This window comes from Ursus arctos, unplaced genomic scaffold (genome assembly GCF_023065955.2).
Source record: "Ursus arctos isolate Adak ecotype North America unplaced genomic scaffold, UrsArc2.0 scaffold_28, whole genome shotgun sequence".
Taxonomy (NCBI): domain Eukaryota; kingdom Metazoa; phylum Chordata; class Mammalia; order Carnivora; family Ursidae; genus Ursus; species Ursus arctos.
In genome coordinates, this window is record NW_026622963.1 from 25,665,716 (window position 1) to 25,737,804 (window position 72,089).

Genomic DNA, 72,089 nt, shown 5'->3' on the forward strand with positions numbered 1-72,089 from the left:
GCATAAGTACTATTCACCTCAGTACATAAATGGATACCACTCGTTATCTTACGACTGCAAATGGAGAGCCCGAGGCACAGGGAGGTGAATCACCAGCTCAGGTCCGGTGGACATGAAAATGAAGGTTGAGTGCCAGGCCGGGCAGCCGAACACCAGCGCTTCCTCTCTGAATCTCCCTGTGGTTAGCACTCCCTCAACTCTGTTACAAGAATGCGGAGTCCCCAGCAACAGGCATTATAGTAGACGTTTCTCTTTCATTACATCACTATGTTTTAAAATTGTACCGATTTTCCCACCAGCCCAACTCCAGAAAGTGTTTTCTTTTAGTAAGTGTTTCTGCTCACTCCCTTCAGGTCTCAACTCGAGTGTGAAGAAAGGAGGCAGAGTCTACCTGCTCTCCAGCTAAGAAAGCTGAAGTTCAGAGGGGGAAGCAAGATGAAAGACCAGTGAGCACACACTATGGAGTCAGAGGAAGGCAGGCCTGGCAAGTGTGCAAGTGACACGGAGCGTTTGAGCAGGGAATCAGTCACGGATTTTGATTTTCCTTGGCTCTCACGTTTTAGTGTTCTGACCACCCTCGTGGCATTAATTAGCAGTATCTTTTCTTTCTTCATAGCTGTGTGCTGCTGATGTTAATTGTTAGATAATGAAATAACTCGACATTGTTTGCAACAAATTAAGACGATGTCTATAAATAGGTCCCCATTCAGATATTAAGCTTTGTGACTACAGTATCACTACAGCTAATAATAACTCAATACTGGGGTTGTCTTTATAGACTATTATTATCATAATTGTTATTATTTCAGATTGAAGCCGATACTACAAAAAAGAGATTTTTTTTTAAAAGCAAATTTGTTTAATCCACAATTTTGGTTAAGTGAGATTCTTATTATGACTGAAAGTTTAAGACTGCATGTCTTTCTACAGTGTCCGTACAAATGGCTCAATATGAAAATAGAGGATTAATTGAAACCTCAATGCGATTATAATCTATTTTGTTAAAACAAAACAAAACAAAAAAACCATAAAGTGTCAAAACGAGGAACTTTATGATTTTATGTTCTGGATTTTGTACATTCCGAGGACTTAATACCAGGCAAGCAATCATCTGTGAACTTTACCTATATTGACCCTTTTACTCCACGTAAGAAATCTGTAAGATTATTATCCTCCTTATACAGATGAGAAAATTAGAGTGTAAGACTATAGTAACTTGCCCAAAGCATACAACCAGAATGTTGTGAATGGCAGAGCTGGGTTTCGAATTTAGGCCACCTAGTTCCACAGCCCATTGCTTAACCACTGCCCTTTATCCATCCACAGGCACAGTCACATAAATACATACAGAAGTTTATACATACAGGAGTTTAGAAGGACTTTTTCTAAAGAAATGGAGAAAGTACAAAGAGCCTTCCAAGTTTTTATTTGAGAATAGCATCCATGTGTCATATGCAATTTGGAGTGTCCACACATTTAAAAAGAGAAAAAACTGGTGTCCATGTCTAAATAGGAAAACAAAAGAAGTGATTTCTAGTAAAAGTGAGCTTTTCAATTTGACAAATGTATTTGGTTCAATAAACAAGGATATCGGGCAACAAGTATTTTATAATCCATTTTATGTTTCTATTTTCTTACTCTGCAGTATAATATCACTTTTGTTCAATGGAAGCAAAAAGCTCTAGCTGATGTTTGGAGAATTTTTTAAGTTAGTGCCAGTCGGTGAATTTTGATCTTTAAATAAACCTGTGTATCTGATTACTGTCTGATATTGGTCTGCATAAAGCTAAATTTACAGTCTCTAATCCCAAACATAAAGAAAAAAAAAGGAGAAATAAGTTACCTAAAAATATGTTCACAATTTCCTATTAGCAACAGCTTTAATCAAAACCCAGACCTAATTTTTTTCTCCCGTGTCACTAATGACATTTTACAAATATATGGAGTGTATTCTTTCTTAGGAGCTATTTATAAAGAGTGTACAACGAATGGTTCACCCTGACTCTGGACCATCTTAGTTACTTAGCAGGACTGACTGAGGATCCAATCTGATCAGGTCTTCCTATGATCAATCTGTCCTTTAAATGAGAGAGAATCGCAAAACCGGAAGCTATGGAAAAAGTCAATTCAAGTGAAAGGGAAACACACCCAGGCTTTTGAAGACCCTAGAGTAGGTGAAAAAAACGGGGATCTGTGGATTTGACCCTTTGGGCTCATTCTAAGCCAGAGGAAGAAAAGAACAACAACAAGCAGACCACTTTGCCTTCGGAAAGAATGCTTTTTGAAACAAGTAGCATTCCACAGAAGGACATAAAACGGCTAAACCTTTTTAAATGCAATTAAAACAATTGCTGACATTATTTAAACAGTTAACCACTGGCAAAGAAAACATCCAATGTCCAAAAGTCATGTTTGTGGCATTAAATATATATTCAATATATAGTTTCTCTATATATTGAAATGGGGGAAATGGATTCAGAAGAAATGATTTGTAAGGATGTGGTTAAAACTATTTATATACCGGCTTCTATTTGTTTTACAGCTAGCGGTGCACGGACAGCATGAAAGGTTATCTTTGACAAGGTTTTAGCTATTATTTTCTTCCAGTGAAATGGTATTTCTTGAGAAAAAAAGGTCTTTGGAACAAAATAACAATAAATCCTGATTTAGATACATAAACCTGCCATTGATATCACATAATATCAGTGTTCTTTCTCACTCGATACAGGCGTTTTAAAGATAAATGGTAAAACTGAACTGGAAATCCATCTGGCCAGCTGCCTGCTCTAATGAATAACCCCACTTTGGCTCGTGCAATGTAAGCAGAAAGTTCTCTCCCGGCCTCTTTCGTCTGTCATGAATCTACGAGACAGCCGACATAATATCTGGGCGACAACGGTGCGCTAACAGTGCGGTGACTTCCATTTTCTTTGCTTTCTATTGATTTTCACTTAATAACTGGCGAAATACTAAACGTCCACCCTGAGTACCTAATAAATCCTGCCTGAGCTTTTTATTGAGGAGAATTTAATAAAAACAACCATTGCGGCTGAGGGATTTTTCTTCTGGATAGAACATCGGGGTAGGGGACAGTGGGGTTGGGGCAAGAGGAAGCCATTTGATTTTTTCTTTCTTTCTTTCCTCTTTTTTTTTTTTTTCCCAATGGGACTTTCTCCCCTTTGGAAAAGCAGGGCCATGTCAAGGATGCCCATGTGTATGAAGGGGGTTCCTTCCAGAAGCCACTGTCAGTTCTGCATGCAGGCTGCCTGGCCAATGTCAGGAAAGAATGCAAAGGTTTGGCAGAAACTAACTTTCTGGTCCTCTGGTGTGTCTTCTGACACCTGATTTCCAGCTTTGGCCAAGGACTTCCGCCATGTTACCAATGGCTGCCAAAAATCTGTAGGAATATGCATTTTACTATTCAAACAGTCCCCTACTTATGATGGCTCAACTTGTGATTTTTTTTGACTTTTGGGTGGTGCGAAAGTGATATGGACTCAGTGGAAACTCTACCTTGAATTTTGAATCTGGATCTTTTCCGGGGTTAGTGATACTCTCTCTGTGATGTGTGTGTGTGTTGGGGGGGGGGTGGCAGCCCCAGCAGCTTCCAGTCAACCACGTGATTACAAAGGTGAACAACCGATATACTTAACCATTCTGTTTTTCACATTCAGTACAGTTTCCAATCAATTCCATGAAACACTTCATTATAAAGTAGGCTTCACGTTAGATGAGTTTATCCCATTGTAGGCTAACATATGTGTTCTGAGCACATTTAAGGTAGGCTAGGCTAAGCTATGATGCAGGTTAAGTTTGTTAAATGTATTTTTGACTTAAGATATTTTCCATTCACTATGGGGTCATCAGAATATAACCCCATTGTACGTTAAGAGAGATCTAGACTATCTGATCCTTGTTTTGGATCTGCTAATAGAAATGAAAGCAGAAACCCCTCACCATTTTCCTCTGCATAAACTTCTAGAACAATTTCCATTGTTGATGCTTAAGAACACCCTTTATTCTGCTACGTGGTCTTTCAGGAACATTTCACAGCTTATGGTTCCCACCTGCCCCTGCATTTTAATAGATCCCAAGGTTATTTTCAATGCACTGGGTTTAGTGACCAGGTATTTTAGAATTTCCTCCTGTATATACACCCTTTCCACTTCATTCTGAAAAACGGTTCTGAAAAAGAACCCACATATCTACAAAAATAAAAAATAGAAATCTTTTGTTAAAAAGAAGTGCTTTGTTTTGTTTTACAAAATCCGTGGATGTCAAGGTCGAGTATCCATGTTGTAAAAACCACAGTCACTCCTGCAAAGCTATGCATGACTCAGTTGCTCATTAACGACTCCATGGCTGCTTTTCCTAAATGGGGACAGAGGCAGTATGATGTGGTGCATGTTTAATGTCACAGGACCTTCATGGAAATCTTGGCTTTCCCTCCTTTGAGATTTGAATACTGTGTCTATGCAACAGGGATACTGTTGGCCAAACAAGCATGGTTGACATCACCTTAGGAAAAATCAAGAAATGGGAGAATGCTTAATAAACGTTGCTGATTTATTTCACTGAGGTACCTCAATAATGAGGAGTGGTTAATTAACGGGATTTGGGTTCGAAATCGGACAGATCCCCGAAGTCACCATTTTCCTCCACAGCTTACAGCTGTCTGATTGAACTCTCGTGCCTCAGGTTCCTTCTTTGTGAAGCAGAGCTCCTAGCAATGGCGGGAAAACTGGGAAAGGAACGAATGCATATCAAGTGCTAAAAGATTTCCTGATGAGAACTATGCATTTTGGGTGATCCTGATATGTCAGTGTAGGTTCACCGACTAACAAATGGACCATTCTGGTGAGGGATGCGGATCATGGGGGAGGCTGTGCGTGTGTGGGAAGAAGGGAAGGCGAAATCTCTGTACCTTACTCCCAGTTTGCTGTGAGCCTAAAATTGCTCTAGAAAAATAAAGTCTATTAAAAAAAAAAAAAGGAAGAACATAAAAAAAAAAAAACCAAAACAAACAAAACAAAGCAAAAACACAAGCGTTCCTGTGCCTACAAACACTTCATAATGTTTGCTTTTATTATTTACAAGTATTGTTCACAAGTAACTGAAATCAATTGTGCATCTTTACAAAGGAGAGCTTGATCATTACTCTGATGATGAGCCTTTCACTGACTTTAAGTATCTATGCTTTTTTGTCAGTCCCAGTTTTTTGGGATGTATCGTATTCTTTCTTTGTCCAGTTCTTATGAAACATAAAGGGGACTTAGTAAAACCTTTAACCATTTCCTTTTTCCGATTATTTTGTTTCATTACCTTTTCAGAGAAGGGTTTTGTTTTTGTGTTGTTTTAGGTTCTTGTGAAACCGGTCCATTCTCTCTTCAGCAGCGCATTTCGGTTTCACATAACCAGAGAGGCCAACATTGCAAAAAGTTCAGCAAGGTGCGGTGTGCGTCCCCGAGCTGAGATTCGGGGCAGGACATTTCAGACTTGAAATTCTCAGGGTTTTGCTGGGCCGCTGGGCGTAAGCCCCTCTAATCAGCTCACATAAAGGTGTATTGCTATTCCGATAATGTCTTCCACTACTCAGCAAAGGTTGTTGTACTGAGCTGTGATTGTGACAAATGATTTACTATTAGGAACATTCTGTAATTATTGTTCGGTGGGACCGCAGACCGATACATCATTAACATGATAGACGGCCTTTTATATCAGCAAAAATAACTAAATTAATAAAAATGGCTTCATTCCAAACCCTGTCAGAAAGCCAATACTCAGAACAATCAAGTAGCAGTGATACCTGAGAAAGCCATAGTTTATATCCCCCAACAAATCATGTTTTATGCATAAGTAATAAAATATTCGTATATATAATCTCTATAATATGGATCTGTGTAACATAACAGATTTTTATAGATATCAGCTCTAAACAAAAATATAGGATATTTAAATATTTTCTCCCAAATGATTTAGATTTAAATTTATGCTTCAGTGCAACTGGATTGCACATTTGGAATATAAGAATCTGCCTATGACAACTTTCCTTTCCATTCTCAAGCATTGCGGAACATTTTAAAGACGATCCCGCCGACCAGAATGTCTTTCCTTGAACTTCCTTTCTTCTCTTGTTTCCTTCCCTTCTTCCTTTTCATCAATAAACTCCTCATTTATGTTTTCAGTTCTTAGCCTCGCATTTCTTACTTTTTTGCAGAGAATTAAACAACTAAACATTTTATCATGAAAGCAGTTTTCTTACTCTGAAAACCCTGCAAAGCTTCCAACAATACTTCGGTCAAAACCATCTTGTTGGTTCCCGATGTAGACCCTCTGAAAGGATTGACAGCCAAGTAACGATGTTTGCAAAGAAAATTAACATGACAGCATTAGTTGAAATTAACTGATTGTTGAAAATTTTAGCTTCCGTTAACCTTAGAATTTCTGTTGTGCTGTGAGGCTAACAGAGATGGAGCTCTCTAGAAACATTGCCTGACTAATTTCCTACAGTCTTTCCATTAGCCCTGCAAGGTAGCCATTGTTGCTGCCACCTTATGGAAAAGGACACCGAAGTTTAGTATGGTTGGGAACTTACCTGAGTTCTGTCTTCTCATGATCTTCACGCACATACTTTGGGTCTATGTTGAAAACCATGACACACAGAGTTTATCACTGAGGAACAGGGCTAGCTCTCAATTTTACCATCTCGAACAAACATTACTCCATAGAAGTAAAATCTAACTGCCTCATCTTTCATTATCTTTGTTCATATTGCTGTGATTCTTATATTCGAAAAAGAAACTATCAACCATAATACTTAGTATGATTAAGTAAGTAAAAAAAAAATGAACATCTTTAAAAATCAAGATTATCTGCTAAAAAATCTAGTATCTTTAGAAATATGTACTTTTCCAGGGGCGACTGGGTGGCTCAGTCAGTTAAGCGTCTGCCTTCAGCTCAGGTCATGACCCCTCGGTCTTGGGATTGAGCCCTGCATCTGTCCCAGGAAGTCCGCTTCTCCCTCTCCTTTTGCCCATCCCCTGACTCTTGCGCTCTCTCTTTCACCCCTCATGCATTAGTCAAGTGGCATGAAGTATATGTAAGCATGTAGAATTCAGTAATTCGGGATATAGAGTCAATGAGCTATGGAAGTTAATGACGGGGACTAAGAAAGCAAAAGGAGAGAAAAGGAAAATATTTCTAAAAAGGAAATGAATATAGTCACATTTGGTGTTTGAACTATATATCTAGAATGTCATTGCAGAGTGACTAAGTCACCTGGACCTCTATCAGCTAGCCAGCAGTTTGCTTGGAAACTTTCAACAGCAACAAGTGCGTTACTCTTCATTTTAATGGGATCTTAACATGGTGAGATAAAATTAATCAACTAATTAATTAAAACAAAGACATGCTGAGGTGAATGAATAGGAACGTAACTGTAATGTTTAAAAATAAATAAATAAACCCAGAAGCTGTGATTAGCTGGATTATTTTCTGGGACCTAAGTTTGCTGAAATGGAAAGTACACGTGGCTTTCAAACACAGGTGTTGGCTCATTATTCTAAAGCCACGAGTCATCCAATCATAGCCATTGATGGTTTAGCGGGAAGAAAGCCATGTTTCTGGGTACCCTCTTGGAACAGACTTACAGAACCCAATGTGTGCTGTAAGAACACATATAAAAACCTTTGCGATATATCGGAGTAGAAATCACAATTATCTTAGTGGGTTTTAACACTTTACTGCTGATAGTAAATTCCGATAAGAAGCGACCATTATAATAATGGGGATCAAAAAGGACACCTAAGAAATCAGGAAAGGGATAAAATAGAACTTAGCGGTTTCTTTTTCTATCCTTTCCTTCCTTTCCTGCTTTCTATGCTTCAGTGTATTCAGTCGATAATCTCTTGTCTAAAACTCGTGGGGTAAATGTGTTTCACCATTTAGAACTGTAAGGGTTTTGGAAAGGGACATGGCACATATACCCATATATTACCCCTATCACAGTGATGTCTGCAGTGGCATCACCAACACGCCCGCAACAACACGCAAGAGCACTCACACCCAATGGGATAAATAAAGACTACGCGTATCCTACAACGGTGTGCGCGATATTTTGCTACATGTGGCTTTAAGCCAGGTTATATCGGCTGATAGATCCCTCCGCCAAAAAATATAAATAAATAAATGTTGATTTCCTAGATTAAGACTCAGTTTAAGGAACTGCAAAAGAGGGATTGCGGATATACCCACACCAACCCCGGGGCTTGTGTTAATTTAAATATAATCTAAATTAACTTTGCACGTTTTTTAAAGATGTGTTTTTGCACATTTATATTTTAGAGCTGTTTTGGATTCACAGCAAGATTGCATGGAAGGTGCAGAGATTTTCCGTAGGTCCCCTAGACCCCCACAGATGCCTAGCCTCCCTCATTACCAAAATCTCTATCGGGATGGCACAGTTTGTCACAAGCGATGAACCTAAGTTGGCATGTCATTATCATCCCCGCCCAACATCCATAGTTTGCATTCGGGTTCACATGGTATTTGTGGTTATTGCACATTTGTCCTTTCGCACCTTTCTGCCGGGCTTTTCCGCTCTTGGTGGTAGCTTAGAAAATATATACATCACCATTTAGTACATGCTCAATAAAACTCCCCTTATTCATTGAGCAACTGATGTTGCAATATGATAAACCTTTTAGAAGGGTGCTCTCATTACCTCATCCTTGTACACAAACTTTGAATGACCTAATGCTTCAACCCGTCACTCCCATAACTATTTTCAGAAGCCTTCGTGCCTTGCGGAAAAGGTGCAAACATAGTCTGTAATTGCCTACATACAAGGCCTTTTATTAAATAAAGACATGGCTTTAAAGCAAGATTTCTATCTAAAAAGATTTGGAAAAATCCTGTTAGGGCAACGCAGTTCTTCGAATTCTTAACGGTGTAAGTGAAAGCAGACTCCGAGGCTTTTTGTAATGGGAAACGCGGCGCAGAGCTTCAGCTCAAAGACACTTCGATGATATTAGAAGTCAACTTAATTCTGAAAGCAAAGAAAATAAAAAAAGTAATCCAGTCAAGTATCGTGCAAGGTGAGGGGAGGCATGCGGGCGAAGCACCCAGAGCGACCTTCTCCGGGTGCACAGGGAGAGAATCCGTAATTGTTTTTATGGCTAAAGCTTGATTGAGACCTATTTTAAACCTCGTCTTTTCTGCTTTGGACTTCTCTTCAAGGAAGACAAATGCCCTTGAAAAGGAGTCTTAAAAGTATGATTCACGGACTTGGGAAGAATGACAGGATGCAGACAGCCTAGAGTGGTGTCTTCCCCCAGAGGGGTTCACATTTCCTTCCTCTTAATCTGAGTGAACCATTAAAAAGTTAGTCAGTTCCCCGGAGGCCCTTCCCAAGGAATCTCCTAAAAGGAAAATACCCTGCACTGGAAAGGTAATTTACCTAGACAGGATTTAAAAAGCGAGGTTCCAGTTCAGAGGTAACCAATGACTTCACAGGGGCTGCTGTATTGTGCCTTTTCAGTATTCTCCCAGAAGTTAGGTAACAAGACCAGAGGCAGGCAGAACAAATACACAGCCACTCTGGCGTACTTCATTTATTTATTCTTATATAGCAGTGAAATCCCAAATATGATCGTTTCATAGCTGTCCAAATGTCAACCTGGAAATATGCAATCAATTGATTATTCCTGAAAATAGGCTCGTGTGCAAGCCAGCCACATGGTGCCTTCTATTCTGAGAATGTTTTTAATTATTTTATCTAGTGGGAAAACTCTTTGCTTGCGGATAGGGATGTGGGAGGGGAGCAGAATTCTGTGCTCGGGACCTTAGGGAGTGCTGTGGTAACTCAGTGTCTAAGGTCTTCGCGAAGCTGGACTTCAGAGCTGATTCCCTTTTATGGCAAAATCACTTCTGAATTTGCCTTTTTAAAGTCCACTGGAAAGGGAGCATGGCTACAGGGAGCCGTGAATATTTGTAAAGCAGCTTGGTTTCCCATCCTTGGCAATTCTGTCTCCCCTCCCCACCCCACCTCCCGACTAGGCTCTTACCTCCTTTTTGAGTAACAGATAGAACAGGAAAGAATGAATGAGGACTTTGGAGCCTATCAATTCCTAGCAACAAACTAATTTCTTTTCCGAAGTCTTGTAGGTGACAGATACAAAGCTGACCACTGCATGACATTTATTAGGCATTTTTGCATTTTGTAGATCCAGGCTCACATAAGAAGGAATTTTACTGGTGGCCGTGAGAACCGCGTCCCAGTGGTGGTGTTCAAATAGCATCAAGACATGCATTCGACGTTTACACACTCTTTCAGCTGATTACTTAAAAGTTCTCTCAGCAGAAAATGGAGAGGAACTGTTAACAGTAAAGTGGAGAAATTAAAACACTAAAGCTGGCCCATGGGAGGCAGACTCTCTGATGGACAAAAAAAACAGACAAATCGGGGTGGAGGCCGGGCAAGAGAGGAAAGCACATTCTCATCTTATACTTCAATGTTCAGAAACTGGAAGGATTCGAGTCTGAAACGCTGTTGGATTAAAGCAATCATGCAACAAAAGGATCTGGTTCCCCCCAAGGCACTTAGCTATAGGCCAGGGCAACAAAAAGGATCTGGTTCCCCCCAAGTTTCTTAGCTATAGGCCAGGGCTCTGTTCCTATACTTGACTAACTAAAGTCAAGCAAGGAAGATGTTTCGGGGATATTTGGATTTGCATCTCTTTAATCAATGTAAACCCTTTGCATGCAAAATGAGAGGGAGATGGTGGGCAAATGTAAGTTTCTATTTATCAAATAGTCACATCTGAATTATCTGATTATAGGGCAAAATCAGGAGCGACATTGTAAAGCTACTCCTGTAGTGCCTAATTTGCCATTAAAAATAGGAAAACTACCCACATTTGATAAGTCATTTGTCCCATTATTTCTTGTCCTATGAACTATGAAAAAGAGCTAAGAAAAATCCTTTTCTTTTTTTTTTCTTTTCATAAAACTCAATTCGCAGGCCTGCATGTTTTATTCACATTTTTTCTTGTGTGCTTCCTTCTGTATTTTTTGGCTGCACTGGTGGAATTTTCTGTGATAAGAGGACCACCAATCCAGTGTGCATGGTGTGGGGTTGGCCCTGTTGAGTGGGCCCCACTGGGGCTCTGAGGAAGAGGGCCAGGAATTCACAGGGCTTGATGACTGCCAGGGCCTTGTTCTGCTTTTAAGTTAACTATGCTCTTCCTGGTAAATCAACGCCTGAACCTTGGAGGCTTAACACCAACTCAATGAGTGAGCAGACACTCCGTAAAAAAGAAGTCCCGGCCATGTGTACGTGACATTTCTCACAGCTCGCTTATGAGCAAAACAAGGAGTCTAGGGGAAGGGGGGTTCCATGTGTGAGCTACTTTAAAGGCTTTGAAAAATTTCAAACTAACTTCCATAGTGAAACACCATAAACACAACTAAAAGTGTTTTCATTCTTAAAGGACAACCATTTTGTGTTTAAAGCTGTTCATTTTGTGCTCATAACACATCTGCCCACCATGCATATTTTCTTTAGGAAAAAACCATGAAGAGCAAAGATGTCAGGATTCTTTCAATTCTGATTTTTTAAATGTCTTCTTTGTGATTCAGCTTAATTTCATAACTATTTATGGATCACCTAAGCCATTAAGTTGTTGGGCTATGGATTGGTAATACGGGGATAAAAAAAGATAGTATTGGCATTTAGTCAAATGGCTCTAAAGGTTAGTAACCAATATTCTATTCCTTTCTTACTGTAGTTATGAGTATTTCCTTCTTGATAGATTTTGTTTCATTATTGTGACTGATTTTTTCATCTCTCCTTCTTTCCATGCCGTTGGATATGTGACTTTGTCGTGTGACTAAAGGCAAAGAGCCTATTTGTCCTTTGACTTAGGGTTACTCATGTGGCTTGCTGTGGCCAATAGAATAAGGTAGAAGTGATAGTAAGTCTTAAGAAGCTTTGCCAACTTTGGCTTTCCCACTGTGGTTCTGCCGTAAGGTTGATGAGCTCATGCCTGGGCAACACTGTGGTCTCAAGGGAAAGAGGATAGGAGAAGGAAGGGAAGAAGGAAGGGGGGCTGGTAAACAGAAGGGGGAATGAACCATGAGAGACTATGGACACTGGGAAATAAACTGATGGCTTCAGGGGTGCGGGGGATTGGGATAGGCTGGTGTTGGGTGTTAAGGAGGGTACGTATTGCATGGTGCACTGGGTGTTATACACAAATAATGAATCATGGAACATTACATCAGAAACCAAGGATATACTGTATGGTGACCAACATAACATAATAAAAAATTATTATAAAAAAAAAAGAAAGATGATAAATATGAAGAACAGAGTCACCCCAGCTGAACCATCCTAGCTGAGCCAGTCCGGCCAACCTTAGCGCTCAGCTTTGATCAACTAAACCCTGGCTAACCTCTAAGTACAACAGTGGTGGCCAAAGCCACTGCTTTTATTTTATTTTATTTTATTTTATTTTATTTTATTTTATTTTATTTTATTATTTATTTTTTAAAAGATTTATTTATTTATTTTAGAGAAAGAGAGGGCATGAGTGGGAGGAGCAGAGGGGGAGGGAGAATTTCAAGCAGACTCCCCGCTGAGCACAGAGCCCAAAGTAGGGCTTGATCTCATGACCATGAGATCATGACCTGTGCTGAAACCAAGAGTTGGACACCCAACAGACTGAGCCACCGAGGCACGCCCAAAGCCCTTTAGAGTGGTTTGCATCTTAGAGTGGTTTGCCGTACAGACGTAGTTATCTGCTACAATGCAATTCAGTTGCTCACTCGGTTATTCATCCTCGAACATCAGCTGGATATCTAATAGACCTCATGTTCCGTGGCAACAGCCTGAGATACAAAATACAAACTTCCTGTGGAAAGAGATAAATGGAGCAGTAAATGAAATAGACATGCAAAGTGCTGACATAAAAACGTGCATGGGTTGCTGTGGCGAATCCTTAATAGAGTGCTACCAAAGGCATTCTGGAAGAGGAGGGATAGAGCCCAGAAAAATTGTAAAGAGTATGTAGGGGTTAAGAAGACACTAAGGTTGGATTTTGAAGGGGAGATGTATAGAAAGGCATTCTAGGCATAGAAAGCCGGACAGCATTTACAAATATCCCTCTGCTGAGAAAGAGCCTGGTGCCTTGAGAGCACAGCAAGAAACCCACCACAGGCAGGAACGACGCCTCGTATTTTCTTAAATTCCACGTGGTTTTTAGCACAGGGAAGTCAGGTACGCTTCAAGCAGGGCGTGACAATATTATTGGTCACTGTCTTGAGTGGAACCTAGAGATAATGTTTAAGAAGAGTCCCCTTAACGTTGCTCAGCTCTATCTAAATTCAGACCAAACTTCTTGAGAATGTCAGACCAAGGCAGGAAGCCTTTTGATTATTTGTGCTGTTTTTCTCTTCACTTCCTGCTTTAATCTTATAGCACAGGGACCAAACTATTCTAAGGGGAACTACATCCTTGGTATTTTTGGCGTGTCTCTTACCAGGAAACTGGTGGAAGTGTCAGAGCTACCCTTTTCAAGAGACTTCCACTTAAACCAAGGGGGGTTGCATCCACTTCCTAACCATTCAAAGCATTAGCCATTTGTGGTTTACTCATGTTCACCAGCACGAAGACTTGTTGAGAAAAAGTCAGGAAGTCCTTAAAGGCCCCACAACCACGTTTTCTTAACTGTCAAGTTATGACCCTGCCATTTATATGAAAGGATTGTAGAAGTAGAGAGATACAGAAAATCAGTATGTCCCGATTGGAAAGATGCTCTGAGGTCATCAGGCCCTGGGCTCCCCATTTACCAAGTTGGAAGGGCCTGCTCTGGGGCCCTGGGAAAATACAATGGCTCACGATCTTATTATTAAAGACAAAAATAATTCCCAGGCTAGGGCGCTTGGCACCACACCCCCCTTCCATGCTTGACTTCTATACTCCTCATATTATCTAGAACACTAAGCCAGAACTACAGACAAAGTTTCTAAAGAGAGAGAGACAAAAACGTTTCCAGTGTCTTGAAACAAGAAAGAACAAGTCAAAAGAGAAAATGGCACCAAGGATTTGAAACAGAACTGAAGGAACGTGTTTTGCGGGTATGGTGACTACTTTAGAGTGGGAAAACTATTGGTAAACGTGAAACGCAAGACATCCATCTAGGAAGTGGGGAAATGGACAAGAAAGGAAGAGGAGGCAAGAAGGCACTACATCTTTAAATTAAATTGAATGTTCTGTGACTTTAAATGAAAGCTCTTCTGTTGTTGGGCAAATAAATTTAAACCACTTAACATGGCAGAGAAGGTCAGGCAAGCTTATTATAGTGATCATAGCGTTACAGCTATTGCGATTGACCGCTGCTCTCTGGAATCACCAATAATCAGAGACCGCAAGCTGTGTTTGCAGAGAAAGGTCATCATTCATTTTTTTCAAAGCATTAATATCTTTTGTTTGTTTGGCTCAACATGAAACAGGAATCGATAGAGGTAATTCACAGAGCAATTAGCCCCTCATCTGTCAAACGGCATCTGGGCGTATTTAACAAAAAGACCTTTGGAAAGGTTTAAAAAGGAAGAAAGTGCCTGTACGATCAACAATTTATATTTTCTACATGACATGTTGTGTATGTATCTGTGAAAAGGAGGGCCTTGGGACTAAGAAAATATACATAAAGCATGCTATAAATCTACACTTCAATGTTATGGTGTCGCAGTGTAGAGATACACCAAAAAAAGCTCAGATTACATTCTTGCCTGGTTCCCAGGAAGATAGTACGGAGCATTTGGGGTCTTTGTATCATCGACGGTCACAGCCCTAGTACATAGATTTCTCAGAAAAGAAGACCTCAAGGAAAAACTTGTTTTGGGCAGTGTAACAAATTGAAGAGGGTCGACCATCAGGAACAAATGCTCCCTTTTGGTATCAGAGCCTACTTTTGTGCTGGGCTAGATGTTTCCATCTCCCGAGACTGGCCACAGCCATGCTGTGTGACCCATTGCATGGACACAGGTCCCAGCCCCCTCCCAGCTCAACACTAGCCACACCACTCTAAATTTGGCCCTGTCTTCACATCTAGTTTGTTTGTATTAAAATAAGAAGTGAAAAAGGAAAATGCAAAATTAATTTAAATGGCTCTAGAATTTTAAAAAAATGAATTGTGTTCTGGGTCTATTTTTCTTTACTGAATTTCAAATGTGTGTACTGTGGGATTTGTACGGTTAGTATCAAAGAGGTAGACTTTTAAAAAATCATCTTCGGGACTTGTCTACACATTTACACAAATGCTAGTACTCTCAGCAGGACCAGATGTATTTCGGGAATGTGGTATTTTCTTTTCAATTCTCTGGCTCTTCCTTCTCGTTTTTTCTTAAGTTTCTTCCTTTTCTTTCTTTCTTTTTTTCTTTCTTTCTTTCTTTCTTTCTTTCTTTCTTTCTTTCTTTCTTTCTTGCTTGCTTGCTTTCTTGCTTTCTTGCTTTTTCCCTCCCCCCCCACCACTTTTTTAAAATTTTGGTCTTTACCCAGTCCATAAATGATGGTCAAAAAAGAAGTCATGAGGTAAAAAAAGAAAGTTACAAAAGTTTTGCTTATTCTGTGACTTGAGAAAACACATTTTTCACTTTTGAATTTAGTTTTATTCTTAATACCCAAACATTTTAACAGTTTGCCTATCCATCTTTAAGCCTTTTTTCAGGATAATTGTGAATGTCTTATCTGGAAATTATGTTATACAGTTAAGTGAAAAAGCAAGAAACTCCACTGAAATTTGGGTATAATTATGACAGTGAAAAAATATCATAGCAAAGATGGAAAGGAAGCAATCCTTAAATAATGTTGTTTTGGGGTGGAGGGATTATAGAGGTCATTTTTGTTTCATTCAAAATTTTCGTATTTTCCAAAGTTTCTATCATAAATACAATACTATTTTAACTGCAAAAAGTAAAGCTTTACTTACATTTAATACAGTAACACAAACAAGGCAAACTTGTCTTTGCAAAGTCGTCATGTTCTATACTGACCTCAGATAACCAGAATTTTCCTTTTTGTAAACACCGTCATAGACTCTTATAGGATTTGTTTCATGGCTTGAACTAATATGAGTTCTTAGAACCTCAAAAAATTGTACAGGGCACGTACAGTTCCAGTCACTTACAAGACTGAAGTTGAGGACAGTAGGGTAGTAGGAAGTAGTTCATGGCACATCTACATTCCTCAAATAATGAAATCCTGTCCATAAGAGAATTTCTTTGTCAAATGCCTGAGTTCATCTTATTTTTCTGGCTGTGGAATTTAATTCTGGAGGCATTGTGACACAGTGTTTCCTTCCTCCCACCTCCCAACTTTTTTGTTATTTTTTCTGTTCATGTGAGCAATGTTAGAAGTTTCCATACATTCAATGCGTGGCTTCCTTTAATTAGGAAGCTCCCCTGTAACTCATAGATACTGGCTAATAATCGTTTTCCACATTTCCAGTTACTAGAACAAACATCACAGTCAGCAGTTGCCTAGGGTCTATTCTGCATTCATGAAAATACTATATTATACTTGAACAATAATCCAAAGCATCCCACCATCCAAATGGCTATTCACAAGCAGGGGTCATTATTTCCTTGTTAGATTGTGCTAAGGGTGGGTCTGGCTTCCAGGGGCTTTGCACATTCTTCTGATTTGTAAATCAAACCTGAGTTAGAAAGATGGACTGCCACCTCCTCCTGGCTCTGCTTAGTGTCACAGGGGTACAGTTCATCAGACAAACACCTCATAAGCATCAGTTCTGGCTGCCTTCCAGGGAAAACCATGTCATGCCATTGAATAACACTTAGGACCCAATCTTTCATCCTCCTCCTCCATAACTAAATAAATTGGGTAAAGGTCTTGCCCTGTCTCAAGATAACAAGAAGTTTAAAGAACTTACTAGTGTTTCATGTTGCAGACACTAAGCTTTAGAGAAGTGAACAAAAACAAGATGGCGGCTTTCCTGAAGTTCAAAGGCAGCTCTGATAGCAAATGAATACTGATGGGCACAAATAACACTGTTAAAAGAAAAAAGGAAGGGGATCCGGACAGAGGGCTGAAAGAGAATGAGCCTGGACTTTTCTAAGGCTCTCCTCCTCAAACCTAATCATCTAGGGCCAGCATCAGCAAATCTTTTCTGTAAAAGACCACATGGAAATAGTTTATGCTTTATGGGCTATATCATGTCTGTAGCAGTTACTCAGCTGTTATAGTGTGGAACCGCCATTAAGATATGTAAACAGATGAGTGTTGCCTATGTTTCAATAAAACTTTATTATAGACACTGAAATATCAATTTCCTATAATTTTTACATGTCAGAAAATATCATTCTTCTTTAGACTTTTTTTCCAATCACTTACAAATGCAAAACCAAACCAAACCAAACCAAAACATTCTTGACTCACGAGGGATGGAAAAGCAACTATGGGATTGGAATTGGCCCTTGGGTCATAGTTTGCGTACCCCCTGTTCTAGAATTCAAACTCCTACTACAAGTTAGTGAATCAGAGTTTACAAAATGATAGGTCAACTGCCAACCCTCTGTTCTAGAGTTCAAAGTTTTAGTTCCAGCTTGTGAACTGGAACATACAGACTGGTAGGGAAACAGTTGTGCATAAAATCTTGTCCTTCTATGTGGAAGGTAGATTTTTTCAGGTAAAAATCCCCCAGAGTCTCAAAGGCAATATCGATTGAAATTATAGTTTATTCAGGCAATGGACATATACTGAATTATTAAATAATTTTGAAAACTCTTTGGTGACAGACGAAAATATTCCCTTTCTGGTACAAGTGGAAATAAACCAGAGTGCAAAATTCTACATTTGTCTATAGATGTATATGTATTTTATATAACAGAAAGCTATAAATTAAAATGTCAACATTATGGGGATGGTGGGGTCAATTACTTCTTCACGCTTTTTTTCTGCTTTCTAAATATTTCACAATGTGTGTACTGCTTTTATAATTAGAAAAAACAACAGCAATATTATAAGAATATCATTTACTCCCAACTTTAGAAAGTATTTCTAGGGACAGATCTCTGCCTCTGTAGCAATCCCTGATGAAGAATCATGAAATATGCTGCATGATTCATTGACTGCTGTAAGGCTCTGTGATAGCATTGACGATAACCTCCAATGAGCTCATAAAAGTAATTACCTGAAAGTTAGACAAATTCAGCATTTTTGTGACATGCAAATAAAGAAAAGGAAGGAAGAAACATGAGATAACACAAGAAAGATTTCATAAAAGGGACAGAGATAACTATATGTGAAAAGAAATAATGGATGTTACTAACTTCTGTAAAATTTTGGCAGGTCAATAGAACTGAATGAGAGAGAGCCAACAAACCTCCCTCCCTTGCTATTCAAAAGAGGAACAAAGCACTAATTACTCTCTGGCATCAAAATCTTATTTATATTTATGACCAAAACTTTCTTAAAAGCTTGTCTTCCTTTTCATTTGTAAGTTTCCTGAAAAAATGGCCGAGGCCAATTAAACTTTCATTCATGGGGACAATGAAATAAAGAGGGATTCTTCCTTGAATCGTTTAGAGCAGTTTTAGTTCAACTTTTTGAATAAAGCAGATCTCAACCCACAGCTCAACACATGAGTCCTACCTATGTATTTATTTCTATTACATTCTAGACACCATCAGGAAGAGGTTAATGTAGTTTGCTTTCTCCTTATAAAAAAAAAAAAAAATTAAAAGACTGTGAAAGCATCTCTGAAAAAAAAAATCTTATTTTAAAGGTATATTATTAAGTGACTGATTTTAAATGACCAAGTTTCAAAACAGCTTTATTTATGTTGCTCCATGAAGACGAGAATAAGAGCTAGTAGCTTCTCACACCTAAAATAAAGGCATTGTAGCCAGTTGATACATTTTGGCCTAAAAGCCTGAGCTTTAATTATTAGATTTGACATATCAAAAATTTTTGACTGGAAAATGCCAATAGAAATATATCCGAGAGAGATATTATTGAATGTCTCTGCTCCTCTCTCTTTTTCTGCTTCTATCCCATAGAAACCTAGTTCCCAAGTAATCTACTTGACTGACGGAATCGTAAGGGAGAAGAAATTATAGCTGTAGGACCCAACTACTTTACTTCACCTTATCAAATGCATTCCCCAATTTATGTTCTTAGCACTTTTCCACAGTCTGACAAGAATCAGGGGTTTTTGGAGCCCCTCCTGTCTCTCGGCATGGTGACCACAGTCTATCTTGACAACTCAGATCCAGCCACCAGGCACCACCCACAGGCCACTGATAGCTTTTCAACTTGTTGGAGGTGAACCAGGAGGAAGTGTGCAGACTTCAGTCTTTAGCATTCCACATTATGACTCATAAATTTACCTTGACATTCAAAACTCAACTCAGAAAGATTCAGCTCTTCATCATAAGCTGCTGATTGAAAGCTTGTAATAAATAGAGTCATGGACGCTAGGGTGGGGGGAGCTGCTCTTCTTTTCGTTGGGGACCTCACTAAGTCCAGGAAGCTGCATGGGAGTCCTGAGTTGTACAGAAAACATGCTTAAGAGATTGACATCATGGTTGCCCAGAGAGGGTCACAGAAGGCTTTGGGAAGGACTGAAATGGAGATTGGGACTTGAAGGATAGGTAAGTCTGGGTAGGCGCAGAGAGAAAGAGAGGCAAGAGGAAGTAATGACCTGTGTTAATGACCAATGTATTTTTGTCCCAGAGACTGTGTTGGTTGCTCTCCACATGCTATCCCCTTCGCTTCTCATGAGGAAACTGAGGCTCAGAGGAAGTAGAGTTCTCCTCAGATTGCACAGCTAAGAAATAAGGGAAAATTGATTTAAGCTCAGATCTGCCTCATTCTGAAGCTTATGTTTTTTCAGTGCACTGAACTGTATCAAGGGTGTGTTTTGGAAAGCAGACCCATAGGAGCAAGAGTGAGGAGGAGGAATACACATCAGCTTCAGGATGGTAGATCTTTCTTCCTGGAAACAGTGGTTCAGATGAATCAATCAATCAATCAAAAAAAAAATGTTTTTTTCTAGGAAGAGAAGTGAAATGACAAGCAGGTGAAATTTATTTCCTGATTGCAAAAGTATTCCATTTTAACAATAGAAAATTAGGCAATTATGGAAAGAATCATCAGCTATAAAATCAACAAGGGCTAGCTACTGTTTCTGTTCTAGCATATGTCTTCCAGTCTTTTTTTCCCTTCATATACATACATATATTTATATATTAGAGTTTTTTAAAATTAAAATTTGGTTTTCATATTTTTGTAATCTGATATCTGAATTAATAACATACCACAACCATACTGCATCTCACATTCTCTTTGAAAACATATTTTTAATAAATTGGAATCTCTGATATGCATGGATTCCCATATTTTATTAAATTCTTATCATTAAACATTGAAGTTGTTCTAGTTTTTTAATTCGAAATGTCAAAATTTTCATATCAATCATTTTGTTCATTTCTGATTTTTCCTGAAGAAGTCATTTTTATTTATTTATTTTTTTTTTAAACTTCTTTTTTTTTTTTTAAAGATTTTATTTATTTATTCGACAGAGATAGAGACAGCCAGCGAGAGAGGGAACACAAGCAGGGGGAGTGGGAGAGGAAGAAGCAGGCTTATAGCAGAGGAGCCTGATGTGGGGCTCGATCCCATAACGCTGGGATCATGCCCTGAGCCGAAGGCAGACGCTTAACCGCTGTGCCACCCAGGCGCCCCAAGAAATCATTTTTAAACAAAAAATTCAGCTTGTGTTATTTCAAAGGTTAGAGAAAACTGAAATCTATACTTAAATCTTGTACCATTTTAGAAACTGAAGCTCTGGGCAGACTCTCAATGGAATAAACCAAAACCCTAGCAGAAGCTTGACCCCATCAACACTACCATCATCATCCTCATCATCAGCATCTGGGAGAGAGAGAGATTGAAGAGATTGAGGAAGGGGGCACAGAGAGAAAAGGGATAAAGAAAAAAAAAATTGATTTTCCTTTCCCTGGAACGGATGCTTTTTCTCCAGGTAGGTGACTTTTTTTTTTTTTTTTTTTTTTTTTTTTTTTTTTTAAGGGCAAACTCCCTGGTGGTCTTGGGAGTGATGGGAAGCACCCATTTCAGTCTTTGTCTAAGTGATGATTGGCTTTTTAATGCCCAGTAACATTCAGAGGTAGTGTCTCTGTCTCATTCTGCCGATGCATTTCCTCATTCAGGAACATCAGTCAGTGGATAAAACCACCTGAGGTCGAATTCCCACTGCTCAGTTTAATAGCTCTGAGACTTTAAACTATTCCTTTTATTTCTCTGAACCTCAACTTCCAGAGAAGTTGAAGAAGATAATAATGCCAACTGGGAATGTTTGGATCACGATGATTAAATTAGATCCTGAATCATCAGCCAGTCGCATGTACTAGCCCCTTTCTCCCTTTCCTCCACACTTTTCCTTTTCACGGAGGGCAAGAAAACCTCTTCTCTTCTCTTCTCTTCTCTTCTCTTCTCTTCTCTTCTCTTCTCTTCTCTTCTCTTCTCTCTTCTCTTTCTTTCTTTCTTTCTTTCTTTCTTTCTTTCTTTCTTTTTTAAAAGAGTTTTCTTCATTTTAAAAAAGTCAGGCTCAATCATTCCACAAACTTCTGAGTCTCTGGGCACTGAGGATTCAAAGACATCATCCATTCCCTTACAGGAATCACAGTCCAGTAAACAAGACAGGGAGGGTGACATAGAAATGAGCTAAGATTCAAAGGGAGAGAACTTGGCACAGAGTTGTGGGTGTTCTCAAACAAGGAAGGGTCAAATCTATTTGGAGAGGGGGGTGTCAGACAAATTATCGTTGAGGTGAGTCTTACAAGATGGCGCATGCTTGCCTGGCTGGGAAAGGTAAGGGGGCATCCCTGGCATGGGTTAATGCTTGGTCCAGTGGTGGTGGGGAAGGGATTGGTGGTTGGCATAAGAGTCCTTAACAGAAGCTAAACGTTTTCCAAATAGCATTTCCTCTGTAGAGCCCTGTCTGGTCTCTTTTACAGGAAACCCTCCCTACCGCCTTAACACTTTGATTGTACCACATCTGTGGACTTCTTTGACATTTACTACTTCCTGCTTTGCATTGGAGCTATTTGTGTACTTATTTTACTTTCATACACACTTTAGAAACAGGAGACTGTTTTATCCTGATATTCCCTACAGGGCTTTCAACACACACACACACACACACACACACACACACACGTACACGTATGTGTATATGCATATACATATATAAAAATATACACATACACCATATATAAATATAAAAATACATGATATATATGTAATATTATATAGAGATGAGTCATTCTGTTGCTTATATTAAATTATTAGTGTCAGAAGGTAAATATATATAATACATATACACATAAATATGTATATTGAAAACATGCAGGCCAAGCTACCATCTTTCACATTCACTCTCTTTATCATGGTGGGGTTCTTGGCCCTTTTATTTATGGATCACCTATTGGTGAAAAGACTTTGTCTTTTTCTTATATAGCTGGTTGCATATGAAGCCTTGATAGACATGCAACACCCACCACTTCACCCATGAAGACCACTGAACAGGTTTTGCTCCTGCTATCAAAGAAATGAATTCTTCTGATACCATTGATTCTTCTAAAATAGACAGCACCATCTCCTCTCTTCTTACCCACCCAACTGGGAGCGTCTCAGGCAGAGGCTGGGACCTGATAAGAGACCTCCAGAAGACTGATTTGCGAAGTTCCCCATAAAGATGGAGAGTTGCTGGGATCCCAGGGGTGATTGTAGGGCCAATTCAGGGACATTCTGTCCTTCAATCTTCTGGGTTTAGACCCCCTTCAATCAACTAATGGACTATTCTAGTTGGCTTCAAGTCAAACCTGCCAAGAAGACTGTTAATATTCACCTCATTATCTTGATTATTATGGGTAGTAATAGAAGTAATACTATATTACAATAGAATCATTCATAATGGCTTGCACTTATTGAGTATTAACCATGGCCAGGCACTTTCTAAACACTTTGTCAATACTAACTAGATTCATATCCAAAGCGATTCAATGACTTGGTTACTATTAGCATCCTCATTTAGTAGATGATGAAACTGAGTCACAGAGAGCAGAAATATTTGTAACTTGCCCAAGGATCACACCTGGTAAGTGGTGACCTTGGATTTGAGCCAAGAGCAATTTGCTGTGGAGCCTGGGCTTTTATCCTCTGTTCCAGTTCATCAACCCACCTGATCGAGGACATATTTTCTCTATCTTACAAATAAGGCACAGAGACTTTAAGCAACTTGCCCAAGTCGACACCCTGGAAAATGTTAGAGCCAGGATTTGGAGTCCGGTCCATCCAGCTCCAAAGCCTGGATCTGGGACCCTACACTTTCCATCCTTGGTCAAGGTTTATAATGCATCTCCTTATAACTGCCTGGTATTTTCCTCTTACCTAGGATGGAAGAGAAGTGAAAATAGGGTGGCTCCTGACACTAGTATAATAGTCACTGAGGTCAATCGAAATCATATTTGATACCTCTGTGACTAAATTAATTTCCGGATATTTAGTGTGCTATGAACGTTTCCTATAGGCTCTGTTGAAGATGACTTACCACTTTTTGCTCTGCAGTGAAAACTGTAGTCACTTTACTACATTTTGATATGGGTCAGACTTCAGGCTATGGTTTAAGACAAAAGGTGTCAAGAATCCAAGTCAAAGAGGGACACCTGGGTGGCTCAGTTGGTTAAGCATGGGACTTTTGATTTCGGCTCAGGTCATGATCTCAGGGTCATGAGATGGAGCCCTCTGACAGGCTCTGCACTGAGCATGGAGTCTGCTTGAGATTCTCTCTCTCCCTCTCTCTCTGCCCCTCCCCCACATGTGTATTTTCTTTTTCTCTCTCTAAGAGAAAAAAGAAAAGAAAAGAAAAGAAAGAATCCAGGTCAAAGAGTGAGAAGGATATATCCCAAAAGGACAAAGATAACGAGGCACAGTACCTCAAGATCATGTTCACCCTTTGAAATACATCCCCAAAGATTAGGGAAGCCAAATACGCCTTCATGCCCAGAATCAAGGCTGGTCTGGGTACCTAAATCCACAGGTCAAATCAAATAGACCCCTCTCGTGGGTTTGGTGGAAAGTGGGGAGGAAGGCTGCTCCAGATTGAGTTCAGTAGGAAATATATGATAAATGAAAGGAGTTGGCTGGTTGATACCAGTGTAATTTATTGTTTGTGGAATTTTAAATGGGTACCCCCTGTTCTTTCGTCATGATAGTTGTGTTTATACCCCATCAAATCTGTGGGGTCAAAAGATGGACTAATACATTTGATCACCACAGCAAAGTCATGCTAATTAACCTGAAACATCCATCGTATGTGTCTCTTTCCTTCCGTAATACACAATAAAATTGCCAAGTTGTCATTTGATTCCCTGAGGTACCAAAAGAGACTTCACAGAAAGCAGAAAGCAAGGTGTGATTTCTTATCCATTCTGAGGGTGAAATCGGTGATATGTGTTTATTTATAGATGGTGCCTACAATTGTTCCTCTTAAATGAAATCTGACAATTGGAAGTGGCTGCAAGAGATGGCAGTGAGTGCTACTAAATAAATAAGATAGTATGGAAGCAAGGGACTTTCTTCCCACTCCTGTAACTAAATTTGACAAAACAGTCACAGTTTGCTTTGTCATCATCAACAGCTAGTTATATGACCAATAATCCCTTAACAATCTACTTAGGTCTTATGGTGGCTTAAATTATTAAGCAGGTCAGAAGGTGATTGTTTTGGTCAAATTGGCAGCTAGTATAATTAAGTTCTTAGCATTATAAATGGTTTATCAAGGAAACTTGACAAATTGGGTAAGAAACAAAACAGGCTCCTTTTGTGGTTTTAGTTTGTTTTCTAATCCCGATCTTCAAGCACGCTATGTCAAAATTTTCCTTTCCCATTCTTTAAAAATATCTTGGCAAGGTCCTATAACTTTTTAGCCCCTCTCAGATATTAAAACTTGGGTTAGCTTAGTTTAATTATCTCCTATGAGATTCAAATTTCTTCTTCTTTCTCCCAACTGTCCCCAAAGCAGACTGGATCCTGGCTGTTTGAATTGTCCTTCTCCATCTTCTTGGTCAAGCTCCCGGGCCTTCCTGATCTGACTCTGATCAGGAAGAATTAAAGGCACATCAGCTCTCCATGTCCTTAATTGACCTTCTGGTGTTGGAAGGAGGATGTCAGGGAAGAAGGTAAAAGAGGAAGGATTTATCTTAAATTGCTAGGAAATCAGGTGGGAGCAGGGTTCTTGGCTTCACTGATTCTCTTTGCATCTAACTGGTCACCACCACTCATGGTGTTCTCTTTCTCCCTCAGGTGGTGTAGTAGCTTAACCCCCAAGATATCTTTCTCAAGGTCATGCCTATTCCTTTGATATGCCCAGAAGTTCTTGGCCTACCTCTCCACTGGCCAAGCAGTCTCTTGGGCAGCTCTAAGTCCCCTGACCCCTCTTGAGTCTCAGTGTTTCCTCAGTTGGAGATGGAACCAGTGGGTCATCTTTGCACAGTATGAGGGTCAGGGAGGCCACTTAAATTGGGGAAGTGGTTCTGTCTTCTTCCCAAGCATGTTATATCACAGTCCCAGAAGGCCCTATTCTCACAGGCTACTTTGTAGACTTCCTTAGTAGACTTCCTGCTTCTGAGGACCTCTTTTGACCAATCCTGGGCAAAGTCACTATGAGCATTTTGCCACAAAACACAAGTAGGCCTTTGTTAAAATCACACAAAATCTCTTTCAACCATGTCCTCCTCTTTTATGGCAGCACTGGGACCTGCTACAATTAGTTGGTTCCAGCAAGACCATACCTAAAGAATAAAAAGGAAGCTCCCCTTTCTCAAGGCACCTCCAGGATCTACAAGTAATTCTTTTGAATCCCTGATTCTGCAACCAGTTATCTTTGAAATAAGGAGGAAGTAGCCTCTGCCCACGGACGTGCACTCCTCAAATAGCTGAAAGATATTCTCCTCCAGGATGCTTTCTGGAGGTAGACTGGGAATGATGTGTGAGGTTGGGTTGAATGAGCTATGGTGGGTAGTAGCAGACTCCATTCACATCACTTGGGGAAAGCGTCTGGCCCCAACTGTAGTTGGCTCACTGGTGATTTGACAGGGTGGGGAGCCTATGGTTCTTATTTGCAGTTGTTCTGACTGTTGATTTCAGGAAAATATAAAAACTTAAGTCCCACCACACACACACACACACACACACACACACACACACACATCCAAGATGGGTTTTGTTTGCAAGGGTCAAAGAGATTCCATGTAAATTCTACTTCTCCTTTCCACAGCATCCTCTACTACCCCAAAAAGCCAATGCATGTAGAATCTCTGAAATCGGAATGCCAGCACTAGAAGGGAGCTGCCAAGTACTCTCCACCAATTAGCAGTAATACTGGAACACTTACCCTCCTTCTCTTGATTGGGAGTTCTTTCCAGAAGCAGTCATGCTTTTGACCACAGTATTCACTCGTGATCATTGATTCATCCTTGTTTCTGTGATTCTGGGGAGCAAAGGCCTGGGAAAAAGCACATGTGGTAACTTGGGTGGATTTTGTTTGCAAGAGTCAAATGGGTACCGTGCTACCGCTACCTCTGCCCACCACATCCCCTACGTCCGGAAGAGCCAGTGCATTTCCTCCTTCTTCCCCTCAAGTGTCCTTTAGAGTTGTCCACGCTGCTTCTTAATAAGCATAACCCTGCTCCCTGTGCCTTACTGGAAATAAGCTCAGTGCTGACGGGATCTGATCTCTTGGGGGGTGGAGGGGAACGAGAGGTCAAAGCTACATTTGACCCTTTGTTCCACAGACTTACTTCATAGCTGAGCAGTCAAATTTTGATTTAAACTTCTTTTTTTCTAGGCCCTAGATCAGTTTCTTACCTTGGAGCATGTCCCCTCTGCTGATCTCATACATTTTTATTTTATTTGATACTTGATGTTATGCTTGGATTATAGAACTTCCATTCAGTAAAGGTTCTGTAACAAATTGTTCTTTTGTACAATTGCCAACTATCTCAGACTAAAAACATATTGGGGGAAAAAGCCAGATAAAAAATTAAATGGAGTCAAAATTAGGGACTGGCTAATAAAATCAGATTTTCTTGACACTTTTAGTCAATGCAAAAATAATTGTGGGAATATAAAAGGTTTTTTATGGTCAATTATTCTTGTCTTAGTAAGTATCTATAATCATAGCCCCCTTGGAATAGGTAATAATCCTCCCCAGAAAAAAAGTGAGACTTCCCTACAGATCCATAAGAAAGGTAAAACGTTATCACATGCATGCATAAAATATATTAATATTGAAATGTGCTAGCTTTAAGGTCAGCTGGGTAGACATCTTCTTTTCTACCCTGAAAAAAAAAAAATATATATATATATACACACACACACACTATCTGACGTTATTGGGTTGCTGACATCCGATTGATCTGCATTATTCTTAGCTGGCAAGAGCCTATATACCCAAATGCCTCAGATAATAGGTATTACAGTATTAGGTAAAATGCCTCCGTGCAGTCTATAGCAATATCAAAAAGGTAGAAAGTGTAAAATAAGGGAGATTAAGATGACACCAGAAAGCTTTGAATGAGGTGTCATTTTGCATTTAGAGAGACAACCAGGGAAGTTAAGACAGAAGAAAAAAATGCCCCTTTCTCACCAGCTGCCCTTAAAGGTTTACAAATGATCTGTTAACAGAAATGAGTTTCTCTTGGGCTTCAGACACCATTTATTACGCTGGGAGAGAGACAAAAAAAAGGAGATGGAAAAGACTGGAAAATTATGCTTATTTGAAGGCAAAATGCTTCCCATCAGCAACATGATGAAAATGTAGCAAAGGTGTCAGCCAGATGTTGACATGTTAATATTTTTCATGAGGTCTTTCAATGAGGAATGAGTACAAAGAACTTTTTGGGTGTTCTTTAGAATATGAATTGAAATGCATTGTTAGGCTAGATGCCTGGCCCAGGAAATCACAATTGTATTTGATGAGGAAGAGGAAGAGGAAGTGTGTCCTAAATAGGGGGCTTGAACCTCGATTCCCTGGCTGCCTCCCAGATGTCTTGTGCTACGAATGGGCTCATCTGATCTCTCCTAGTCAATTTCATTCTGGAAAGTAGCCAGTGGGCCTAGTTCATGACCCAGTGATGTCATTATAATTCATTCTCCCTACCACAAAGACTTCGGAACTTTCCAATTTACAATGGGTCTTTTTAATAAAGAAGAATGTCATGCGCAGAATTTTTAAGTGTTTCTAATGATTCATCTTTTTTTTCTTTTTTTTTCTGTTTTAGCCTCAAAATGGCCTATCTTATTCTTATGAAGTCGGACTCCCAAAATCATTCAAGGATTTTATATCTTTGTTATGTTTTACAGGCTGAATGAGGGTAACTGAAGCTCGTTAGGAGAGCATCTTGTCTCAAGAGCAATAACAAAAACAGCTGTGTATCTTATGTCTTAATCAGAACCAGCACCTCGAATGTAATATGATTCAACGGATGGTTCATCTGGAAGGCTCACGTAGTAACCCTGAGTGGCATCAGTGCCATTTTTAGTGATGTTCTGTGTCTTTCGAGTCTGGCTTTACAAGGTAGGGGAGGGGCGAGGGGCTGAGCGAGACACATGTAAGTCATTTAAGAGCAGGGGCTTAGGTATCATCTGTGTGTTCTCTCAACACCTCTGGTAGGCTGTGTGAGGGGTCTCTGATGAGGCTCCCGCATAAATCGAGCTTCACGCTGGGGAGTTGGGACCCTGTCCCCGAACCTCACCTCTTTGAACTTGGTTAACCCTCCCCGCTAAAATAAACTTTGCTGAGATGACTTCACTTATCCTTGGCCTGGATCTTTAAAATCCTGGCTAGTACAGGCTGAGGGGGTGATCAACGCATTTGCGGCCCGCGCTGTAATTTAACTTGCTCTGTCTGACAGGCGATGTGGAATAGCTAAAGAGAGGCTTTACTTGTAATCTGCTTATCACCTTATCCCGGAGTGTTTGTGAAGAGCAAGGCCTTCCCCGTACTCACTCCCAGTTGAGGGTTAATGCTAAGAAAGAGAAATTGCCCTTTGGTGTGTCTGACGGAGCCACCTGATACAGCCTCCTCTAGACACCTTGGGAAGCCCCCACCTTTCTAGACGGAATGGACACTGGGCTTTCCTGAGCTAGCATCACTTGTCTTCCTTCTATACTCTCATTAACGGAAGTCACTTGCTGTAATTATGGTGTGCCGGGGGCGGGGGTGAGGGATCCATCTATTTTTTTCCACTGCTTTTCTAGTGGATAGATTCTAAGTTAGAGCTTCACTGCCGGACTATTGTTGGGAAGAGACTGCGAGGAAGAAGAGGGAGGTGGCCAGACCAAGCTGTGCAGTGTGGAGAAGAGAATCGGGTCACCTGAGTGTTGATTGACAGTATGGGACAGGCCAAGGGACAGGAGTGAGGGGTGGAGGGAGCATAGGAGGAAAAGAGAAAAGAGAGAGAGAGAAGGGGATGCAGGAAGGCAGGGAGAGAGGTTTTTAATAAGAAATCACAGTGTGGAGGAATCCAGAAGGCAAGCAGCTGAGGATATGATAAAATCAAGGAGGGCTGGGGGCAGAGGCTGCACGGACAGGGGCATTAACCTTTTCAGGAGGCGGTATTTCTGGTTTTTGTTTTGTTCTTTTTTTTTTTTGGTAAGATTTTATTTATCTATTTGAGAGAGAGACAGAGCATGAACAGGTGGGAGCAGCAGAGGGAGAGGGAGAAGCAGACTCCCTGCTGAGCAAGGACCGCCCCCCCCCAACGTGGGGCTCTATCCCAAGACCCTGGGATCATGACCTGAGTTGAAGGCAGATGCTTAACCAACTAAGCCCCGCAGGTGCCCAAACTTTTTCTGTTTTTACCAAAAGCTGAGCCATAGCAGAGAGCTTGTCCGTCTCCACTATCAGGTAATTACGATTCTTCCTGCTGACTTGCAGGTACATAAAATTATTAGAAGTGAGCACTCTGTGATTCTGATCAAGGGAACATTGTCTTTCCAGGGAGCAGATCCTGGATTCAGTATGCCCTCAAAATGATCGTACGCTAGGAGAACTGCTAGTTATATAAACCAGCAATCGCAGCCAAGAGGAAGAGTGTTATCATGGCCATGGGTATGAAGGGCTGGGGGGACCCAGAGAATAAGTAGGAGGGGACACAGGACAAGCTTCACAGAAGGGACACAATAATGATGAAAGTAATACAGTAATAATAATAATAATAATAATAACAATTTCAATGATGAAATGAATAGCAGCTACGGCTGTTTTTTAAAGTCCCTGTTGTGGGCATGTCTCTTCTATAAATATGTCTAGATATGCATGGATCTGTAAACATGTATGTATGTATGTATGTAAATATATATGGATCTGTAAATATGTCTAATGCCCACAGAATCTCCCAAGGTAAGTATTATTATTATTCCAATTTTACGTCTGAGGATATTAAAGTTTAGCGAGCTTTAGCGAGCTTGTAAACCTTACTCAAAGAAGCATGCCCACATATTGATAACATTTGATCATGCTATATTGGTATAAGCATGCAATGGTATATACATGATCTGTAATATACATGATCAGAGTGAGGAAGGGGGAGGATGTGAATGAAGGAAGACACCTTTGGAAGATTTGTTGGAAATCCGCTCAGTGAATAGATTATAAGCTGCTCATAGGAAACCATATTGTATCTAATAGGCACTAGGAAGGTAGGGGAGGTTTTCAGCAGGAGAGTCATATGATTAGGCTTGTTTTGTGAAAGATAATTGATTACAAGAGAGATGAGAATTCGGATAGAGTGTCAATGAGAGGTATGGCAATAAGCCAAGCAAACCATAATATGGATCGAATCACCCCTAGAAACAAACATGGCAATTCTTTGATCCCAACACTGACAGCTACCGCTCCTAGTACCATCCCCATTTTACGGCAAAGAGGGTTTAAATAATTTTCCCATGGCAGCAACGTTTGTCATGGCAGAGCTGGGACTGAAACCCAGGTTCCGGAACCTGTTCTTGTATTGACCACACTGTATTTTCGAGAACGATAATAAGAGGAGAGATGGAAAGTAAAACTATGAGCCAGGATCTAAAATCTTTAGTGAATTAGAGCAAAATGAAGAAATGTGTAGATAAAGGAGAAGAGGGTGGAGAGTCAGTGCAGGAGTTTTTATAGGAATGTAGGGAAATTGTGGTCAAAGCGATATGAGACATCAAGGATAGTGACTACAATTCTGACCCTGAAGAATTTGAAAATCAGTAATAATCACTCTCTTCTTTTGGGGGCTGCAGGGGGAGCAGTGTCCTGCAGGTCCAGCCTCTTTCCACAAAGGCAGATTCAACTGGACTGATGGGTACTATGGGCATCTATTTTTTTTGTTTTTTTTTGTTGTTTTTTTTTTCCCCAAGCTCCCCCTAGGAGTCTAATGTGAACCCTTAGTTGAGAACCACTGACTAAAGTCAAGGAAGGGAGAAAATTTTCTGCCAAGTAGAAGATAGGCAAAAATTTGCTGCTCACAGAGTGGGAATTCTAGTAGGATAAGTGGAAGTGTTTGAAAGAGAAGGAAAAGCAGCCATTTGTGTTATTAATGCCATAGTACATGGAACTTTGAGTAACTTCCCTCTCTATAGCTTGATTTTATATTTATTCCATGACAATGGTTCAGTCTGATTGCATTATTCTTTTGCTGTAAGCCTCTAAAGTATTTCTGATAAGAAAAAGTGGGATGTAAATACTAGAAAATAATAATCATAATAAGATGTAGGGGTGTGCGACTGACTATTGGCTTGCTAATACTGAGAAGCTTCAATTCATTAACTGCTGCCAGGAGGGTGAATTTTTAACTATTCATGCAATGGGGTGATGGCTTGGGTTGAATCATCTATAACGCTACGTGCCAGCACCTCCTCTGCGTTTTCCTCTCTCAGATATTTATTGTCTCATATAACAACAACAACAAAGCCTGTGACCTCATTTAACCAAGATTTATAATCAACAGAGAGAGGAAGGAAGGAAGGAAGGAAGGAAGGAAGGAAGGAAGGAAGGAAGGAAGGAAAGGAGTTGGGGAGGGAGGAAGGAAAGAAGAAGGAGGAAAGAAGGGAGAAAGGAAGGGAAGGAGGAAGGAAAGAGGGAGGATGGAAGAAGAGAGGGAGGAAGGGAGGTAGAAAGGTAGGGAAGGAGGAACTGAGGGAGGGAGAGAGGGACAAAAGAAAGTAATCAGAAGAAGGAATCAAGCAACTCTTTACACAGCCAGAACAAATGGAATGAATTTGATGGCGAGCATAAGATGTGGAAGGAATGGCTGGAGGATAGGTTCATGACCAGTTATTGGGCTAATGGGAAGAAATAAGAGATGTGATCAAACTGTCCCCTGAACCATGGCACTTGTAGACAATAGGCACAGAATGTTGCAGTTTCACGTGTGGTTTGTGCCCACTTGATGGTCCTGAAGAAGCAGGTGGAATTAATTAGAACCCTTTTTTAAAAAGATGGTTATTAAAGAATAGTTTTACATTTTCTTTTATTATTCAACATCAGTTCAAACATTTCATTTTGATTATATCTGAGAAATAAATCATAGTGTAAGAATAAGGAAACCATAGTATTTTGGAAACAGCCACTTAACTCCAGGTACTTGAGTTTGTGGGTCAGATATAAAGCCTACATTTGGGTCCAAACTCTCCGTTGCATAAGGACAGTATGATTGGACTTGTAAGTGACAAAGTTGTCACCTGTACAATATGGCCCCATAAGTAAGCCAAGTGGGCATGGCTATGGTGTAGATGACCCAGAGCCTGGAAGAGCACCATCTGGTTTACCTGGCGGGCTGGGCCATCACACCTACACAAAGTAAACATCTTTTATTTTTTTTTCTTGGCTAGAAGACAACTTAGAGCAACACAATAATAATCTTCAAAAAGTTGGCTGTCTTCTGCATGCCAACCTAGACAGTCTTGTGAAAAACAATTTTGAAAAGGGCGATTGTCAGTTGGCTCTAAGGAAGAGATTCTAATAACTAGAATTTTCTAGAGCTAGAATGGACCTCTCTGAGAGATAATAAATTCACCTTAGCAAGAGGGATTCAAATCAGTACGAGGTAATCACTTGTTGGATCCATTGACAAAAGAGATTTGGGTATCAGGTGGGGAGAAAAAGTAGTAGTAGTAATAATAATAATAGTAATAGTAATACTGGGTTATAGTTATTGAGTACTTACTATATGCCACACACTGCTTTATATGTATCCTCATATATATCCTAACGACAATCTTTTGTAAGATTAATGATACCCTCCCTGTCATACAGATAAGAAAAATGAAGCCTAGAAAATTGCTTCTAAACGGCATAGCCTGAATTCAGCTCCACACTTTAAACAACCACCCTCTTCTGCCTCGTAAAGTAGTTGCAGTAAAAGATCTTCAAGGTCAGTTTAAACTCTAATGATCATTGATTTTGGAAGTTACACTTCAGGAGTTTAGATTAGTGGTTTGGAGTCAAACCAGGGTTCAAATCTGGATTCTTTCCTGTTATTAATGTGTAACCTTGGGTGATGTACCTAAACCCATTCAAGCTCATTTTCTTCATCTGTGAAATGTAGATTACAATATTTAATTCATAGGATTGTGAGGATGAACAGGGTGGTGTATGCAGCTGTTCAGCACAGTGTCCAGTATTAGTTATTACCTTAACAAAAATAGTGGCGATTTCTAAAATAATATGCAATAATAAATAATATGTTCTAAAACATAAGATATTGTTAGAATGATGTCTTGCACTACATGTGACACTCCTAAGTTTTAGTAACATAATATTAAAAAAGAAGAGAGAGTACTGATTATTAGACCAGGTGTGAATCCTTTCAGAGAATAACCATTTGATTTCTTCCCCGAACCTCTTATATAGTAGGATACCGATTTAAATTAAATGACAGTTTGGGGAAAATATCTGCAATAAGTATAGAAAAAGACATAGTATCAAGAATATATGAAGACAAATAACCCAATAACATAGGCAAAGAAGAGATGCTTCACAGGAGAAGATGCACATGGTGAATGAACATAGGAAAACGTGATCAAACAAACTATTTTGGGCTTAACTCTTTGGCAAAATAATCGTCATCAGCATAATAATTATAATATCCCACTTATTGTCTTATGTCGCCTTCATCCACATCTCCGTCAATTCATCATTCCATGTCTCTGCTCCCTTGGTAGGAAATTCTTCAAAAGATTGGTCCATACTCACGTTTTCCACTTCCTCACTCCTCTCTTGCTTTTGAATCAATTCAAATCCAGGTTTCTCTCTTTTTCTTTCTCATTATAAAAGTGAAAGCGTGTTTCTCCTTGAGTTGTTGACTGCCATTTTGAAACCCTGAAGGAAGCTGATTCTACATAAATCAGAGCAGAAAAATAGGAGGAAATCAGGTCCTTAGTGACATTACTGAGAATTTGAACTAGTTTTTTTTTTTTTGGGGGGGGGGAAGCGGCAGAGGAAGAGGGAGAGAGAGAATCTCAAGCAGACTTCACGCCAAGCCTGGCCACGGTGGCTTGATCCCACAACCCTGAGACCACAACCTGAGATGAAACCAAGAGTTGGATGCTTAACTGACTGAGCCACACAGGCACCCCTCGAACTAACTTTAAAGCTTACTCTACTTTGGGACATTTCTCTTGTCATTTAACCAGTATGAATGGGGTTTCTGTTTCCTAGAATAAACATGGGTGAGAAGAGCTACCTCTCTAGGAGAGTCTATGGATGAAGACAGACTCCCTGAGATGAAGAAATATGTGGAGAGGCAATTACTGGCAGCTTTAAGAAGAAAATTTTTAGAGAATTTGGCCTACAAAAATGCCAGTCAGTATTCCATCTATGTAATTTCTACAGATTTGTGTCTAAATTGCACAGGAAAATTCACATATGAGCCAAGTCATATTAGTGAAATATTCAACCAAGGTCTAAAAGGGTTTGTAAAAGGATGAGTCATTGACTTTGAAAAGAAAATCAAGAAACACTTTGAATTAAAATATATGACTTTTTGCTCTAGGATTCAGACTAAAAGCAATTTTAAAGTCCAACTTCTTTACCATTGAATTAAAGAAGATTTGCCTCCCTTCCTCCTACTGTTTGTTTGTTTATTTGTTTCCAGTTAATTTAGCCCTGATTTGGTGAGGTGCTAGAGATATGATTATAAATAAGATATTCCTCATGCCCTTATGTAATAACACACAGTATAATGGGGGAAGACATATATGAAAGATATTACTTTTGTTTATTTTTCAGTGTGGTGAGTGAATTTCTTGGGTTTTATTTTTTTGTTTTCTTTCAAGATCTTATTCAAATTCAAGTTAGTTCACATAGAGTGTAGTATTAGTTTCAGGAGTAGAATTTAGTGATTCATCAGTTGCGTATAACACCCAGTGCTCATTCCATCAAGTGCTTCCTTAATGCCCACAACCCAGTGACCCCATCCCCTCCCCTCCAGCAATCATCAGGTCGTTCCTTATATTTAAGAGTCTCTTATGGCTTGGGTTTGATTTTTAAAAGCCTAATTCGAGTTCTTTAACTTTCTTTAGAAGTACACTCTTTACACCCAATATTTGACTAAGAAATTTGACTCCTTTAAGTTCTTTGTCAGTTTCACTTCTTTCTGCGCTTTTTGACCTTAAAAAACTGAAGAGGGAGATGTGGCAGAAGGAAAATGGTAAAGTAAAAACTTTTCTACAGGAGACCAAACAGATCCTGGGAAACTCAGGAGTACAAGGAAATGAACTAAAAGTAGGGTCTGGTGACTCTTTGAAATAAAAGGAAACTATGAAGTTACGCTATCTTCAGGTGATTTATTTCAAAGTTTTAATCATGACATGGAAAGTGAGCCCCAAAAGTCTAGATGATAAATCTTGACTGTCAAAAAGTTGCTAGGATACAAACTGTAGTCTATGACCTGACCCATGTGTCCATCCAAACCATTTCCTTTATTCTTCCCACTCTGTTGTGCTAAATAATTTTTATATAGAATTTGTAGATGATTTTCTTATTCTAGAAAATACTCTCTACTTAAACTATATATTTTCGAAGTCATACCTATAAAACTATATATTTCAGAAATGTAAATTATGTTCTAGTTTATGGCCATCATTCATGAACATCCATTCTCATAAACAATATTTGTATAATACTTCTGAACCTGAAGAAGAATTATTACAAGTATGTTGGATACTAAAAGGAAGATCATCTGAAAAATAGAGATTTGCTTTCAGAGAACACGTTGAACTGTGTTTTGAATTAAAGAAAACATTTCCTTCGCTGAGAATTTCTTTAGTGTGTATTATAATGATGATTAAGTCCCCTGAATTGAATTCAATTCTTTCCCCATAATAATCTGTTTTTGCTTATCATAATCTGTAAATTCTTAAAGCCTATATTAAACACTATACCCAACACAGAATAAAATAAATGGTCACAGCACATAAGGTTATCAATACATTTGAGTATATTTATGTTTGGTGGAGTAAGACATCCTGACTCTGTGTTTATAGATACTCATGTTTATGTTACAGTAATGTACACACAGTAAGTACATGTGTATTTGGGGAGTGCTTCATTACATCTTCTATTGTACCAAAGACAATTTATTATGTGGAAAAGCAACATTATATCTCTTATTTCCTACCATTTCAAACAAAAGAATTGTCATCATTATGTTCACTATTATCTTCAAACAAACCCCTGGTCATTCTGCTGGCTTGTGAACTTCAATAAATTGAATAAAATAAAGTAACAACAATAAACAAAAAAAAAATGGTCGCTACACTGGAGGAAACGGAACTCTTCTTAGACAGGCGCTGTTAATGTTCACATAGAGTGTACCTTAAAGGAAAGCTAAGCATGCAAAGCAGTGTATGTAAATACTTATGTCTATATACAAAGCAGTGATAGAGTTGGTAAATAAGACCCTGTTGGAAAAAGGAGAAGGCTTTCTGAGTTGGACATGTATATGTATATTTGGAAAAGAGTTTCATGGACGGAACATCTTAAACTAAACTTTAGAGGACTCGTAGACCTCAGATGGTGGAAGGATGGGGTGAAGGAGAAGTCTATTTTATGTATTAAGTAGGAAAGAAAAACAGGAAGGAAGGAAGGAAGGAAGGAAGGAAGGAAGGAAGGAAGGAAGGAAGGAAGGAATTCTAGAGGCTTCCTTTTTTGTTTTACGTGGGATATAGAAAGAAATGAAAGATTTTGGCTCCCAAGAAAATAATAAGAAATCATCAGCTAAGCCATAATAGAAATAATTAAAAAACAAAACATACTTTCTTTAATATCATCAAAAAGCTGTGGACACAGAGAAAAAAACAGACACACACACAAACAAACAAAATAACAAAAATCCTTACACTCTAGAAAGACAAATCTTTTCTAAGTAAGTGAAAAATATAGGGCACCTTCAAACCCAGGGTCAATTGCAGAAGTTGGGGGCAGGTGGGCTGAGGTGCAAACCTGTGAGAAAGTTCAGCCTTTGCTTAGAAAAGGGGGAAGAAACGAGCCAAAGATGAATCTATAGGCTGCCATGTCAGACTGAGTCTGGAAGAGCCCTAGATGCAGAGTATCCTCTCAGTCAAGCTGCTTACAAGGAAATTTAGGTGATTGAGCAGAGGCTGAGAGTGGAGGCAGAAAGATTTCACAGACTCCCAGTCGTCAGGATCTCAGTTTCCTGCCATCTCTCTGGGGTTCCAGCATCATGCAGACTCACAGTCTTCTGAGCCTTGGTGAAATGGTAAGTAAACGGACGGTTTTCTTAAATTCTTTAAAAGTCAAACATTCTTTAAAAGACTAGAAAGGAAAAAAAATCTCAACAATGTATTGTGGGGTTTATAGTATACAAAAGTATGAAGATAACACATGAGGTAACATAAAGTGTACATGAAATTATGCTGTTATAAGGTTATTTCATTATACACAGAAATGATTTAAATTCAAAATGATTTTAATTCAAGACTGACTGTGTTAAGAAGGTGAACTGTAATCTCTAGTACAACCTCAAAAATAACAATACAAAGAGGTACAGCAAAAAGCCAATAGAGGGGGGCGCTTGGGTGGCTCAGTTGGTTAAGCGTCCAATTCTTGATTTTTGTCTCAGGTCATGATCTCGGGGCCATGAGATGAAGTCCTGCATCAGGCTCTGCACTGGAAGGGGAGCCTTCTTGAGATTCCCTCTCCCTCTTTCTCCACCCCACCCCCCACCACTCATGTGCACTTTCTCTCTCTGTCTCTCCCTCTAGAAAAAAAAAACTAAGCCAATAGAAGAGATAGAATGGAATATTGAAAATTTCTGTATTAATCCAAAAAGGGGACAAGAAATGTGAAACAAGGAAAGAGCCACAAAATAGAGAACAAGCAGGGAACCAGAAGCAGAAGGTGAAACTTAAACTCAGACGTATAGATAAGCACATTAAATGTACATGGGTGGAACAAATTACATGTAAAACATTAGACATTTCCAAATAGATAGAAAATAAGACATATGGATATGCTCTTTATAAGAGCATGCTTTAAATATAAACTCACAGATAACTTGAAAGTAAAAGAATAGAGGAAAATATGCCTTGGGAACAGTCAGTAAGAGAAAGCTTGCATAGCTATAGTAAGACCAAACAGACTCAACTTGAAAATGAGGAATACTATTGCCAGAAATAAACTGGGCCACTTCATAATGAAAAAAGGATCAATTCATCACAAAGATGAAACAATTCTAAATGTATATTCGTCTAATCAGTTTCAAAATAAATTAAGCAAAAATTGATAGACCTAAATGGAGAATTAGATAAATCCAGAGTCATATTTGAAGATTTCTTTTTCTTTCCTTTTTTTCTTTTTTCTTTTCTTTTCTTTTCTTTTCTTTTCTTTTCTTTTCTTTTCTTTTCTTTTCTCTCCTCTTCTTTTCTTTTCTTCTTCTCTTCTCTTCTCCTCTTCTCTTCCTTCTTTCCTTCCTTCCTCCCCTCCCTTCCCCTTCTTCCCTTCCCTTCCTTTTCCTTCCTTTCCTACCTTTCCTTTCCTTCTCTTCCCCTTCCTCTTCTCCTTCCTTCCTTCCTTCCTTCCTTCCTTCCTTCCTTCCTTCCTTCCTTCTTTCCTTCCCTCCCTCCCTCCTTCCCTCCCTCTCCTTTCCTATCAGGAATTAATAGAAAAAATAAAGAAAAATTATTATAAATATAGAAGATTTGAACAACACTATCAAAAACTTGACCTAATGGACACAGATCATTATACAACTGTAAATACATATTCTTTTCAGTTATACAAGAGATAGTTCAAGATACACCACATTTTAATAAATTTAAAAAGTTGAAATCTTATAAACTACTTCTTCTGACAACAGTGAAATTACATTAGAAGCCAGAAAAAATAAAATAGATAGGAAAGCCTAAAACATATCAAAGTTAAACAATAGACTTCTAAATAACACAGAGTCAAATACAATATCACAAGGGAAATTAGAAATTATTCTAACTGAATGATAATGAAAGTACAACGTATCAAAATGTGTGGAATGTAGCTAAAACTGCTCTTAGGGGAAATTTATATATTTAGATACTTAAAAGGGAAAAGAGTAAAGTTTAAAAAGTAGTCTATAATCTAAATTTCCACTTTAAGAAACTAGTAAAAGAAGAATAAAGTAAATCCCAGGAAAGTAGAAGTAAAGAAATAAGAAGATCAAAGCAGGAGTCAAGGACATAAAAAACAGACAAGCAATAAAGAAAATCATCAAAATGATAAATGGCTTTAAAAAAGTGAATACAAAATTAATTAATTAATTAATTAATGAAAAAGTGAATACAATTGATAAACTAAAAAGCAAATTACCAATATCGAGAAAGAAAAGGGGGACATCATTATTTATTCTATAGAAGTTGAAAGGATAATGAGGTATTCTGAACAACCTTTTTCTATTAAGTTCAACAGCCTTGACAAAATTGACAAAATGATTGTCTTCCTGCTATGACATCACATGGTCTTTTCTTGCCATGCTGGTGTCTCTCAATAGGGCACTAATACTATCAGATCAAGACCTTATTTAACCTTAAATACTTTTAAAAGGCCCCATTTCTGAACAGCCACAACAGGAGTTAGGACTTCAACATATAAATTTTGGGGGACACAAATATTCAGTCTATAGAACTCTGTATCTATTAAAATGTTAAATATAAAATTTTAAAAGTTTCTTAGACCCCCCCCAAATACAAAGAAATAGACAAAAAGAATCTCTCCAGGCCCAGATGCCTTCAATGGTGATGACTTTCAAACATTTAAGGAAGAATTAATACCAATGTCACACAATATCTTTCATAAAATTGGAAGGAGGGAAGATATGCTAACTTGGTTTACGAGTTCAGCATAACATTGACTCCAAAATGTTAAGAAATAGAATATATCAAGGGCGCCTGGGTGGCTTAGTAGTTTACCATCTGCTTTCTGCTCAGTACATGATCCGAGGGTCCTGGGATCGAGCCCCGCATCAGGCTCCCTCCTCAGCCGGGACTCTGCTTCCCTCTCCCTCTCCCACTCCCCCTGCTTGTGTTCCCTCTCTAGCTGTCTCTCTCTCTCTCCGTCAAATAAATAAATAAAATATCTTTTTTGAAAAAGAAAGAAATAGAATAACTAGTACATAAAAATGATAATATACACTGCCTAAACATTGTTTGTCCCAACAAGGCAAGGTTAGTTCAATGTCCAAGGTTAATTAAAATTCACCAAAAAATCACATAATTATCTCTATAAATGCAGAAAAAAATTATTTGATAAAATTCATCAATCATTCAAGATAAAGACTTAGAGAAAATTAGGACTATTTCCGATCTAATTAAGGGCTAGCTACAGAAAAATTTTAATTTTGTTACATTCAATATTTTCATCTAAGATCAGAACGTCACTAAGGAAGTCCATTCTATAACTTTCATTTCATTTTTCTTAAAAATTGAGCCAGTGTAATAAAAGGAAGAAATAGCATAAAGATTTGAAAGGAAAATGGAAAGTTGTCATTATTACAGGTAATAAAATTATTGCAAAAGAAATCCTAAGGAATCTACCAAGAAAACTCTAAAACTTAGAATTAATGAAAAGAGGGAATAGTAGCAGTACTGCAGAATTCCAGGTCAATATATAAAAATTAATGGCATTTCTATTAAATATTAATATTTTACAAGTAATAAGAAAAATAAAATTCTAAGATGCTGCTATGAACAAAAAAGTCAGAATAAACCAAATCATTTACAGATCTGACAAAAGATGTACACTGAAAACTAACAAATTTAAAGATAAATCAATTAAGATAACTAAAGAAAACTCAAAATTTTTAATATGACAAATTTCTCTCGACTTGAAGTATAAATTCAATGCGATGTGAATCAAAGTCCCAGCAGGCTGTTTTTAATATAAATTATCTATCTGATTCTAAAGCGGATATTAAAATGCAAAGCTGAAACTATTTTGAAAATAAAAAAATTGGCAAATTTTCTTACTTGATTTTAAAAATCATTATGAACCTATAACAGAAGTCAAGACAACATTGGCTAGCAGAACAAAATAGAGAGTCTGGAACTAGAGCCACGCGTATACGACCCGCTAATTTTCAACCAAGGTGCTAATATAATTCAAGGTGGAAAAGGATAATAGTTAAAATTAGTGATTTTACGTTGTTGAATGTTTGGGAAAATATTTTAAAACTCACAACTCTTATTATTGGTAATTTCAGGTAAAAGTTTTAATTACTGTCAAATGGGAGTACCTTTTGAGGAGAAAACTTTCTCAAGTCTTTTCACATATGACCTATAAGATTTCAGGGCATTTCTGTTGCTCTTGAGGATTAAAATACTCTGACATCACTCATTATCTAGTTTGAGTCCTTCCAGTGAAGTACTGTTTGTAGCTTTCTCAATGTGAATTTCACGTCAAATCAGCTCACACTGATTTTTCCCCCCAATGTATTGATGTGATTCACTACTTTTGATTATTCGTAAGAGCATATCTGAAGCCATTCCTACAGCAGAATTGTGGACAATAAATTAACTACACATAGAAATGAGACTGTGAATCATGTATATAAATTCTCATAGATCCAGACTGATTGGATTCCCAACTCATTCCCTAAGGAAGTCCCCCAAATAATGGGCCGCTATGGTGATTTACCCAATACAAGGGAAAATATGAACAAATCAAAATCAAAGAGGAAAGAGAAGTCATAGCCCATTACACCTAAAATATCTTTTTCAGGGGAGCCTGGGTGGCTCAGTTGGTTGGGCAACCAACTCTTGATTTCGGCTCAGGTCAGGATCTCAAGGTCATGAGGTCCCTGTGTGGTCTCCACGCTCAGCAGGGAGTCTGCTGGAGATTTTCTCTCTCTTCCTCTGCCCCTCCACAACCACACTCTCTTTCTCTTCTAAAATATATTGCATGGTGCACTGGATGTTATACGCAAGTAATGAATCATGGAACTTTACATAAAAAACTAGGGATGTACTGTATGGTAACTAACATAATATAATAAAAAAATCTTATTATTAAAAAATTTTTTAAAAATAAAAATAAATAAATAAATAAATAAATAAATAAATAAATAAATAAATAAATCTTTAAAACATCTTTTGCAAATGGTACAAAACCAAATGACCCAGGGCTGGGTTCCCTCCTTGGACCTTTGAAGGCTCAAGCAAGTGAAAGTTCCTGAAGCTAATGCTTCCAGACCTTCCCCATGAATCTGCCTCTGATTTTGCCTATATCTATGTTTCCATCAACATCGCCATCTATAGACATACTAAAATGAAATAACATATCTATATTTTCATCCATATTTATGTTCCATAAATCCTCTCCTAGCCAGCACAATGCCCTATGCCTAAAATAGTTTCTTACTTATGGTAAGCACAAGATATGAGCTTTTAGAATTAGTTGAATTGGACTAAATTTAATTGACAGAGTGTAAAAAATTTAATTGGATCAGTTCTTATTCTTTTTATGCCTTATGGCAAAATGAGAAGAATGCAGGCTTGGAATTGCTTACTAGCTTTTTTTTTTTTTTTTTTTTTTTTTAATTTAAGAAAAATTATTTTACCTCTCTTAGATTCTGTTTTCTAACCTGCAAAACGGGGGAAATAATATTATCCTAGAGATTGCTAATTGTCTCCCAATATTCCTTCTTCCCTTCTTCTACAGTAAGACAAGACAAGTCCTGGTTTTAGCTGGCACATGGCTGCCCAGAATAAAAGCTACCAGTCCCAGACTCTTTTGCAGTTAACTTCAGATGAATAAGATGTAAATGTCATGTAACTACTTCCCAGAAACTTTCTGGAAAAAAGAGCTGAGGCAGGTCCTAATTTTTCTTCTTTGTCTGTTCCTCATCTTGACACTCAGAACGCACACGAGAAGCTAGAGCTCTAGCCGCCATCTTGGACCATGAGGGAGAGGACCACACCCTCGGGGGATTAGAAAAATGGGGTGAAAGGCTAATCATCTGGTAGGACGTGGAGGGGCAGAGTCACAATGGCAATCCTGAGCTGCTAACCTCAACAGAGTTTTGTTTCAAAGAATTACCACCCTGTCTTATCTAAATCGCTATTATTTTAAGTTTCTGTTGCTTGCACTGAGTTTGATAAAAACAAGTGCCTTGCAGGGTTTGTGAAGACTGAATATGCAAGGTGCCTAGTACAGTGTCTGGTAGAGAATTGATGTCTAATATTAGCTGCTCAGCATTTTCTTATCTGGGTATTTTTGCTTACCCAATGAGGTAGCCCTCAAAAGTATTATTTATATTTCTGATTCTAGCTAGTAAATATCTTCATTCCTTAATTATCTAAAAATAAGCCTTCTTAATGATATCTATGCCTTAAGGTCTCTAGTCTGATCTATTTTATCAACTGTTAGGAGGAGAACATTCCAGGATGGGATTACTATTTTGCTACTGTGTAGACTTTTCAGAATGTACTGGGGTATAATTTTGCCCAGCATATAATTTTCATCCTATTTTCTATTTTTCATCTTGCTGTTGTCAGCTATAACTTAGAAAACAGCTTTAAATAGATATCTGGAGAAAAAAAAAAAAAGCACTGCAATTTTTTTTTTTTTTTAATTTACAGCACAAGCATCTGTGTACATTTTACAAAATGACCAAATTTTATCCTTATAATGGAGATCTCGGAAGCTGGGTTGGAGAGGGCGTATGCCTGAATCTCCATGAAACTGAAATAGAAGAAAAATACGGCATTATTGTTTTCCCCCAAGATGTGAACTGAATTCTTTTTTAATGGAGGAGATTATACACATGTTCCGTCCCACTTTCACAGATTCCCATTTTTCATGAAAGTTTTCTTCCGCTACCATGTAGTGGATTATTTGTTTCCTTTTGGCTACCTTGTGTGGCTTCATTATCCTGCTGAGTTCTTTGGATCATGACTTATAGCTCTTTTCCACCACAAAAAAATTTAAAAAAATGCAAAATGCAAATAGTCTAAGGCAGAAGAGTGATTTTCGAAGAGCAGGGGATGTCAGAGCGGAGCTCCCTGCCTTTCGGGAGTTAGCTCCTTCTTCAATTACAGCCCCGCCACTCCCCTCCTACGGAGCCCCGCGAGGTGTACTTGTTAGAGAACACACAACATCACATCGGCTCAGGAAGGGCCCCCAAAATTAATCTCTCCTGGTACATTAGGAAACACTTCGCTGACATTTGCTGTCCCTGTCAGCCCTAATAAAGAGATTTTTACCTGTATTTGCCTATTCAACACTTCAGCCCCTCAGCCAATTTTGGAAATTATTTCTGATTTATGGCTCTCTCTCAGGCGGGTGTCACCCTGCCTGTCAATTATGCCTCAAAGCAAATGCTAAGTGAATGCTGGCTGGTAAAATTAATAAGGGAAACCTTTACTCAAAAACGTAGAAAGAAGCTTGTAAAGGGGATCATTCAACCAGGCAGTAACTCGGTGGCTGCCTGTGATATTTATAAGCGAGACAGAGGCACATGGAGAATTTTCGGTCACACACAGAAGGGAGAAGTGTGTTTCTCCCCCGGTGTTTGAAGCTTAGCCACTCTGGAGATTACAAAGACCATCGTGTTGAAAGTTGGGTGGTTCAGTCCCCTCCAATATTTTAGGGTCTCGGTCGTGCCCACACTTTGCAAAAAGAAAATGGTTTTTCTCCAGTTCGTTCTGTTCTTCTTGTTATTATTTTAAAGATTACTAATGTAAACAATATATCCCCTGGTTTATATGGTTTTCAGATATTTGACAATAGAAAAATTACCACTATTAAGTACATTCATGAGTGAATGAGGCAAGTTCCCTGAAATACCGATATGCCTTATTTCTGCCCACATTTACAAAAACTGAGACCCCTGGCCTCCTCGCTCTGTACATGCCAATCTCCTGGCTTCTGAGATCCTCCAAGTTGTCTAGTTCTTTTTCCCAGAGGTGATGGTTTTTCTCCACGTTTCTTCCCCTAGAGACCTTGAACTTCAGGACTGAGCTCTGGTGGTATCCACTCAGAGAAACTGTTTCCCCCAACCTATGGGAGTTTTCATTTTTATCTTTTTTTTTTTTTTTAAAGATTTATTTATTTATTTATTCGACAGAGATAGAGACAGCCAGTTAGAGAGGGAACACAAGCAGGGGGAGTGGGAGAGGAAGAAGCAGGCTCATAGCGGAGGAGCCTGATGTGGGGCTTGATCCCGTAACACCGGGATCACGCCCTGAGCCGAAGGCAGACGCTTAACCACTGTGCCACCCAGGCGCCCCTCATTTTTATCTCTTATCCCATCTTTTCCTTTTGCTTCATGGCACATATTAGCTGTAATTATGCATTTATTTGTGATATTATTGGCTCCGTACTCGTTGCTCTCCATAAACTTTAAACCACAAGAAGAAAGCAAATCTTGTAGTTCTTGTTCAGTTCTGTTCAAACCCCCGGAATATAGCCCAGTCCTGGCTCATCATAGACTCAGCAGTTACCATTGAATACATGGCTGATGAATGAGGGATGACTTTTTAAAATGTTAGGCTGGATCTGTACATCGAGTTGTCACTTGGAATCTGAAAGTAGGTACTACCATATTCTTGTTTTGCTTTTCTGCATAAACAGTATGTCTACAAAACACGTTTTAATGTTACTGCCCAAAATAATTCTTGCCATCTAAAAATGCTCTTGTCAGTAGGCTGATTACCACATATACCTCTAGCACTTTTTCTTCTGCTTCCTTGTAAGGTTGGTTGTTAAATGTCTAATCTCTCAATGAAAGCATAATGTCCTCAAGGTTAGAAAACCACATCAGACTCTCACACAGTTCCTCCCTGAGTGTGTTTGTTCAGAGGTGTTCAATATTTTCTAAAGCCCAGCATCATTTTGCTTCTGCAGAGCTGAATTGTGGTGTTTTTAGTTGCTCATTAGACAAAGCATCAAGTAAGCAGGCACGAGGTGCTAAGCATTTAGCATGACCATGGAATACCAGAGATGAAAGGTACTTTGCATACCCTTGGGGAACTCACAATGAGCATGACTACCATTAGAACACTTCCCAGGACTTCACTGATTTTTTTACTCTGCATTTTTTAAAATTTCACATGTATTTTTATGGCTAAGGTATAGATATGGCTAAGGTATGATATACTGTAAACAAAGATCCCAGTATATCATAGGAATCTAGAGTAAGCTGCGATCCTTCATCCAATCTATGAATAGATTCAATATAGCACGATCTCACCAATTTTTCCTCTACTTCCCAGTCCCACCATCTCCTAAACTTGGAGATGACCTTATAGTGACAAACTTCCATGGCCAGGAATGCTCATCATCTAGGAAGCTTTGAAGACATAGCTATTGGATGCCTGAATTAGTGATTGGAACACATCCTTGAATTACCAAGCTTTGCTCCAGGCTGAACCTGAAGAGTTTTAGAGGTTTATGGTTTTAGTGCTTTCTCTAAAAGAAAGAATACTTCTCATTGATGCTTATTTCCAGAATGCTACTTAATTCCCTTTGGTTGATTCCTACAGACCATTTTCCATCACTGTTTGGTGTCAGCTTTAGAATATGTCTCTAGCATTTTTAAAATTTTATTATGTTCTGTTAGTCACCATACAGTACATCATTAGCTTTTGCTGTAGTGTTCCATGAATCATTGTTTGCATATAACACCCAGTGCTCCATGCAATACGTGCCCTCCTTAATAGCCATCACTGGCCTAACCCATCCTCCCACCTCCTCTGAAACCCTTAGTTTATTTCCCAGAGTCCATAGTCTCTCATGGTTCATCTCCCCCTCTGATATCCCCCCCCTTCATTTTTCCCTTCCTTCTCCTAATGTCCTCCATGCTACTCCTTATGTTCCACATATACGTGAAACCATATGATAATTGTCTTTCTCTGCTTGACTTATTTCACTTAGCGTAATCCCCTCCAGTTCTATCCATGTCCATGCAAATGGATGGTATTCATCCTTTCTGATGGCTGAGTAATATTCCATTGTATATATGGTCCATTTTTTTCTTTATCCATTTGTCTGTTGAAGGACATCTTGGTTCCTTCCACAGTTTGGCTACTGTGGACATTGCTGCTATGAACATCAGGGTGCATGGGCCCCTTCTTTTCACTACATCTGTATCTTTGGGGAAGCTTCCATTCACTTTCCTCCCTTTGATGAGGTAGAGGAATCCAGTGGAAGATGGCATTCCATTCAAAGCTGTGACACCGGCCACTTCCTAACTAGATAAGACACTTTGCCTGCTACATCTTCATTTCCTCATCTTTAAAATCACGGGTGATTATGAAAATCAAATGAGTTTTTCAAAAGTATAAAGTACTATAGCAATATAAGGCATTGTTACTATTAATAGAGTTTAGTGATTTCATGCATTATCTTCCTCACTCTAAGCAGGATACACAGGGCTCTCCATGACTTTAATCCTTTTTCTCTCTCTCTTTCATTCATGAGAACACTTTTAATGGATTGTTTCAATATGTTAGGAGGCAAGGAAAGAAAAAAAGAACAAAAGGAGAGAAATTTTAGTTGATGGATTAACCCAGAATGTAGAAGGGAGAAATAATACTTTTTTAATTCATTCATCAGATTCTTAGCTTAGTCATTGATCACCTACTATCACCTACTATGTACAAGGGATTGTTATAGATACTGAGGGTATGAAGGAAAGCCAATGGAATCCATCTCTGTACCTACAAAGTTTAGTGTGTGCTGCAGAATGCAAATTCAGAATCAATTTGTTTCCTCAAGCCCCTTGATTTTCTCCTGGTCCACCTAATCACATAGTTAGGTTAAAGACGCATACCCTACAATGGAGAAAATTACTGCTGTTGGCCAGGCCAGGATGAAATTAAGACAATGATGTTCATGCAGATTAATGAGACATGAGTTGTGAAAGGTAACCTAGAGGTCATTTTATTTCAACTCCTCACAGTAGAATTGAGGCCTTTGTACTCTAATCCTGTTACATCCATATGAACAGTTAGGAAGTTTCTATTCGTTGATGACTACTACTATCCAGCACCTTGGTGTTTCTTAAAATGTCTTAGACAATATAAAATGTTATATTTCTTTTTCCCATGAAGTCAAATTATTGTAATTATAATCTCTCAGAGTTAATAAATAGATTTGTAATGTAGATGAATATCTACAGAAGGACTCCCAAATGTGATTTTTATTGGTTCTAATCAAAAGGATTTATTTTATTCTTTTTCATACAATGGATTATCATTCATTCATAAAAAAGAACAAAATCTTGCCATTTGGAACGATATGCATGGAACTAGAGAGTGTTATGCTAAGTGAAATAAGTCAGAGAAAGACAAATAACATATGATTTCACTCATATGTAGAATTTAAGAAACAAAACAAATGAACATGGCCAAGAAACAGGCTCTTAACTCTAGAGAACAAACGATGGTTACTGGAGGGGGGTGAGGGAGGGGGCCAAGAGTTAAATAGATGATGGGGATTGAGGAGGGCACGGGTTGGGATGAGCGCCAGGGGATGTATGGAAGGATCGAATCACCAAATTCTACACCTAAAACTAATATCACGCTGTATGTTAAATAACTGTAATTTTAAAACTTGGAAAGAAAAAAAAATCAAAAGGATTTATGATCCAACTTGTGAATGCTATTATATGACCCCCTCATCCCGCTCCCTAAGACCAAGAACTCCTTTGTTGACTTTTGCATTAGAAAAAGGCATGAGATATGGTGGTAGACAATTCTGGAATAAAATCAAGATTCCACCGTTTTGTATTATGACTCTGAGAGATAATCACATCTGACACCGCCATGGGAAGGACACAGTACTGCTTAAGTGCACATTACTGCTTAAGATTTCAGAGTCAGATATCTGGGTTCAGTCTTGTTCTGCTGCTTTCTATCTCTTTGAGCACGCAAGTTACTCAACATCTCTAAGGTCTAACCTCTTCATTGGATGAAGGAAGCAATCATGATGCCTTCTTATAAAGTTAACCGAGCTGTGTAACTACTAGTCAGGGTTCTTGATTTCAAATAACAGAAATTTACCTTGGTTAACTCAAGCAAAGGAATTTACTGAAAAGATAATGGTCTCTCACAAATTTGAGGAGAAGGCTGGTGCACTCGAGTTCAGAAAGGAATAAAAGGAGCAAAGGCATCCTCAAGTTAGCACCATGGGAGGCTCCCTGAGGATACCACTTCCGGTGCCATCTTCAAGAGACCCTACCAGCTATGCCTGTGAATTGTGAATGCTTCACTCTGCCACCATTTCCCTTGGTAATCTCTGAGGGATTCAGCCTGCCCATGTCTTAAGATTTCTGGCAATTCCAGACAGAAATTTCTTTTTGCAGGAGCTTCTGTCCTATGGCCCATGCCAGGTGACAGGGTAGCCATCTTTCTTGAGTTGCATACTTCGATAACGTTGGTATTCTCATCCTTCTATTAGAAAGATAAAGAAACAGACACAGAGAGACGTAGTAACTCAGTCAGCTATCAAATGACAGAGTAGCCCATCAAAGATTTAAATGCATGCCTAAGAGCTCCAATACCTTATTTTTTCACTGCACTGTGCCCCAAAGTTGGGATATATTTCCTATATTTCCTGTTCTACCTGACTTAAGACTTAGCACTGGGCTAACTATACTCATTCAATGTAAGCAGACTTAAATTGGAACCATTCACCTTTCTCCCAGAGTCATCCGCTAACCCCAAGCTGATCTAGATTTATATAGTTTGCCTGTGGCAGATGCATTTTTGGAAGGAAAGTGTTTGGGGTATAGATGCATAGAAATAGATAAAGATATATAGATAGCTGTCTAATTTGTATGGAGAACAACAGGAAGTTGATACGAACAAGAGGAGAAGGGACTAGTTTAAAGTAAGAGAGGCCCTTTTTGTGCTTAAAATCCACTTCTGAACCCCTGTATCACAACCTTCTCATATAGGATCAATGAGGTTTTAAAGACAGGTTTCAAACATTGGAACAGTTTTCTTTGCCTGAACATGAATGCTAATCTCTTCCCTCTCTAGGAAAGAATTTTTGTCCCAAGCCCCTGTGGGTCAACAGATCTGCCTCTGGAATCCACCTCTCTCACGGATACACCTTCTAATTTCAGAACAATTATGATCAAGTGTGAAAACCGTGCAATTAAGAAGCAGAAGTTTTTGAATGTCAATGAGTAAAAGAATGCCCTAATTTTGTATATTCCTGGAATCTCAGATTTATTTTACTTTAGGAAGCCTTATTTTTCTACAAAATCCAAAGCTCCTGGAACACATATCTAAGGAGAACAGCTTCCCAGCTTCCTGGTACTGCAAGGCTTCAAAATCTCAAGAGTTATGTGGATCTCAGATTCTGAGGAAAATGAAAAAGGGAGGATAAAATCCCAAATTTATGTAAAGTTTCAGATTAGACATCTCCTTTAATTATCATATTAAACACTATGACCAAAGTCTTAAAATATCTGGCCTTGTTGTTGAGTTTTGATTCATAAAATTCCTTATTTTTAAAAATTTTTAAAGATATTATTTATTTATTAAAAAGAGAGAGCCAGCAGGAATGGGGGGAGGGGCAGAGGAAGAGAGAGAAGCAGACTCCCTGCCGAGCAGAGAACCAGACATGGGGTTCAATCCTAGGACCCTGGGATCATGACCTGAGCCGAAGGCGGATGTTTAACTCACTTAGCCACCCAGGTGCCTGTATGTAAGTTCCTTTAAACAGATAATTTCTCTGCTCACCAAAAAGCTCTGGAAAAAATATTATTTTCACTATTTACTTGAGAGGAAACTGGAAATCAGAAAAACTCAGTAGTCACCGCAATTTGAATACTTATTACATGTCTGGGCCCATATTTGAACCTTTTTCTCTAATGCTAAATTCCACGCACGTGTGTGCACACACATGCACACATGCTCACCTGCAGCGAGAACAGGGCCATTTAGGATTTAACGATCTTATCTCTCTTTACAAATTATTGGTACGGTTGGGGCGTCTGGGTGGCTCAGTTGGTTAAGCGTCTGCCTTCTGCTCAGGTCATGATATCAGGGTCCTGGCATCAAGCCCAGCATTCGCTCCCTGCTTAGTGGAGAGCCTGCTTCTGCACCCCGGCTCGTGGTCTCTCTCTTGCTCATGCTCTCTCTCTCTCTCACTTGCTCTCACTCTCTCTATCTCAAATAAATATATAAAATCTTTTAAAAAATTATTGGTAGGGTAGAATCAAAAGGAATGGAGAAAAGAAAAGGGAACAGATCAGATATTAATGGGAAATTCATAAGAGGCTAGGGAAGAAGAGGAATTTGGGGGGAAACAATATTCCATTGAATTGCACATGTGAAGTGTATCACTCAGGGATGATGTTTTCTCAACATGAACATTTTAAACTATTTCTACATGCCCCATGTTGCTTGTCAGCAGAGATATGAAAGGGATAAATATAACCCCAGGGGTTTCACAGCTTTGCACTTTGAAGAAATCAGCAATCTTTCTCGAGTTATCAAAACCCAGCATTTCTTGTAGTGATGGATGCCGCATCCTTTGGAATTACTCAAGTGGAGGTAGCACATGCTGGAATAAATTGGGGGCTTTTAAAAATTGAAAGCCTGATTTCATGTGGTTCAAAAGCTGCTAACACAGAATTTTCCTTTCTCTTCCCCCTTATTCATCAGAGTCCCTTCACCAGCACATCCACCTTCAGCCACTTAGCGTATTCTGCCCTTAGGTGGGCAGGCTGCTCTCATTGGATTTGTCCTCTATGGGAAAGGATGGTTTCTAAACACTCTTGTGACTTCTACCCATTCAAACTAGACATGATGTCCATGCTAGAAAGATGTTGCTCCTACTGATCAGACTTCAGTTTGGGATGTTGGCTGGCCAGTGCTTCGAAGGTAAAACCAGTTGACCTCCCACTTACAGGTTGTGTTCTCCACTGATAGACCAGTCATACCTCTAGTTCCCAGAAATCGATGGAACCCCAGGCTGCTGGCTGCGGTTCTGTTGACATTTATGTCAGTACCTCCTTGACCTTTTGCTCTTCCTCCAAACACAGGAAGGAAAGAGTAGAAGTAATGGGAACCAATGGTACTGAGAAGGGATGGAGATTCTTAGATACCTATTCTTCAAGCCAAAGTTATTTCTGCCTTAGAGATGTTGTAGTCACTTGCTCTTCTGTACTCAGAAACTTTAAAAAAATTTCTTTAATAATATTTTTTATTATATTATGTTAGTCACCATACAGTACATCCCTAGTTTTTGATGTAAATTTCCATGATTCATTACTTGCATATAACACCCAGTGCACCATGCAATACATGCCCTCCTTACTACCCGTCACCAGCCTATCCCATTCCCCCACCCCCCTCCCCTCTGAAGCCCTCAGTTTGTTTCCCAGAGTCCATAGTCTCTCATTTCTCTAATCCTTTGGCACCAGTCCTTCTTATCTCTTGGGTCACAAGTCAAATGGGACTTCCTTAGAAGGACCCTCCTGAATCACCCAATTCAAAGTAGCTTCTGACTCTCTAGATCCACTCACCAACATCACCCTGTTTTATGTTCTTCAGGGCATGTATCACAATTGAGAACCCTATGATGTCATTGGCTTCTTGTCTATCTCACTACAAAGTAAGCTTCTTGCAAAGAAGAACTATATCCTGTTTTTCAATGATGAAATGTATTCAATTTGTTGAATAAAAAATCAATGTCGGGTTCTTCTAAATAGTTCTTGTGGTCTTTCTTACTTTAATTTCTACTTTCTCACACACATATGCAAAACCAGGATTATTAGGTAATCACAGAATCGATGGTAATGTGATTTAAGGCCCCAATTTTCTATGGTTGGTGTCATGTTATTTTTAAATTCCATGATATTAAAATGATGATGTAGGGTAACACCTCAACACCCATTTCCCAACACAAAGTTATGGGCCAGTTTCCTTTATTGTATGCCCTTGAGAGATTAGATCACTTCTTTCTCTGTTTATCAGCATGAAGATTTTATTAATTCCTGACTTCCCTCGAAGAGGTAAACTCTGATATAAGAGGGATTGTGTTCACTCCTGATGGCCAATATATCCATACCTAGCTTGGCTCCTGAAACAAGGAACCTCTCCACATACCTCAACATGTAGAGCTAAAGGATAAGGTAAAAACCCGACTCTTTAACCTCTGTCCCATTTTCAATTGGGTTTCCATTTTTTTTTACCAGAGCCCCTGCCTTAGTATTCTAGATCCTCACTCCTTCCAAAGCAGGCATTGGCTTTCTAGCCTTACCTTCAAAGAAGTCCTGTCGTCTGGGTGGATCCCCAGGATCTGTACCCCAAGCTCCATGCATATCTCCTTGTTTTCAGGAGCTCAGCTTCCAGACCCTGGAGATGACAAGCTTCACTCACTCCCTTGGGCATCCACGTGTTGCCTACTGTTGGGTCTCCCTAAAGCTGAGAGTTAGCTTGCCTGTTAGGAACCAGTCTACTGCTCGCTGCCAGGCTCTATTGCAACAGCTACCCCCTCCCCCACCGTGAAAACATGGGTCCTCACCACAGCAGGTATGAGCAGTGCTTCTTCTACGAAAAGACAGTCTGAGGCCCCTACCTTATTCCAGTCATAATGCTGTTCTTAACTTGACGTAGGGAGAAGAGATTCTCATTGAAAATATTTAGTTATAAATTAAGAGATATCATTTCCTGACATTGATAACACCCAATAAATATGAATTGAGATAAGCAAATAAAACAGTTTAAAATTCATGGGCAATATTATCTAAACTTTTCTTATTGAGATCCCATCAGTAAAATTTTTTTCCAACATTCCCCACAACATGTGTTTATTTGTATGTTATATATACAGATATTAGTGTGTACATGCATGTATATGAAACTTACCTAAATATATACATTTTGCAAGGGAGAGATGAAAATAAGTAGAAAAAAATAATTTTGTCCAGCAAAAGATCATCTTACACACTCCTTGCGCAGGCCCAGAGATGTACCAGCCATCCCCCATTGCTTTTCTCTCAGAGGGATGGTCACAGAGGAAAGTTCAAGATACATTTCCTCTGCTGCTTCTTGAAGTTACTATTCACACTTGGATCACACTGCAGTTCCTGATCTGGTTGCCTATCCACGGTGCCGGATTACTCAGACATTTAGAGAAACTGACAAAGTCTGTGAATATATATTTTGAAGAGGGTAAAATGAGGTTAAGGTTTGTGGTTGTTTCCATTTGATACATAGAGGAACCCAAACAAAATCTGGCTGAGAGAGAGAGGGAGAGTTTTCTTGATCTGTAATTATTAGAAATGTTGCAGGAAATCAAGGGAGTGAACTGAACTGTGCCTGTGTGTGTATACGTGTATGTATATACATATAAATATATACAAAACACGGCTGCCTGGTCAAGAGTAAGCAAGCCATGTTTCATTGGCAGCTTGTGTTCAATAAAACCTTTGTGCACATGCCAAAATCCAGCCTGCCAGTGATGTTCATGGATTGTGTCATCCAACATTACTAGCAGAGTGTATAGTTAACCTAGTGCAAGAATGTTATTACCACGGTATATTTGGTACTTAGATATCTGAGAGATTTTTTTATATTTACCCCCTACAATCTTTTTGAACAGAGAAATTAGATTTTAAATAGTATGTTTAAAGTTAACTGGAATTATCATAACTCTGTAAATTCAATGTGAGGGAATAGCCCATTGGCTTTATTTTTATTTAGTTGTGACAATTGGTTGGTTTCTTTCTTTCTTTCTTTCTTTCTTTCTTTCTTTTTTCTTTCTTTCCTTTCTTTTTTCTTTCTCAGGAAGGAAAAATGAACACAGATCACCAGGCTTCCCAACCTATCATTGCAGTTCAGAAATGTGTCATTTTTCTCCTTGACCAAAATGCCTCCCAGCTGTCCACTCCTGTCCTAAGCCCAAAAAAATCTCAAATAGTTTTGTTCAGTGATAGGAAGACATCCCTGGTCTAACATTCTGGTATTGGTGTTCTGCTAAATGCTCAGGATGGCATGAAATAGCTAGTGAGAAATGAAAACGCCCCAGTGACAACACAAGGGAATATTCTATTATCTGGGGTACCAATTGCAAAGGAATAAAATACTAGAGCCACAGAATGTGTGCTTTGTCAGGCTGCATGTCTTTGCAATTGCCCTCGATGGTACAATCACAAAGGCAGGATTTCATTTCCCCCTAAACACTGTGCATATAATAATGGCTTTCAAAATTTCACAGCATGAGTCTATGATGTTGTAAGACCAGTAAGCTACTATTGATAATTCAAGAGAAATGGGATTTAGTAAGTGCAACTTTCAAGGATTTTGAGTTTGAACATGGCTCAAAGGAGGCTACAGCTTTGACTGTGGCCTCTCTTTCTCTAGCATCCTACCACCATCCCACAAGGGCGGACAAATTGGACCAGGGATATTTGAGGACATTGGTCCATCATAACATTTTTATCTTCCCAGGTATTCCAGGATGAGGTTCAGCAAATGTGTTTGGTTTTCCATCCTCAAAGATGTATACTTCAAATCATGGGGAAGAGTGGCAGTCTACATGAGTGGAATAAGCAGGGTTGGAACTTTATGCTGTCTCAGAAACAAAAGAGAAAAAAGAAAGAAAGAGTAGACTCATCAAATAAGCTTGGAACTTAACCAGAGCAACCAATTATAAACTTAGTGAAAATGTACCCTTCATTTCAAAATCACTTAAACATGTAGAAACATTGAACATCAGAGTTGCTGAAATGAATATTTTTATCTATGTATTTTTGTATTTATGCACAGACCGACATAATAATATATATATTACATGACATTGAGGATGATGTGATATATTAGCATTATAAAAGTGCAAGAAAAACTTCTAAATATATTGACAGTAATATTTTGTCATTGTCAAAAGGTATAAAAATAGAAAATTGTAAGGAAGACAATAAATTCTCCTTTATTTTAGTACCTGACAATAACTACTGTTAATAGCTTTTTTTGGTACAAAATATAAAGTTTTGGATCCTAATTTTTTTTTCATTATAACAATATAAGCCCTTGAATAGCCTTCATTGTAATTGGTACATAATGTAGCATTATATGAACACACAGTAATTTATTTAATCCAATACCTTATAGTCCAATATATTTGTTATTTGATTTCATAAAATATACAAAAGGAAAAGTTTTTAAAATAACATCATCTCTTCTATCTATATTTTAGATTATCCTTTAGGATAGATACCTAGAAATGTAATTAGTTGGCCGAAGGATATGGGGATTTTTTAAGGCTCTTGATTAATAATGCTAAATTGCTTTAAACAAAAACAAAGTCATTTCAAAGAATAATTATTTCAGGGGGAGAGACTATACAAAATACTCAAAATATTTGAATCGATGACCCTATTCTCCAGAGCTTTGGCTAAAGAAGAAGGGAAAACAGGAGGTTTTAAATGAAAGAAGGAAGGAAACTGGAAGTATTTGAATTTTTGAAGCATTTACATTAATCAACTCACCTGACAATTAATGGCTCTGTTTTTACAGTACAATGTATCTGCCTACTAGTTAAAATAGCCAATCAAGCAGCATAGTCAAAATGATTTGTCTTCGTGTTACTCGATCACTCATTTTTAGTGAAAATATTTGGGGCCAATTCTTATCACTAGATCAGTGTTCTTGACCTTTTAGTGATTAAGAATATGAGAATTTAGGGGTCCCTGGGAGGCTCAGTCAGTTAAGTGTCCAACTCTTGATTTTGGCTCAGGTCATGATCTCAGGGTTGTGAGATCGAGCTCCACGCTCAGAGGGGAATCTGCTTGAGATTCTCTCTCCCTCTCCCTCTGCTCCTCCCCCTCCTCCCCATTGCATGCACACTCTGGTTGTCTCACTAAAATAAATAAATAAATATTTTTAAAAAGAAAAAGAATATGTGGGGTGCCTGGGTGGCTCAGTCGTTAAGCGTCTGCCTTCAGCTCAGGGCCTGATCCCAGAGTCCTGGGATCGAGCCCCACATCAGGCTCCTCCACTGGGAGCCTGCTTCTTCCTCTCCCACTCCCCCTGCCTGTGTTCCCTCTCTCGCTGGCTGTCTCTCTCTCCTTCAAATAAATAAATAAAATCTTAAAAAAAAAGAATATGAGAATTTGATGAAAGTTATTGATTCCCCTAGAAAATGCACATACACACAAAACTTTGCATTTATTATCAGGGATCCACAGATCCCCAAGGAGCTCTCTGCATGATTCTCTTAGGTATGTCGTGACTTTTGATCAAGAAACCCTAAAAAGAATTCATCAGCCCATCTTCAGAACATTTGAAAAAGAAAGTGATCGTGACAACATTTAAATACTATAGATGAATATCTTCCTACTCACAGAATCATCAAATGCTTCTACTGGGGAGAAAAAAAAGTGTAGAAACATTTGGTTAAGTGGGTTTGCACATTTGGAGGGGGGCACAGATTTCTTTGAGAACTTGATGAAAGCAATGGACCTTTGTCTCAGGGAGAAATCTTCACAGACACAATCAGCCACAACCCTAAAAAACATTGCAGAATCCAAGTGATGATTTCAAGGATCTTCTGAATTCTCTCCTTGGAGTCCAAAGAGTCCGGGCTGGAGGCCTTGAGTCCCAACACCAACACCACTAAACTGTACAGATGAGGAAAGTAAAGTACAGAGTAGTTAAAAGATCTGTCCTTACTCAGAAGAAAACTTGCTGCCAATGCTGGAATTATAATCTACATTTTATGATTCCCCTCAATTGGTATCATTTTAGACCCATTTTACAGGTCAAAAAATTGAAATTCAAAGAGAGGAAATTACTTACCATCATCATGTATTACATGATAAACAGAAAACAGGGGAGTGATTACATCTCTAGGTTCTCGAGCCTATAGATGGCTCTGTCTCCGCACCGAGATGATAAATTTGCGTTTGGTATATAAATTTGGGAATAGATCCGTTAACTGTAGGTGATCAAGTTATTTAACTTGATCAAATAATGCATTTTCACTGAAATACATTGTGATTAACCGTACAAACTCCACATTTAAGAGCTAAACAGGTGCATTTGCATACATAGGCAATTTCCGGTGCAGATGTTAGCTTCTCCGTATGCTTACCCAATTTGCATTGGCAAATATGAACAGACTTGTCATTGAAAGCTTTCCCTTCTGTACTTTAAAATCTGACCCTTCCAGTTCTGAAATTGACAATAATCACCTTGTTTAATTTTTGAGTGTGCAGTGTCTATAACCAGCAAAGTTCTTTAAACAAACTGAATACTTCTCTTGGCCATCCCCTCAGGCCCACTAATTTGAAAAGAACATATAAAATGGAGAGGTAAAAATGTCCTGGTTTTGATGATGTCTTTTACATACCTCGTTTCCAATCTGGTGACGCTGCAGTGAGATGCCACAGATCATCAGGAAATCCACCTTCTAGAAGCCAACATATCAATAAGTATGTAGATGTACAGGTCCACAGACCATCCCCTGCGAGCTGTTTAATCATACCATTGCTCTCAGAATCATTGGAGGCAATTTAATCAAATGGCGGTTGGCCACTGGGTAATTATTTTTCAGGCCTTTAGAAAAATACAGGTCAGTGCTTATTAAAGGAGTATCTTCTTGCATGTTGATTGCTCTGCTAATTTCTTATTCATAATCCCTGGTTCTACCTTTCAAGAGAAGGCTGACTTCCAGCCTAGCAAATCAGTACACAGAGGGATAAATTAAAACTTGGAACTATGTCAAGGGCCTCCAGGGTTGAGAGTTTGGGAAAGTCAGGGCATGGAGCAGAAAGGTCATCTATATTGAGCTAGGTTCCTTTTTCTTTTGTGCTAGATCTGTTCAAAGGGTTTATTTCCTTAAATACTCACTTTCTGTCACTCATGCTATGGAAACTGTGACACTTTATACACCAAAGATGACTTTTGTGTCCATTTCTGAACTTGACATAGAATGGAGAAGCACTTCTCAGGATTATATCAATAGTCTGCCGGAGGGAAAAAAATGAAGAAAAGGCTTGAGAATAAGAAATGACTCTTAAGTTCAGTTTAAAATCAGTTCATCTTGCTATGAGTTAACTAAACTGGCCACTAGTATGTTTCAGTAACTATATGCTTCTTTCTACAGAGCTCACCCAACCCTACCTCCATTGGCCCTAATTAAGCAGGTAGGTCATCAGACGACTGATTAAGAGGAACACCATTTTGGCTCTCATTTCTTCCTTCACCATTTCTTGCTTGATCTTTGGTGAGACTTCTATTGTATATAGAAAGGAAAGAAAGAAGATAATCTTTCCTCTTTCATATAGATGTACTTGCCACTGCTCAACAGACATCTTGTTATCAGGGATTAGACAGATAATGGAAAGGGAAAAATTGGGGAGGCAAAAGGGTCATTGTTTAAATTCTAGCAATGTGATGATCCTGGATGAATTGTTTTTCCTCAAGGAGATTAAGCTAACTTTTTTGTAAAATGGAGACAGTGAGATTTCTCTCATATCTTGTTGTGAGGTATCGTTGAGAAAACACATGGAACACTTAAAATGGGGCCCCACACACAGTAAATGTTCAGTAGATGATAACCCTTATCATTTAAGATTGTGAGGCGTTTTTATTTCTATTTTCATGTAAACCTATAATATATTAAAGCCTGCAGTTTGGAAGAACTGAGATACAAGAGAAAACTTAAATTCTTCCAAAAGACTCAAGAGTTGCTATTACTATGTATCCCCATCAGCATCCACTTGATACTGCAAGTGATGTCATTGTGGAACTCCAGAGAACTTTCTATGAAGATGTGGGGGGGGGGGGAAACACATTCATGGGAGATCCCTCTTCACTTTATTTCCAGAATTTCTGAAATAGACATAAAATTCAGTTTTGGTTAGGGAAGTCTCAAGTTTTATAGAATGGGTGACAGAATTAGTTTGGAATAGCAAGAAGGTGATGTTATCTAATTTCTCTGTGACAAAAATGAAATATTTCATTTATTTTGCCCCTGAAAAAAAAATCACTCATTTATTTTTTGACTTCAAAAACACATCTAAAATGTATGTTTTTAGAGAGAATATTTTCCAGCAGGGAGCAGGAAAACAGCATAGACTCATTCAAGCCAGCCTACAAGCACAACGATTTATTTGAGCTGAGTAACTTTCCATATAATCATGCTTAATGTACAGTTTTAGTTGTTGAGATCCTACTCTATGAACATGTGTACATTTCCAAATTCAAGTAGAAAATCTATAAAATATGATTCAAGCCATATGTTTTCTCTCTTTCCTTTAAAAGGATTATGTACGTAAAATAAATTGGGGCATGGATTCATAGGGGCCTGTACACATTTTATTCAAAAATATTTTTAAATAGCCAGGTGACACCTGAAACAAGGCCTTTGTAACACCCCCAGGAGATCCAAGTTGCCTTTGTATTCTACCTCGCCAGCCCCAGGCTGGAAACCTTGGGCATTCCAGCTGGTTCCAGTATGATTTCAGAGCTGGTAGACCCAATTGGATAAATTTCTCCATCTGCTGGTGAGATTGCTGGTCTAGTTATCATGGGACCGTAAGGTACATGGTACACGTGAAGTGGAGAATAGAAAGAGTGATCCGAGTAATTCAACAGAAAACTAGTGGAAACTTTGCCTGCTCCACCACCCAGTCTTAATTGATCAATTCAGTGTGTAAAGCATGTCAAAGAGTTGAGTCTGATCCCAATTCAGAATGATCAAAGCCCCTTTGGGGATGCCTGGGTGCCTCCGTCGGTTAAGCGTCTGTCTTCAGGTCAAGTCATGATCCCAGGGTCCTGGGATCGAGCCCCACGTCTGGTTCCTTGCTCAGTGAGGAGTCTGCTTCTCCTTCTGCTCTTCCTCCCACTCATTCTTTCTCTCTCTCTCATATAAATATATACAATCTTTAAAATAAAAAAAAAAGAATGATCAAAGCCCTTCCTATACAAACGCGTGTATACGCCATCATCATCGTCAACATCATCATCCTATTGCTGTCTATTGCATGCCACCAACCGCCAGGTCTTGCCATATATCACACCAGTTAGGTCTCCAAGAGCTAATTATGTATCCCCATTATAACCAAGAAGAAACTGACATCCAGAGGAAGCCTTCTGTATTTGGCAGTCCTGAATAAGATGGAGACACTATTGTCCTTTTCATGCAATTCATTTGGTTTTATTTTTCCCCTTGTTTTATAAACACCCATGCAATGCGGCCCAACATCTCAGTTACAGCATGGCCAGGTAGGGAAATATCTTAGTCTACAATCCACTGATTCCAGTTCTGATACCCACCTACCTACTGACTGACTTTGGACGTGTAGCTGTTAACCTCTCTGAGTTTCATATCTCCCATTTAAAGATGAGAAAACTTATACCTACTTAATAATAAACACACAGTGCCTCAAACAGGATAGCCATTAGTAAAACAGTTTTGTTGTTGTTTGACTTTCTTTCTTTTTTTTAAGATTTTATTTATTTATTTGACAGAGAGAGACAGCAAGAGAGGGAACACAAGCAAGGGGAGTGGGAGAGGGAGAAGCAGGCTTCCCGCCTAGCAGGGAGCCCGATGCGGGGCTCGATCCCAGGACCCTGGGATCATGACCTGAGCCGAAGGCAGATGCTTAACAGCTGAGCCACCCAGGGGCCCCGTTATTTGACTTTCTTGTGACTGAGGATGAACAGTTATCTCTCAAAAGTAAGAGAAATGATCACTGACCAGCTGGGGAAACTTTACCAATACAGCTAATTTTTATTCACTTGTTTAAAAACAGTAGACAGGCCTCCCGGTGATAACTCCGAAGGAACTTGTGGAAAAACAATCAACCCAGTGCCACTAGGATGTCTCTGCTCAAAAGAGGCCAGGAGGCACTGCTCTAACTCGTCCTCTGGGTTAGAGGGCAATTCTACTTCTCAGCGTCCTACTCTTTCCCCTGGGCCTGTTAATAAAACCCGAGGCCCATCCGTGCTGCTGCCCCAGGAATCTTCCTATTTCTGGCAAATGGGGATGGAGATCATCAAAATTCATCTCCCCAGAGGGAAGACGTCCAGTTGTAGGTCTTTTGCCTTTTAAAATGCAAAAAAAAAAAAAAAAAAATTACATATTTTTACTATTTGCGAATCTGTTTTTGCCAATTTGCACTTGGAAAGGCATAAATACATAAATAGGGAATTTCCTTTTCTCTGAATAATTAGGAGAAAAACATGTAGCTTTCGGTCAGGGCACATCTGCTTCAGTTTTTCAGTTGTGTATTTAAAGGGAAAGTTTGTCAAAAGGAACCGATCTTTTTGTGCAGTCCTTATTCACTGTGATACATATAAACTTTACATGTGATTCTCTATAAAACACATTATTATCATTTCCATATGGTAACAACAACAATTTGATTAGTATTGCATTTATAATCATTTTATTTGTAAATAAATGTATTCATATTTTTAACTCCGACTTGTACTCGCAAAGCATTTGATATGGCTCGTCCCTTATTTTAAAGATGAGAAAACTCAAAGATGACAAATGTCTTGCCTTGTCAGACGGTAAATGCCCAGGGACACAACGTACTGTTTAACAGCCAGGACTTTTTGGGTCGAAGGCCCATCTTCCCTCCCACTGCGTCACATTTCCTTATCAGAGAATGTCTAGGTTGTTCACATTTCTGTTTCTTTAATTCAGAAAGCACGCAGAGTGCTAAATAAATTCTGGTTGATTTGTTATAAGTGTTAGTTGCACATTAATATTAGATCTTGCAAGCAGGATTTATTTTGATCGCTGGTCTCACTAGGACATTTGAGGAATGGAATGTTGGGTTGAGTGTGGGTTAAGGAGACCAGAATAGAGCCTGGATCTTCAGAGCTGGATGGGGCTTTGAGGATTGAGAGGTCCAGTGCGTTTAACCTTTGGTGATTTCTCCTGGCCATAGGACTTCTTTGCAGGTAAGCAGCCTTAACACAAGCAGCGGGGTGAAATGTGTGTCACTGGGCTTGCCTGCCTGCGTTTCTGCCATACACTGTGAGAAGAGTTTCTGCCCCTTCCACCTGGGCCCCAGAAGAATTATGTATGGAGCAGAACAGAGCCCAGGCCATAATGAGGCAGAAAGCCAAGCCCAACTGCTTGAAGCAGAGTGGCCCAGCTGACCCCAAACTGACCCTTAGCAGAACTACAGACACAAAAGAAATAGATGTTTTATTACATTCTCCATGATTTTGTGGCCATTGTTCTGCAGGAGTGAATGACTGCCACAGCCTCTGATTATATTTTTTGATGCTGAAGTAGCAAAGCTATAAAATGTATCACCATAGCGGAGTCTAATGATTATTAATCTATGGATTTAAAAAAATGATTTCTAGAATATTTGCCTCTTACTGTTCCCTGGAAATGAAACCCCATTTAAAATAGGCTTAGAAAACGAGACCCTACATCAAGAGGTGGACGGAGAGAGCTAAGAGTCGCTGTCCTCTGTTATGATCATGTCGTTCATCCAAGTACTGAAAAAAAAATCATTTGTTCATTAATTTATTCAACAAACTGCCATTAAGCCTAATAGACGGCAGGTAGTGGGTTTTTCCGGATGAGCAGCCCAGGTGCCAAAGTGAGCTCTCAGCTTAAAAGAGAGACAGGTTCACACAAACAATGGGCGTACAACGTGAGAAGAGGAGAGAGCGCGCGTGTGAATGGTGTGGGTTTTGAAGAAGGCTTTTAAATAACAATAGCGAAAATGGATTGTGTACTTACTGCAAACCCAGGGCTGATCTGTGTGCTTTCTACCAATTGTCTCTTTCAATCTTCAAAACCTTCTGCAATGAAATCGAAATCACTAAGACTGCTTCCATTTCACAGATGAAAAAACGGAGTTCCACGGAGGTTAAATAATTCGCCCCAGGTCACTACAATGTAAGGATAGTGTGTATTATTTGAACTTACACAGCGTGATGTCACACCCCACACTCCTCACCAGTATACCACAGCTAGAGATTAGCTGATACCTAAGCTGATTCTTCTCTTGTTTTTAAGCTTTTATTTATTTATGTATTGAGAGAGGGTACATGCAAAGAGGGAGAAGGGGCAGAGGGAGAGGGAGAGCGACTCCCAAGCAGGCTCTGTGCTGAGCGTGGAGTCTGACATGGGGCTCGATCTCAGGACCCTGAGATCATGACCAGAGTGGAAATCAAGAGTCCTCAGAGGCTTAACTGACTAATCCACCCAGGCACCCCTACCTGAGCCAAACCTTAAATGACAAAGGTAGAAGGCTGCAGTAATTAGCCAGGTTGTTGGGCTATCCCCTTGTGGATACAGCTGGCTGGCCAAACTCAACATCCACAGGGCTGTGGCTAACTTGGCTTGATTTATGTTGATGTCGATATTTATAGGAACCCGAAGCCCTCTCTTCATGAGGATCACGCTAAATGGGCTGCCAACCAGCCTCTCCTTCCTATTCACAGATAACTCTGACTCACACACTTTCTATCCCTCCCTTCACTTTTATCCTAGAGAACTTCAATGTCCATGTGAATGACACAGTCAATATCCTGACTCAGAGCTTTTGACTTCAACTCCAACAGCCTTCACCTCTATTCCATCAGTACCATGGGATGACCTTCACTTTGACTTTTTCACTATCAGGAACTGTGCTACCCATTGAACCTGAATTATCTCTGGCCACAAAGGTATCTGTGGCCACAAAAGCCACAAACTCTGGTCTTCATTGCTTACTAGATCTCCCACTTCCATTAAATCCGCACACAATACCAAGTCCCTCAGCACCTTAATTTCTTAGTTTCTTCCCTCTATCCCATATTTTTTTACTTGCTTTAATACGAACAGCCTGACTAAGGAGGTGTATTTGCTCAGTTCCTTGGCTGTTCCCGCACCTTGTCTCCCCACAACACGCACTCAGTATGTCCAAGGCAGTAGATCGCTTAATGGACCCTTGTGTCCCACTACCAATTTGTGACTCTTAAATCCACCTAGGTTTTGTACCATTCAAGTATCTATTTATGTGTGCTGAGTCATCTCTCCCTTCTTGGAAGTAGTTACTCCAAAGTTTTCTGTGTGTGTCATGGGCCACATTGTGTCCCCTCAAAATTCATAGGTCGAAGTCTTAACCTCCCGAAACTCAGAATGAAATGTAAGATTTAAAAAGATGTAATTAAGTCAAAATGAGATCATGAGGATAGACCCTAAGCAAGTATGACCAACAAGAAGACACAGTTTGGATACAGACCCACACAGAGGGAAGAGCATTTGGAGGCACAATGAGGAGGTATATCGATCTATAAGCCAAGGAAAGAGGCTTCTATAAGCCAAGGAAAGAGGCTTCAGGAGAAACCAACACGTCCACTACCTCTATCTCAGACCTGTGGCTTCCAGAACTGTAAGATAATAAATTTCTGTTGTTTACACCACCCAGTCTGTGGGACTTTGTTAGGCAAGTCCTAGAAAATGTATATAATTGGCTTCTTTATATTTCCCTGTTTGTCTTACCTTTCTTGTAGCAAATGATCTCATTTTCTACTCCTTGAGGAAAATAGGGGATTTCAGGCTTGAACTCTTTAACTGCCTGTTCTTCCACCTACAAAACCCATTCTTCTCATTTTCCATCCCAAAGAAAGAGGGACTTCTACCTCTGTCCAAAGCTGATCTTCCATTTTCACTTTGGAGTCTATGTCTTCTGTTGTTTTTTTTTTTTTAAACTCATTCCATAAATGATATTTTTCCTTTCCTTTATCCTTAACAGTTTTCTCTTTGCTGGGTCTTTTTTTTCCAACCTAGATATATGCTAATGTTATGGCTATACTTAAAATATGATGTAAATAAGACCTTATTCCCTAAGAAAGATACCTAAAGAAATAATTATGTATTCTCTTCCCCTTCATCGTCAAACTTCTTGCAAAAGAAGTCAACATTTGCTCTGTTCTTCATTCCATGACCCACTAAATCTAGCCAAACATCACATCACTACACTGAAACTGCTCTGACCAAGTCACCCAAGACTTCTGAATGCAAAAACACAGAGGACTTTTCAATTTTGGTCTTTTTTGACTGCTTACTGGTTCTCAGACAGTCATCCACTTATTCTCCTAGGCTACCATGTCATGGCCCCTCTTTGTTTTCCCTCCCAATTTCCTGACTGTTCTTTCTCTTTCAACTTCTTAGATTCCTCATCTTTCTTCTCAATTTTAAAATATCTGTTGATGTTCCTGTGGGTTCTGTCCTTCTCTTCCTCTCCCCCTCTCCTCCACCTCCCTCTCCCCCCTCCTCTTCTCCTCCTCCTCTCTCTCCCCCTCCCCCTCCCACCTCTGCCATCGTCCTCATCTTCTTCTTTTTCTTCTTCTTCTTTTCTCTTCTCTTCTCTTTCTCCTTCTTCATCTTCTTCTTCTTCTTCACTGTCTACTTTATATTCTACCAGAATTTCAACTCCTTGGAGTCATCATGCTGATGACTCTTTTTTTTTTTTTTTTTCCTTCTAGCATCTATAGTTTAGTAGTTAAGAATGCAGACTCGGGAGCCAAATTATTGGATTTACATTATGGCTCAACTACTTCCTAGTCATACAACCATGGCAAAGTCACTTAACCTCTCTATTTTACTTTTTAATCATTTTAAATGGATTTAATTTGTTTCAAGAATTAAATGAAAATATGTAAAGCACTTAGAAATTTCTGGAAAATAATGAACATCAAGTAAGTTTTAGCTATTATTAAATAACTGTCCAGAAATCCAATTCCATATTTAAAACCACTTACTGCCCCAAATGTCCCATAAGTACCTCAAAATCTCATCCAAAGCAGAACTCATCACATCTTTTTATCACAAACTCTTTCCCCCTGACTGCTTTGTCTGATAGATTTGTATTACTCTTTTCTGATAAGAAACGAGCCTGGTTGTTTGCTGAGACTTTTCTCTCGTCTTCGTCTCCATCTTCCAATAGTTACCAAGTCCTAATATTTCTATTACATTTCTGTCTGTCCTTCCTCCTACCTTGCATCCCACCATTTTTTTTTCTTAAAGTTTTTATTTATTCATTTGAGAGAGAGACAGAAACAGTACCCAGCACAGGAAGAGGCAGAGAGAGAGAGGGAGAAACACAGGGAACCAGATGTGGGGCTCAATCCCAGGACCTGGAGACCATGACCTGAGCTGAAGGCAGATGTCAAACCATCTGAGCCACCGAGGTACCCCACCCACCATTGTTGTAATGCAGGTCCACATCTTTGTTGTGTGTGTTGTGTATGTTGGAGGAGTGAAGGTCTGGACCATTACACTAATCTCCCTTGACTGAGTCCATTCTTCTAGTGTGCTATTTACTTGGCATAAAAGGTAGGCTTTTAATAAACAAACACATTCATGTTACTCCTCTGCTTGAATCCCTTCAACAGCCCTTCATCACTGTCAATGTGATGCCCATACTTTAGAAGGCTCCCCTTGATTTAAACACTCATGTCTACCTTTCCAGCTTAAACTCCTACCAAGTCCCCACTGTGCTCCACAATTTAGGAAAATCTCACCTCTTGCCTTTGATCATTCATGTTATTTTTTAAATCCCTTTTTTCCCCACCTGCAGTGAGACTGTAATCGGAGGCTCTTAAGTACAGTTCTAAACATGCAAGACAAAAAAAAAAAAAAAATCAGACAAAAGGAAAGGCTAGATATATGAAAACTATCATGAGGGGTTAAATAATCAAATTACATAAAGCTAAAATTCCTTCTGGTTTCTTGTAATCTTTTCCTCAATTTCCCAGCGGATAGCATTTTTGAAAATCCATCCTTTTTTTCCCCTTCATTTTAGAGCTTGATTCACATTCATTGCTCTACTTGGCAACTCCTCTCCCAAAACCAGGCTTAAAATACTTTGAGTTTGGAGGTCCCTATAGGAATTCTGTTTTTTAAAAAAGTCGCAAGAAGATTGATTTAAAAAAAAACAATGAATGGTATTATTTGTGTAATCCTCATCTTTTCCTTTGTGGGTGTGTGTGTGCATTTGCAGTTACTACATTTTAAACCTATACATTTATCGCATTTGCAATAAGAAAAAAAATGTCTAAAAATGAAACAATTACCAAGCAGTCAACAACTTATAATATGGAATGGAATCTACATGCACGTTCTGTTAGCAGAAAACACTTGGAGTTAAGTGTTAACTAAATGTCAATGTGGAGACACCTGCTAGTTAAATGGGTGCCTTAATACAGACCTCCTGGGGATTTGCTATGTTCTTGCCAGCTGTAACTTTCAGATTTTCCCTCCAGCCGAGATAGCACAACCATTGATGAAACACATAGTAGAATCAGCCATATGACTCTGGAACTCTCTCAGTATCCGTGTTGATAGAATTATGTTTGAACTGAACTCTCTTTAACAAGATTTAAGGCATCTTCCCACATCTCAGTGTGCATGATTGTTTAAGGTTTTCATTTTTGGCTTCAAACACACAGGCTTTCTCTGTCTTTTCTTTTCCCAACAAGTTCCCTGGCTTTGTCCCCACGCACCTCTCTATTTATCTCTATGAATGCTACTGCTTTGTTTATAGTAGAGGTGACAAGACACAAACCAGGATTTGGGAAGAGTGAGTGGGATGGGGCTGACTTTAAGTTGCCTTTTAGGAAATGTGCTATAACTAACATTTGCATCTGGCATTTCGTAGCCCCCTCATCTTCTGTTATGTGTGAATTCCAGTTGGGTGATTCATCCTGACATGGGAGCTCTTTGCTTCTTCTACTCTGCAAAAATGTGAGAGAATGAGGGGAGAAGTTTCTCATTCCTTCTGATTTTTCTAAGCAATCTTTATTTTTTTTCCCATAGCCATGAAAGAGATTTTTCCGATGAGAAATGTTGCAGTTATGACATAACAATTCCATGTTTCACAACCCAACTTCTCTTCTTGTTGGCTGCCCACCCCCATTTCTCACAATTCAAAGTAAATTGTAAGATTACTAGTACAATTAAGGCTCTGGAAAGAGGAAAACTGTGTATTATGGCCTTGATAACCCTTCATGGAGATCAAGTCACAACTCTGCCCCAAATTCCAATTTTAGAGTTGGATTCAACAATAGTAATGAATAGAAGAAACACAGGAAAGCAGATACGTGTTTTAAAATCATCTTGACCAGAAATGTTTATCTAGACACGTTAGGCTCCGGCAAGATGTCTATCATCTTCTCCTTCCATATATTCCAGTTTGGTCAGAGTAGCCTTATCTATTATCTGAGTACTATTACAACTTTATTTTGGAAAGGTCTCCCTGGTCACACGTACCTTAAGCTAGAAAGGAAGGCAACTGATTGCATTTTTTTTTTAACTGAAGTAGTTTCTGTGGAACAATACAAATTATATTTATACCCCTGCTTGCAAAGATTAAGTTCAATGGAATCATCGCACCCACTGGGATTAGGATTGGAAATTTCTTTGTTTAGTGGACAATGTGAGTGTTTCATTACCCAGGTAAAACAATGTGCAAAAGTTAAAACTAAAATTGCTAAAGCAAGTAATCTATCTAAAGATTAAATATTTTGAATTAAAATATTAGTATTTGTACAGCTTAATTTCAAGCAAGTACACAAAAGTCATAAGAATGTGTTGTCCTTCACTTACGGGGCTGCTGTAATAGATAAAACATTATTAGGAAGTTTTCATGTCCAACATTTAATTCTTCTATTCTTACTAGAATATTCTCTGCAATTCATACCCCTTCTCTGTTTTCATTTCCATTCTCATTAGTTTAGAATTTCATCATCTTTTAAAAAATATTACTAGCCGTCTATCTTATCTTCTTGCCTTGAGTCAAACTTCTCTAGCTGTTTGTACAACCACCGAAATTACTCTTATACCTGAATTAATTCAACAAATTAGTGTGACTTTTTTCATTGAAAATGACAAAACCCAATTTAAAATTATCTAAAATAAAAAGGGAATTTATTGAGCCATGCAAACAGGAACCATAAATGGTTAATACAGTTATGGCTCTCAAGCTATTGTTTGGCAAGATATAATCAAGAATGTATTACTTTGCTAACTTCATGACCTTAATTAATAATGTTTGCCTTATTTCTCAGATAGAATCTCTTGGTGTGGTAACAAGATGGCTTCTTCAAGAACCATGACACAAAATTCCACTCTACTAAACACCTCATCAGAAAACCGGGGCAGGAGGGGGGACTTTCCTTATTATATTTAGGGAAAAACAAACAAGCAAATTATTGGGAAAGATTATTGTTAGTTCTGCGAGATTATGTTTCATCCTTGAATAATCAAGTGTAATGTCCAGGGGAGGGATACCCTTCAAACAAATTAATCTGGGTTGAGAGCCCAAACTCAATCAAATATCCAGTGTACAATAATAACTTAGGAGATACCTAAAGAAACAATGCAATATGAAGGAGAGGGAAAAAAGCAAATCAACAAATGAAACTCAAAATTGGCAATAAAAACATGTTCCAGTCGTTCTACATATTGGCATTATGAGGCATACAGTTTAAAATAACTATATTTATAATGTGCAAGGAGATAAAAGACATAATGAAAAAGGTAGACAAAGAGCTGGAAATTATAAAAAGAGTGAAATAAAAAGTATAAATTAGATTAATACCTTGATTGGTTTAACGGAATGGGCATAGCTAACAAGAGAATTAGTGCACTGGATATTACTTTAGAAGGACATATACAGAATTAAGAACAGAGAAGCAAACATTGTAAAATGAGAGAAACTAAGGTATTGATAGGATACAGTAACAACGTTATAAAATGTGTGATTTAAAATCTTAAAGGGAGAGAATGGGTCATAAAAAATAGTTGAAGAAATAATGGATGTAAATTTTCAATCCTTAGTAGAGATAATAGAGTATAGAATTTACTATCTTATTTACCTTAATATTAGTAAAGTGGGATAATATACATAGAATGAGTAGTATGGGTAGTCTTCATGTGGGAAAATAAAGATTACAGATGGTATCTCAAAAATGCCTAATTAGTAAAGCCCTATGTTTAATCCCAAATATATCAGAAATTATATTAAATATAAATTGACTAAGTTCTTTGATTAGAATATAAACTGGCCACCCAAGAAAAAATGCTCAAAACCAAATTCTATGCTGTATACAAGCAACATCTAAGTTATATAAGAATACAGAATTATTTAAAACCAAAGAATAGAAAAAAGACATACGATGCAAACACTAAGTGGAAGAAAACTGTCGTGCTATGTGAATATCAGAGAAAGTAGACTTTACAGGAAAGTATTAACAAAGATTGAGACAGATAAGCCATAATAATAAAAGTGTCAGTTAAATGGGACAATATAACACTCTAAAGCAAAATTGTCAGAACCACAATGAGAAATAAAAAAATCCAGAATCATAGATAATGAATTTATTAAATCTCTCTTAGTCACTGATAACAGAAGAAGGCAACAAAAAGAATCAGTAAGAAAACAGAAACTTTGAATTACATTAGTGAAAATTTCGCCAATTTTTGCCAAAATTTATCCATATAGTGCATCACATTTCCAGCCTCAAC